The following is a 72,089-nucleotide window of genomic DNA, read 5'->3' on the forward strand; positions in this document are numbered from 1 at the left end:
AAATTGAAACCCACTTAAAATTAATTAAAAATAGATAGAATAAACAAATTCTCAATGTAATCCAGGGACCCCCAAATTGCTCTAGTAGTAATATGTCTGTGAAATCAGGGTCACCCCAAGGGAAGGCATCATCTCCAATATACTCAGCTGGAGCATTCAAGCAAAATGGAAAGAGTGGATCCCTCCACACTCAGAGTTAGGGTCGCCATATTGTCTGACTAATGAGCAAAGAATTCGTGCTGTTCCTGTGTAGCATGGTTCGAACATTACTATAAACCAGCAATTGTGGGTACTTTTAATGGTCCCCTTTTCTACATAAACATTGTAATTTTTTGTCCTGTGTTTCTTCCACAATTTTATCTGGGTGTATTAATATTAGTGGCAACTAAATTCTCTTCTATTTTATAGGTCACTAGATCATGAGGAAGGACATTTTGTCCATATGGAGAGAACCAAAATTCATTGTAATTTGATCTGGATACAATTTCTTGACATGACATTGTGTACATAGCAACATTGGCTCTCCAAAGAGTAACTGACAGGTGTTGATAGATGCCAAGCCAATGTTTTCCGTTTTCCCTTAATATCAGAACCTACTGGGATATTGGCAGCATGCAAGCGTAAAACAGCAGCAAATGTTTTCCTGCCTCCTTTGTGGTTAGATTTTGGCCATATGACACAGTATTAATCAATTAAATATATCATTTTCTGATATCTCTAGCTTTCTTCTTAGCTGGAACTCCAGCAGCCATGGTTCTGCCATGAAAACTCCGAGATACTTATTTTACCTGACTTCCTTAAGCCTCTGAAGCAACACCAGAAATCACTCCCTCCAGTCCTCTTGTTAAATGAAAAAATGTAGTTAAACCACTGTGGTCGATTTATGTTATATGTAGCAAAATGTAAATCCTAACTGAAATATCTATTCTCAAACCTCTGTTCTCCCGAGGTGGAAAAGGAAGGATACTTTATTCCCTGCTTAAACTAATGAAGAAAAATCAGTACTGTGCCAGATAAAATTCATCAAGCAATCTTCTGATTTTCCCCCACCCCAAGTGTCCTGGGACGCAGTCCCTCCTCCTCCGTTTCAAGTTTCTACCTTTTCCAGGATTCCACATGGTGTCATGGCTCGTGTTATGTTTATCCACTTCTTGTAAGCTAAGATTTTGTTCTTTCCCTGTCTCAAAATTCAGTAACTACTGCTTAGTCCAATTCCCATTTTCCTCAAATGTGTTGATTTCTCCGATCCATTGTTGTTTTCTGTCTCATACTCTGTGTCCTTGTGGATCTGTATTTTGTTTACCCAAATTCTTTACTGCCATTATATAATCAGAGCTAACAGTTTCTTAGAAAAAGTTTAAAATTCATCATAACCATCAGCATATTCAATGTTACTAATTCTTTAGCAAATATTTACAGATATTCAGGCATATACTCATTTAAGAAAGTGCCTACCACAACCTGAGTTCTTCATATTTTTTGTTAAATAACCATATAATCTTCCTTTTTTCCAAAAGTCTGGCAAATAATTATTTCAGTTGAAATTTTTCCAACATTTAAATATTAATTCAATTGATGGCATTTTTGCACATTTGTTATAAAATATGTAAATAAAATGAGCTGTAATGTTTGCCCTTTTTATAGATTTATAATTAAAATGTTATCTCTTAAGGTTTTTGTAAATTTCAAACGAACTTATTACCCTAAAATAATATCACCATAAACACCTCTAATTTCATGTCCTAACCTCAGACTTTGGCTACACCTGTGGTGACAGTTCTATGGGAGATTATACATACTTAATACTGGCCATATCCCAGCTCTTACCTGTCATCTTAGAACTTCTCCAAAAACACATAAGTTTGCCAAGGCTGAACCTATACGCTGCGCAGAAGTACAAGGAGTTAATATCCTCTGAGGACAACTCTCAGTAAATGTGTCAACTTCCAGATCTACATGGAGACAACTTTGGGCAGTTTCTCGAGATTCCAATGAAGCATGCCTTCATTGTTCTTCCATAATAATAACAGTAATATACTTGGATTTGTGTGTTTTCTGTCTCATTCTTCCCAGTTCTTCACCTTTCTACTTTAGATAGTCTCTCAAATAATTTATCCCTGCTCAAATCCTTGTCCTAGTCTTTGCTGTCGGGAGAAACCAAGCCAAAAGATAGATCAATAACATTTTATCAAGGTCTGGACATGCTCTTAGAGCTCTGGCTGTCCAGATTCTCACAAACAAGGGGACTCTTTAAATATATGAATGCTGTTAATAAGCTCTAAATGGAAAACAGAAAAGCATAAATGAGAAAAGTTTATATATGATATTTTGCTCAGGGTTAATAACATTGGTTGCTTATTTAAAAATATTAATATTAGTGAAGGTTGGATCTGTGTAAGACACTATAACAAGAAATGAGTTGTGTTGTCTATGTGAAAATACTGAACTGTGTGCCCCGGTGCTATCAGGTTCATTGTTTAATTCAGATCTTTGATATATATTAATCTAAAGAGTAGGATTTTAGAGTCTGCACAGAGTAAGAGAAAACTGATCCAAATTCATGTATGTTTATATTTTTATTTTTTGTTGTAAAAACCAAAGTGTAATTGCTGGTGTAAAATGATACAAATAATAATATTCATAGATTCTGAGTATAATAAATTTTTAAAGTATACTGGAGGAAATCCAGGAAACATACTGTTAATTGATTCTCAAATCTAAGGGATCAGGTAGTAACATGTACTGAATCAACAGCATTCCAATATAGCATTTTATGTGTGTGGTTAATGGATATTTTCATGAATATTTGCTAGCTAGTTAGCAAACAGAGAGTGGTATTAGGTAGAAATTATTCACAGTTGTGTCTAATAAAATAAGAGAGAATTGTAAAATGACACTAATAATAATAATCATCATATAGCAGGCTAAATAATTCAGTGCTAATTACAAGTATTAATCTCACTTTATTGCCTGATTATGAATCTTCTATCCTTTCATCATAATGGAGTTGGGAGATTACGATGAATTGTGAAAACCCAGCAATGACTTTGTCAGTGAAGTCCTCCCATCAATTTTGATAGGTTAAAATGATTTCAGTTAGCTCTTGGTCTTGAGTAAATGTGTTGGTTTTTTTCATGCGTGTCATAAAGAAAAGAATCATAGTAAATTCTTGCTGGTATTGCATGGAGCCAATAAAATCACAGTGTCAACAAAGAGCAGTTGACAGCATAAGTATAGGTAACTGTCTTCAAATACTAGAATTGGAAATAAAATTCCAATATTTCACAAAACCTTGCTTTTTTGATAGAAAAGAAACAATACTATCGTTTACATTCTAGAGTCCCACTTATATAGGTATTTTGAACATGTCTATTGGAAAATATTTCTTCTGATTTTCTGCAAAACTAATTCAACCAGAGATCAATGTGGAATACAAAAGCCCCTTTTTTGAGGGGGGTATTGGGCTAGGTTTATAATTAAAAATAGCTGAAAGAGGGAAGAAGTATATTTCATAGCACAACATATTTAAGTCTAACCAAAATGTTTATTGACTATAATACTGATTCTTACTGTACAGAAAAAAATTTGAAATGCAGTAATTCAGTATTAACCTAGTTGACCATTTTTCAAATTACCAGTCTATCTATCTAATGGAAATGTCTCTTTTGGCACTGTGGCCCAGTTCACTATGTCAGGCAGGTCACCTGTGGATTTTTTAAACTATATGTACAGCACAGTGTATCTCAAAGTCATGACATTTTTTAAATTAAACTGTGAGGTACATATTTTAAAAGCATATACATACATAAAGGCATGATGTCAAAAAGTGTATGTCTGTGGTATAGTATATACTCAAAACATGGATGGAAGTATCTAGATCCATGAGTGAATCTATGAATACTGTACGAGGCCAGGCCAAGATGTGCCTCCTGATTTGAATAATCTGGTCTTATGTTAACACTAAATTGATCAGTAGAACATCAATCCAAAAAAGCCAGATGAATTTTAGCTGTCCTAGTTCAATGAACAAATGGGATAAATTTTAGTTTGGTCAGATTTTGACCTGATTTCTAAACAACACATTAGTGAGAACCTTCCTAACATAGGGGTCCTTAAAGACATAGCTCCTTTGAAACCAGTATTCAAGAAATTATTGTTTGAAGTTGTAGACTATTATATAGCACATGTAAGCCCTACCAAATTTAAACATACATATATGTAACTATATGTCAATATTTGGGAAATTATTTTATACATTAGCATACAATGTTTCAAAAGTTGTAGAATATTTAATATATATTATTCTAGACCATACATTATTTAAAGATGATTTAACAGAATCTTTTTTTTATGATAATTGATATTAAATCTAGATTTCAGGGCTTATTTCTTACACCTCAATCTTATCTCTGGATGGTAAAAAAAAATTAAAACACGCTAAGTATTATGAAAAGAATGATAACATCATTATTTCAATGAAGAAAAGGGATTTTTCAAGATTGTGTCTTTACGAGACTCTAATATTCATTAAAATTGTAAGGACATTTAAAGTTAAAGATTTTTATAATTAGAATTATTTTATAGTCAAAGATTTTTATAACTAAAGAAAAAATTACTTTTCTATCGTACATTTTTGATTTGTATTATATCCATTTTGTTCTTTCTATTCCTTCTTTGTCACACATAAAGAAAAGACATCCAGCCTTAAGAGAGCTTACGAAAATCAAGAGTGGTTTGATGAATTGTCAAATGGGAAATAGCTAAACTAATCAGTAGTTGTGCTAAATCCTACTATTTCAGCTTCCTGTTTTCCCCCAGGCTCTAGCCATTCTGTGACAAAATCAACTTACATTGTCCTAGGCTCAAATACAGAACAGCCTTGTTTTTTCCTTTGTAAAAATAAAAAGAATTAGATTAAATGAATCAGATAATCAATATAAGCTATTTCACTAATTAAGAAATTATTAATTTCTAAGAAACAAAACAAACAAATTTCTAAGAAACAAATTTCTAAGAAACAAAACAAACAAACCTTTCATTACCAAGTTAAATACAGATTGCTTAGGACATTGGTCTTCAGACAAGTAGACCTATTTCTGGAGGATTCACCAAAACTTTCCAACAGTAATTGACATGGTTTGAATGCTTGTTCCCTCCAAAACTCATGTGTAAATTTAATTGTCAATGTAACTGTATTAGAGGTGGGACATTTAATAGATGATTAGGCCATGAAGGCTCTACCCTCATGAGTGGGATTCCTACCACTGCAAAGGGTACGTTCAGCCACATCTTGCCCTCTGTCTTCCTGTCTCACTTTCTGCCATGCGATGCAGCACTGAGTCCCTCACCAGATGCTGCCGTGTGATGTTGGACTACTCAGCATCCAGAAATGTGAGCCAATAAATTTCTGTTCATTATAAATTACACAGTCAGTGGTATTTTGTTATAGTCAGCAAAAAACAAAGATAGAGTATACTGAAGTTTTTCACATTCACTGTGTCCTAGCACTCCTTTTCTATTTATTTCTTCTTTTGCAAAATGACTTCTCCCACTTTACAAAACAAAAATATTTCCCTCACCTGACATAAATCTTATGATAGCATGTTACTCTATGTATAAAAACTTTCTAGTGAACCAAACAAAAGGAAAACAGGAAATATTATTTTCAAAGAGGATTCTTTTTATTTTAATCAAGGCGCAGCAAACCACTTTGGGGCTACTAGTCTTTCTCTACATAAACATGATGTTAGAAACAGGATATTTTGACTTGTCAGTGTATTTTTAAATTCAATATTGCACAGAATATGATGATGCAAGACCTTACATCTTCCATTTTTTTAAATATTTTTCAAGCAATATATGGCCTTTAGAGAGAGTTGTGAGAGCGAAGCAAAGGAAGCACTGATAATAAAAAAGATATTTTTTCCACAAATTTAAATGTAAGAAATATTTCTTAGAATTTTCTTCTCAGAAACAGCTAAAACAAAGTATCTCAAGTAGCAAAAACTATTCAGGTTAGTGACACGGACACAATTATATGTAACTGAATGTCTTCTAAACTATCACAGTTCAATATTAGATATAAATATGACTCTGGTTAAAGATTTATACATTTTCTATTACATGTAGTATGTTTATTATTTATAAAGGTAATTAATGACCAATTATAACATTATTATAAGCATCAAAATATGTACCTATTTTTATAGCAAAACTATGATTGTCATTGATAAAAATCTTATTAGTGCACAAATATATTTAACTAGAAGAAATTCTGGGGCAGAAGTGAAATAGAAATATATGTTCAATAAGAAAAAGAATGATAAAAATGGCATACTCTTACAGAGTCTGCTTGAATATATTTTAAATGAATAATGTCATATGTCGAATCACTAAAGTAAAAAAATGATTTAACAGTTGTTTTTCAATGTCAATATTGATGACACCCTGAAAACTATATCCTTTGAAACAAATATAGAGAATCTGCCTTAGCCAGGCACTGGACTATGAGTGAGTCATAGCAACAATCGAAATGGAAGTGTATGTTCCAGTGGGAGATAGGGTAAACATTTACAAGACTATGAATTAAGTATTGTAATAAAATTATATATAAAAGTCTTATGAATTTTGCATTGCAAAATTCAGCTTTCTAGATCAAAAGAATCACACATTGTTTCTATTTTTGTAAGTATTTTTTTCAGGACAGCATTGGAAAGGTGGATGGCATATTTATAAACTTTTTAGGAATGAAGGTACAAAGCATTTCTCCAAAAGAGATGAGTTTTGTCATCACTATTTTACTGAGAAATTCTATATAATCAAAGCCCTATCATTGCGATGAAATATGATACTAATAAAGCATGATGATGACCATGATGATGTATATGTGAGTCATAATATATCATTACAATGATATTTCTGAAACGATTTATCAGGGTTGTACATCACCATGGTGACATTGCATTGATGTTGAAGTACCAGCAAGAATACATCCCTTGCACTAAAAATCCTTATTGTAATAATAAATGTTTTATTTTTATAAATTTATTTTTATGAGAGATGAACTGTTATAAAATGTCAGGTTGGATGAAAAAGAATACAAGAAATTCAAAATATGAAATCTATATAGTTGACTTCCATGGAAAAGATGATACTTATATTTAAAAAATTAACTGCAGAAATCACATGAACTAGTCAATTATTTCTGTAAATACTGTACTCCTTCCCATAATTCAATTAACTATAAAGAGCTACAGTTTTGTCTCAGACATTCAATTTTCTTTTTCTTTTCTTCCACATTAGTAGAATAAACTGATATTTCTTCACAATAATGATATAAACATAGATTTTAGCTACAAATTTGTTCTTGAGAACAACTGAAAAAGTTGTACTTGAACATGAAAACATAGATGTCCAAATGAAATTATCAGCCCCAATGAGAGAAGAATGTACATTTTCTTCTGATTCTCTGAGAGCTTAAAAACAAACACAAAAAGAAAAGTCATATTATTAATTTAGGACAGAGTCAGCACCTCACTTAGTAAGATTAAACTTGCCAAATTGGTGAAATCAATGCTGCTTTTATGACTCATTCTTTACATCCTAGTGGTAGCTGAGATTTTGCTGGTCCTTGGAGTACTACAGCATTACGATTATCAACTTTCCTCTGTGTTGGATTAGGAAGGAGATGTACAAGCTGTTACGATGTTTCTGGCTTTTGAATGGTATGGAAGAAATAGTAAATGCAAGGACTGAGGAATTAGGTGGTTGTTGACAAGTGCCATTGATATAAGCCAATAAGCCTGTCAGGCTTAGGTTGATTAATCAGAAATGTAAAGTAAATTGTGGGAGAGTCTCCATGGCAATATTTGCAGATATATTTATCTCTTAAACCCAAAGAACAGACACAGTTAAAGATCAGGCACAGAACTTAGATCTCATCAAGGTGAAAGTGCCAATCCTCAATCCAGGAATGTAAGAAATAGTAAGTCATGCAGTTGGTGACACTAGCAGTAATCCATTTGCAATGGACATGGCACATATTAGATTGGGCTATAGAAAATTCACAAGTAAGCTGCATGAACAGTTCATTCAGATTCCCTTGAATCCCTTTCAGCTCAATTCTATGGTCTATAAAGCATTCCCTACAAATAACTGACAAATACAGGAAAAGGTCAAGCTTGTTTCAAGGATGAATTGGACAAGCTTGTGGAAGTAAGCTGAAAATGTACTGTTGGCATGATAGCCTCACTTAGAGGGAGTCCCGAGTGACAGCAATGAGAGGTAATCTTCCTGTTGGGCAGAGCTTTGGGCATTGTTCCTGGTCATTTGCTCTATCTAAAAAGAGAAATTACTCAAGGTAGGGACAAACTTGGGCTTGTGGGCAATGGTAAAGGCCTTGGCTTATTTTACTGTAGCCTGAACAAAGCAAAATTAAAAAGGCATGTTAATAGAAATACTGCACTGGGCACAAAGTGTGAAAATCACTTTATTGTATGTTACCACCCACAAGACAGCATTTACTAAACAGAAACATAAAAAAAAAAATGATTCAGCTAAAAGATGTCGGTCTATTCCTGGCACTCTTGCTTGTATGTTGGGCTTATTCAAAGAGTGAGTGAAGTGTCAGAAATTGAGGTTAAGCTTCGACCAACTGCTAGTGCAGAATATTCAACCTGACATCAACAATGATCAACACTCAGCCTCCACTATGGTACAATACCAAACAAACAACAACAACAAAAACAAAAACACTAGACGGCAAATTGCTTACATCAGACCCCATCTGTTTTGGAGAAGGAAATCCTTTGTACTAATTGTAACTGTTATCATTTTTGGGTAAGAGTTTATCCTGTTTGATTACAGTGCCTCATCCAATACCATAATCTGAGAATTTTCAAACTGTCTGATCTATTGGCATAGACTTGCACATGATAGATTTCCAGACCAAGGTCACGGTTGCATGACTATGAGATCCACAGACTGTACCCCATGATGCATCATCCTGAGCCTTCCACCTAATAGAATAATAGAGATAAATATTTTGATAGACTCCTAAATGCACAGCTAAGGTGCCCACTTAGAAAAGAGATGCTGAGATAATATATGCCATTCTTTCAAAGACAGAATTTACCATCTACCATTATATGATGCTGTTTCCCTAATAGGTAGACTCACAGGTATAGAAAACAAGGACTCGAGGTGGATTAGAGTAGAAGTGGCCCTGCTAACAAGCACTTCCTACTTGGGAGATATATGGTTTTGTCCACTGCACTTTAGACTTTGTAGGAGTAGAGGTACTGGGTCTCAGAACAAGGATTATTTTATCCATAGTCTGTAAAAAGTACTACTACACATAAAACTGTAGCTACAATCTGGTCACTTAGGCCTGCTCCTGGGAGTAGACCAGTAGGTACAAAAAGATTACCACACTTTCGGAATTTTTAGAAATGATGGAACCTAGTCTTAATGAGAAGGTAGAACTACTACATAATGAGGGAGGGAGGAATAAGTTTGGTACTCAAGTGATCTACTGAGCCATTCCTTGGTACTTCCATGACCAGTTTTCACCTCTCATCTAACTTACTTACTTTCCTCCTTCCTTTCTCCTCCTCTCTTTCCTCCTCCTTTTCCTCCTTCTTCTCTCTCTCTTGTTCTTTCTCATCTTCCTTCTCTTTTCTTGTTTCCTTATCCCACCAACCTCTCTCTCTCTCTTTTCTTCTTTCTTCTATTCCTCTCATAGCCTGATAATGGCATGGCAGCTAGCAGTTTACTCTTCAGAGATGAGGGTCTAGGTCATACATCAAGCAAACCATCAAGACCTGCAAAGTACAACACAGTTGGAGGAGACTCTAGAATGCGTGAGGAAGGAGAGAAATAATGAATATCAGTTAGGGCTCCATAACCAAAAGCAGCAGTAGGAGATATAGCTATTACTACTACTAATCCTTCTCTTATCAGGTTTTACCCAAATCGTGACATACTAACGTTCTGTTGAAGTGCAGCCGGTTGGAGTGAACTTCATGAGAGAAGTAAGTGGATCTCAAGGGTGGACTGCAGTGTGAATCGCTGGTGTTCCACTCAGGTGCTCTTAATCAGTTCATCCACCTGCTATTCTCCTTTTGCCCCCAGGTTTTTTTGGGAAAATATCCCTCCACAGAAAAGGAGCCAACTTTCCCAGGATGTTAATTTTTCTTTGTAGGTTCCAGCTCATGGCTGATGACTGACAGACACACGGTACAGAGGCCACCTTCTTCGCCTCAGCGTGAAGCCAAATCTCAGTGTGGTGCTAGTGGTGGTGCAGACAGCTAGTCTCAGTCAGGACCACATTTGGTCAGCTGTCTTCCCCTCCCTACCTGCTTCCCTCATTTCCTTCTCCTGAAAGTAGTTATCTTGGTGCATCACTTCCACAGGGGTCACGGACTCATGCTGTGCTTTTAGGTGACATGACCTATGGTATCTTTACTTTTTAAATATTAGCTACTGGCTATAATATCCACCTTTCTACCTAGGTCTTCACTCATTTAGTTGTTCATAAGTATAAAAAAAATTGCTTAGCACTTCTGTCTTCTGGCTATATTCCTAATGCTGAGAATAAAATAGAAAGGATGATGGCCACATACCAGGTCTCATGGAACTTACAGTCCTTGGAAAGGGTGGGCAACAAATACATACACACAAAAAACAGATGTGGTAAGCCTTATGAAGTAAATGAAGTAAAGTGATATATTGTAATATAAGTAATATTTTACAAGTGGGGTGAATTTTTTTTCATATTTGAAAAGAAACCAAATAAACTGACAGTGGGAGCTAGAGAGCTTTCTGGGGCTGAGTGATCTAGGTGACAAGTTCAGTAATTAGGAAAGTGTTCAGGTAAATGTGTTGTTTTTCTTTATGAGAGAGTAAGTTGTCATTGATGGCTGAGTGAGGGAAGGAAGAAATAGGGGAATAATTAGGTGGTACAATATGTTTTACATGTGGTAAGTGAATAATACTACATGGTTAATAATATCCATTATAAAATATAAAATACAGTTTTTCCTACCCTTGAAGATTGCTTTAAAATTTATTATCATAAATAAATTTTATCTACCACATTAAAAGTCAAAGATTATTTTGCTGTTCTATATTTATTTATGACAATGGGTTTGTGCACTCTACTCAGACTTTCAGATTCAAGTTGATATGTCCACAAGACTTATAAGAAGATTGGCCTTTGTTCTCATAAAACTCTTGAAAATCTAAAACATTGTGTTACAAATGACCTAACATTAATAAAGTAATTGAAAGAAACAAGTTTTAAGAACTACTGTGATGTGTTTGCTTTTGGACAGCTTGAGGTACCTGTAATGTTTTCATGTGGTAATTACTAGTAGACCTGTAGAAATACGGTTTGGTATGTCAAGAGAGAATTTGAGGATTCTATAAATAGGGTCAAATTCATTTTGTTAGAACTGTTCTCTATTTACAAAAAAAGATTACCTTATCTATGGAGATAGTACATACAAATAGATATTTGGGAATGGAAATCATTTCATAGTAACATTAGTTGAAGTTATCATGAAATCAAAGAAAATACCTGATTGAGGATTTTGTCTTCATTATGAATTCTAAGAGAGTACTAGGGTATCCTTGGACTCTGTATGGTTTTTCATGTACTTAAGCAAATATTTGCAAAGCTTGTTTATATTTAAGCATCTTTAACTAAAGCAGCTAAAAGCAGAGAGATTGAAAATGAAGATATCTAAGAGTATTTTTTTTAAACAGTGTGCTACATGTATCCAGGCAACTGCTGGGAAATTAATAATACTTCTTAATATACTAGGTACTCTTCAGAGCAGCATGTAGAAGGAAAGGACTGCAAGTTGAATATATTGTACATGCATATATCATATTAAATAGTTATATAAATTTTTATTCATTCAAGAATCAATCATTGAACATCTAATTTGATTGGCTGGGATCTTGCCCTCAGGGAAATTTTAGACTGCAATGCTATGCAAAGAGACAGATGTTAACTAAGAAGATAGTTCAAAAGAAGAAAGTATTGAGACTGTTCTTGTATTAAGATCAAAATTTTTTAAATTAAAAAAAATACATACTAGCAAATTAAATAAATTGAGGTAAACAAAGTAGATGAAATATGTGATTCCATTGGGAAATAAGGTGAACTCATTGATGAACTATTTTTTGAGCTTTTTCCTAAAATTACAAGTGATAGAAACATATTAGTTTATCTGAAAATGTATACTAGACACTTAATTTTTCACATCACTGCAAATTTTATCTTCCCTTCTATTTGGGGACCTTGGTCATTTACGGAAGAAAACACCACCAAAAAAAATCATTAAACACTTAAGTAGTAATTTTTTTGACAATACATTTATTTTATATTTCCCTTTTAGAATTTCTCCTTTGAGCATATTCTTATATAAATTTCTTATCTTAGAATAGTTTACAAACACATGACACTTTATTGCTAGAAATTAACTTAAAAAATAACTTGCCTAACTTATTATTTTAATGGCTTCCTTTATTGCACTTTTAGCAGCAATCTTAGAGGCATGCTATTGAATTTTTAAGAGACAAATTTTTTTAACATTCTTTTTCATTAGGATTTGTCAAAGATAGTATTAGAAATATACTCTGGATGTGGTGCAGAATTCATATAAAGAGAACACATGAGAACCTCAAGGTCAGAAATCAGGTGTTAATAAGAAGAGAGTTTTTCAAAGCTTTCTTACCTCTTCAGTTGAATCCCCAGATGTTCCAGACTTGTAAAGGCAGGAAAGAGGGCAAAAAGAGGTTATCGCTTTTAGATATTATATATATATTGAGGATCATTTTATTGTTGATGCTATTTTTAGTTATATTTTATGTAAGTCAAAATAATGGTGACTTTTATTCATCTTTATTTTCATATGTTAAAAACTATTATCTGTTTCTCTCTATATATACACATGCATACATATATAGTTATATGCATATATGATTATACTTTTTGTAAGTAGAGGTTTGAATTATATGAATTATTCATTTAAAACTAAATAATGGAGAATTAAATCTTATGTACAAGAGTATAAAGTCACATCCAGAAATGGCTGATGGGAAAATATAAAAATAGTATTTCAAGCTGAGCATATAGCATCACATTTGAATATCAAACAAATAAATTGACATTGCTATACAAATCACAGTGAATTTAAATTGCTTTACCAAGTATAGATGACACTGTCACCTGGGTAACAAGCTTGTAAGTTACATATAAGGAATCCACACTAGATTTTAGAATTTTTTTTCTCAGTATTCTCAGTTGCACACACAAAAAAACAAGTATTTCATTTAAAACAGTATTATAGAATATTACTTATGTGTGTGTCTGTTTGTGCATATGTGTATATCAAAGTTATCTTATAATTCTTGTATGTCTAATCCAAAAAATATTTACAGCTATTTAAAAATGATTTTAAAAATACTCAGCTTCTATAAATTTCCTTCTTGAAATAGACAATCAGTTACTATTTTTCCAGGTACTAACTGAAACCTAGCAACCTGTGCTTTTGTGATTAAAGTCTTACGTTCATGTTTTCTTTTAGAAAAAATAAAACTTGTTGGGTTACTGATGTAAACAGTTTTTTTCTTTCAGTAATAATTATTTCTATTGATGCTCTAACTTTTGTCATAATAATAAATGTTGTATTTTAACAAAAGAGAATATAATATCAATAATTATTTTATCTCTCAAATTATGTGATGAAAGCTTAAAGAATCAAAATCATCATTTTATTTTGAAAATCACGAGTAGAGAGGGAATGTTAATCTCCTGGTAACAAACTGTAACTGAAAGAGAATGATAAATACAAGACACAGAGAGAGCTAGAGAAATAAAGAGAGAGAGAGAGAATAAAATTAGAGTTAATTTACTAGATCAATTTCCAATTTTGTATTAATGATTCTAATTTATGTGCTAAGGAGAAAGAAATTTGATGAACAATATTTCCTCTATAGTTTTTACAAAAGAAAGTAATAAATAGAACCTACATCGCATATTATATAGAAAAACAAACATTACTTCTATACACTGTTATATTAAGCGGCTAACAGTTTAGTTTTATTTTACAGTAAAATCAGTGATCATTTGGGGACTTTCAATGTTTAACTGAAATATTTATTATTAGCACTTGAAACCTCAAAATGAATGAAGTCTCCCATGGAATAAAAAGGTGGAGTGTGCTCAATATAGGATAAATTTTGGTTTCTGAATTCAGGTCCACCAACCCCCAAATATGTTCTCCTACAAAAAAGAAATATTAATATTTGGAAAAAGAATATTTCAGAAATTGTCAAAGTGTTACTTTTTACAAAAATTAGGGATTTACTTACATGTTTAACAATGGAATTTATTCTGTAATTTGCATATAAAAATAAATATTAAAATGATAAATGCCTCTAGGTTACAAAATGACCATCTGATGCTGAATATAACAACGCTTCTTAAAGTTTTCTATTAAACTATGTTAAGTGATAACAACAATCTCATACTTGTTACATCGGCAGAATCGAATAAACACAAGAACATTGTATTTCAATTCATTTCTTTCTTCAGTAAATATAGCCATTTTAAAAGTTATTCTTAAAAAAATCCAGCTACATTTGAAATTTAATTACAAATAATGACCATGTAGTATAAAACTTTTTTCTAAACTCAGTTTAATTTTTCCCCAGGAGTCTTAAATGTACTGTAGTTAAAACATATTTAAATCACAGTTTGATTTAAAATGAATTATAATAGCAGTTTTCAGAAAATACATTTCACCAGTTTGGCACATTGTTTCTGCTTTAATCCTTGGCCTTAATTTTTTGTCCTTGAATTCTGTGTCAAAGTTGAGAGGATGTAGACAGTGATTAATATAATCTGGATTCTAATTCCTCCTGGATAGCACTGCTTCTGACTCATTGTATTAACTCTTCTTGGAAACATGCAGGTGATTATTTTCTTCCAAAAATGAAGTCAAGGTCAATGAAAGCCTGATATCTGCATGGATTTTGTTTCTGAAATATTATAAACTTTCATAGCATAAAACTTGTACTACTTATAGAATAAATACAGTATACATTATCCATAGCCAGCAATGAAAATTTTAACTTTTAATAAGGAATAAATAGCGACAGATCAGGGGCCTTAAGTCATTTGTCTTTAGAAACAATTTATAGTAAATTATGACATGAAATGGAATCATCAGACTTATTTTTTCAACTTAAATTCTTATTTCCTGATATTATATTTTAGAAAAGTTATGAAAGTAGAATATGTTACCTTTATTGTATAAGTACATTAGCAGTGAGAACATCTATGCTAAAGATTGTGCTCTTATGATGTAAGAGTTTAATTTAACATGCATAGCTTTAGAATCATTATGCAAAATAAATATAATATAGTTCAGTGTGCAAGATAAATTTACTGTGAGTTATGTTAAAATCAACTCTAGCCTGCATATTAAAAGGCTCTTTAATAAAAATATTTCATTAAAAGTTGAATTTATTTCTCAATGCAAGGCCTATAATTAATGAAAAGTTTTCAAACATAGTTCATTGAATTATGATTCCTGTCCCAGAAATAAAAGAAAATAAGTATCATGTATTAAGAACCAGTACTATTCTAAGTATTTTTAGATACATATATTATTTAAGTCTTCCAAATAATTCCTTAAGTAGAAATTTATTTTCTTCATTTTACATATGAGGAAACCAAAAGTTTGAATAACTTGTTTAATCTATTATGTGGTAATACAGGTTTAATTATCAAAATCCTTTCAGGGGTGGGGAACCTGTAGCCTTCTGATTTCAAGATTGTTCCTTTTTAAGCACCAAAGGAGGCAAGAAAATTTTCATTTTTCTCTGCTGCACACCTTTTAATAAAATAATCTGTTCTATAAAATTTGGATTCAGTCAAAAAGGCACATTTAAGAACCTAGACTTTCTGGTTTTTGTAATAGTCTAATAAATTTTTGGCCAGCAATGACCACCACATGGAAATAGATAATTGATCTTATTCTCTTTGTTTAACTTAAGGCCTATTTCGGACAGCTTTTCACCTGCCTTCATTTTCATGGCTCATCTGATTAACTCCGGAAACATAACAATCATGTTCCACATAACAGCATTTTGTTCAACAATGGACCACATATGTGGCAGTGGTCCTATCAGATTATAATGGAGCTGCAAAATTTCTATCACCTAGTGACATTATATCCATCATAATGTCATAGCACAATGCATTATTCGTATGTCTGTGGTGATGCTTGAGTACAGTACAGAACACTTGACAGCGATAATAAACAACTATGCTGCTGATTTATATATTTATGAATACTATGGTTTTTACTGTTTTATTAGAGTATACTCCTTTTACTTATATTTTTTAAAAAGTTAACTGTAAAAGAACCTCAGGCAGGTCCTTCAGGAGGTGCTCCAGAAGAAGGCATTGTTATCAGAGCAGATGACAGCTCCATGTGTCTTATAGCACCTGAAGACCTTCCAGTGGGACAAGATGTGGGGGTGGAAAACAGTAATATTGATGAACCTGACCTTGCGTAGGTTTAGACAATTGTGCATTTGTGTGTTAGTTTTTAAAAACAAAAAAGTTTAAAAAGTAAAAAAAAAATTAAAAATTAAAAAATTACACATGAATATAAAAAAGAACATATTTATGTACAACTATAACACATGCCTGTGCTTTCAGCTAAGTGTTATTATAAAACAGTTGAAAAGTTAAAAAATTTAAAAATGCATAAAGAAAAAAAGTTACATTAAGCTAAGGTTAATTTATTATTGGAAGAAATATTTTATTTCATAAATTTAATGTAGCCTAAGTGATAGTATACAGTAATTTTCTATGCCTTCACATTCCCTCATCACTTGTTCGCTGACACACCTAGAGCACCTTCTAGTCCTTCATGGTAAGTGCCCTACACAGATGTACCATTTTTTAAACCTTTTAACTGCATTTTACTGTATCTTTCTATGTTTAGGTATACAAAAACTTACCATCGTTAGGTATCGTGTTATAATTGTCTACATTATTCAGTACAGTAATATGCCCTATGGGTTTGTGAGCTACACCATCTCAGTTTGTGTAAGTTAACTCTGTCGTGTTTCCAGAGGAATGAAATTGTCTAACAACATATTTCTCAGAACATAGTCCCATCATTAAGAGAGGGATGACTCTGTGTGTTACTTTCTTTCTTTCTTTTGTTAGGCAGGACTGATATTATTCTGTACCCACTGATTAGCCCACAATGTTGTTTATAGTGGTTTTCCTAATTTTTAAGTGCTCAATGTCTTGATACTTGACAATTATTTTGAAAATCATTCTTAGTATCAGTCATCAGAATTCAAATTTTTATTTTCTCTCATGGAGTCAGGAGATGAGGTAAATTATTAGAGAAATATTTGTCTTCAAATGACAACCTACAGTTTAATTCAGTATACCTTTTAATATACATAGACATATTTATTTAATAAAATTAATTTCCATTATAATAAAATGACTACCAGTGTACCTGTATATATAAATTATTGCACTGTCCTGCCAATACAGGTACACAGAACTTATTTTAAGTCATTGTTAGTTTCAGTGATTTACATTTGATATTTGAGGACTATTGTTAGTAAAGAAATTATTTAAAGTAATGAAATGCTTTGCATACTGGAAGCTTTAGAAGATCACTTATTTATTTGATGGCATATTTTGAAGACAAGCCATCATTTTCACAGCTGTTTTTGCCCCCGTACTTTTGTTTTCTGCCTACAACACAGAGTTTTAGTGAATTCTTTATACCTCTAGGGAAAGTTTTGCATTCAGATTGAAGCATTATTTTAATGATTGAATTAAATGCTTTCTAAAAATTTAGTGATAGCATGGGCCATAGTTTAATTTGAATGAACACGAATTTAAAATACTTTGTTGGAAGAAAATTTATTTTTATGCTAGAAAATGTTGTGATAAAAGATATTCGAAACATCTCACGGCAAGAAATACAACTGGGACATGCTGTTTGAGAACATATTTTTTGAAATTGAGATTATGTCAGAAAATTCAGGATATGTAGTCAACAAACTGAGGATGACAGAGACGTGAAAGTGAATTGAATATAAAGCAGAAATGCTCATAAAACTCACACACACACAATTTACTGCATCATTTTGTCTATGTTTCTACCATAGCAATGGATTTCAAGAGCTGATTAATCAGCATTGTTAGTTTTCAGACTCAGACTTTTATATTTCTTCTAAAGTTTGAAAACACCAGGAGAAAAATTTTTGTTACATATAAATTCAAGATATACTTCATCTGGTCAGACTTTCATGAAATATCCATGAACTTCTAACACCTATTTTTTGTCTTGCTCAAAATTATAACTAGAATCAAAATTCACTGCTGTTAATGAGTATTAGAAACAGCAAGATAATAGGCATGTTTCTCAAGGTGAGGTTCATGGGTACCTAGTAGTCTACAGAAGTTTCCCTGGATTCCAGAAATTTTTAAATATTTCTTTTGCTTCTCAAAAATTTTGATGATTGGTAGGAATGTGTGCTTCTCATAGATATCAGTATATGCATCTTGATGATCTGGCTGACTACCATGAAATATCACAGTGTGGTTCTCCTTACCATATGTGTGTTTGTAAGTACTTTTTAGATGTTTTCTCTTTTGTTTCTAATCACTTGTTACAGAGTTCTGTTTAAAGGATCGTGAAGTAAAGAGAAAAGGCTATCAACTTTATCCTGAATCAAGGTATCTCCGTCAGATGACAGACAAATATTGTCTTGGCACCTTGAAGGAATTGGGATGTTTCATATAGTGTGCATGGAGAAAGTTGAGCAATAATTGAGCAAACACATGCAAGTATAAATATGACCAGGTTAAGTGAACTTGTGCTACAGTAGTTAGCACTATATCCATATTTTGAGAAATATTTTATTTCATCAAAGCAGAACATTAGTAAAATAACTTAAAATATATCTTACTGGCTTTTTGTGTCATTTGTTTTACATTGGAAAATTTGCATTTTGTTTAATAAGTAATATGTGCATTATGAGTTTATATTTACTTTTATGTATGTACTTAAGTAATATTACAATGAATGCTCCCTACCTTAGCATCTAGAAAATGAGTTTTGCTTTAAGAGGTAGCAAATATGCAAATATAAGAATAATATCTTTCATATCAAAACAAAAGAGGGAAATTATAACATTTTAATGTAATGTAAACATTTGCTATTTATACATTTACTATTATACATTATATTAATTTTCTATAAAAATATAGAAATAATGATGCTCATAGAATTCTATAGGCTTAATTTTCTACACATTAAAATGCAAATTATTTTATAGCTCTTTTCTACTACTTTTTCTTTAATAATTCACCTTTAATCACTTTTTAGCATACTTAATATTCATCTTGAATGTTATTTGCAAGATTTTGAAATAAGAATATGTGAAGGATATATTTTAAAATAAAGAAATTGAAACATTTAAAAAATAATAACCTTTGATTTAACTTCATGTTAAACTGATCAAATGTGGTATTAAAATTGAAGTTTTAATAAATTCTGAACAATAGTGTTGAACTTTGAGTTTAATTTCTTAATATTTCTTCATATATAATGTCTAATTTCAGTTGTCTGTTAAAAACTCAGAAGTAGACAAGATAGAAAAATATTGAGCTTCATCTGAAAAAACTTTCTTGACCTCAGTCAAATAGAGTTTATTTTAATGAAATTAATTCAATAAAAATAGAGTAGATATTACTGTTTTATAGGAAGAGCTACAGATCTAAAATGGTTTCCCAAGCCTGATAAAAGACTTACGATGTAATAGGGCTACTGAAAATCATGCTATTACTCTATTAAACATTATTGGAAAGTTAAAAGTAGAAGGAGGCCATCTATTTTAAATTAATGTATATAATCTTGTGCTTTTTTCTACATGTCAGAATAAATGCATTAGTCAAGCATAATGGAGAAAGAGGAGTGAAAAAATAATTTAAAACAAATTTAAAGAATTAGAGAGACCAATAATGAAGGGGGCTGAAAGATATTTCCAAGGTAAATGATTAGAAATGGTATGGACTACATTGAAATCATACATATATATGATTTCAATACATCTCCTTTCATATATATATAAAGCCAAAATATGATATATTTTTCAATTCAAGAAACAGAAAAGAAGCTCACATTATTTAATGCCTGTTATGTGCCAGGCATGGTCCATACATTACTGCCTATCTAAAAGGATTCTTCTTGATAAATGATTTAAAATATGAAAAGTCCTGGAACAACTGTGGATAGCATATACATCTTGGTAAGTGTTAGTACCTCCTCTTACTTTCTTCTCCTTTTTGACCTGCAGCCCAGTGTTCCCCTTGTACATGACAAATGTCCTTATTTACTATCACTATGCACAAATAACATAGAGAGTTTACGCAGAGCTATATTTTACACATGCATGGGGTCTAAACTTATGAATAATGTGTTACTTGAAAGCCAGTAAAGAAATATCCTGAAAGCAACATAGGGGGAAAAAAATGGTAAGCAGTGGTTTATCCCTAGAGAGATTAAGACGATCATAAAACTAGTAATGGGACTACATTTCTCCTGACAGTGCTTTTTAAAGGATTGAGAGTTTTTCCTCAGAGTTGAGAATTCTTTCATGACATGCAAATTATGCTTATCTGACAGTGTGGTACACATGGTGTATTGGTTATTAGTCTTAAAATAGATTTTGATAAGAAAATAGTATAATATGAAGAAATTTCTAAGCATCACAATGCGTCAGTAAAGTACCAGACAATTATGAGTATAGCAAAGAAGTATCTGATTGTCTGTCAAAACTTTGTAGTAGAAGATAAAGCTATCATAAAAATGTAGGTAATATACATTTTGTTGAGAATTGCATCTTGCTGAACTGATCTTCTGTCATCATACCTTCCAGTCTTTTGTTTCTCTATTAAGCCCTCTTCCTAACCTCCTATTTAAGTCATAGACCACTTCTGACTTTAAGTTTCAGATTTTGTGGGAAGGACATTGTAATACAAAGGAGAGAAGTATGAGAAGTAGCTCATAATCTAAGGAAAGTCCTAGAAGTGTCAATACACAGTGTCAATACACCTCTCTCTGACAACCAGAGAGAGGTGAAGATAAAGTGTCATGAGTGCTAAGGTGATGTAACTGGTTAAATTAGAAGGCAAAATGGTAAGAGAGGGGGGGGAAATAAGCAAAGTAAGATTTCAACAATCAAACATGAACAAATTATTGACTACTAATTTTCAAATCAATAGACCAATAGAAAGGAAGTTCTATGCAGCATAAAACTATAAAACAGAAATGAAGTCAAGAAAAAAGACATAGTCTATGAAGAGGAAAAAGATTTTTAAGTTGCTTTAACATGGCATACATGTCCTGTGAAGTACTGAGAATGATAGTTTTTTCACTTGCATTTTGAATGTTTACAGAATTTAATTTTCCACATACTATTGTTATTTGACCACCTCAGACTTAGTAGTTCAAAGCAGCAACTATTTTATTATGGTCAGTGACTCTGTGGGTCAGAAAAACAGCATCAACTGGGCAGTTTTCACTTAGGATATCGTGCAATTTTAGTCAGGAAAAGCGAATCCTGTTTACTTTATGCTGTAGTGGCCTGAGTTTGGTAATCTTGCCTGGTAATCAAGTATGCCAAGTTGGTTTATTTCACTGCTTTTCAATAATATTTTACAAATGTTTGTTTTTACCTGCATCTCATTGTTTAGACTGAGTGTTTCTGGAAGTGTAGCTAGGTCTTATTAATTTTTTTTTTTTTTTTTTAGTTCTCAGAGACCTGGCATAAAACAACGAACTGTGAAATAAAATGCCTTTGCCTACAAGGGCTAGGATGAAAACAAAGGCAGTGGCCCACAAAGAGAGTGATAAATGGTAAGATAGATCTTGGTATAGGGCAATGTGTGAGGAGAATTGTGTTCCTTTTTCTACACAGCAATAAAAGTGTCTTGAGAATGAATATGCTTGGTGTGAAGCCTTCACTTTGTCAAGATCTGGGGACAACTGCCAACCAACCAAATAAATAAAATTGTCAAGACCATTTCTAAAATCCTTCCTTGGTCCTCTGCAAGAAAATACATAAATCCTAAACAAAAACTGAAATAATTTAAAACAAATGAAAATATGGTTGTGAAAACTACCATTGACTATAAAAAGAAATTTTTTGTTGTGCTATAGAATGCAGCAGAGCATGAACAGGGTTATTAAAACTGTGGTCTCCAACCCCAGGGCACAGACCATTAGGAACCTGGCGCACCGCAGGAGGTGAGCAGCAGGCAAGCAAGCAAAGCTTCATCTGTGTTTACAGCCGCTCCCCAACACCTGCATCGCCACGTAAGCTCCGCCTCCTGTCAGACCAGCAGGGGCATTAGACTCTTATAGAAGCCAGACCCCTACTGTAAACTGCCCATGTGAGGGACCTAGGTCATGCACTCCTTATGAGAATCTAATGCCCGATGATCTGAGGAGGAGCTGAGGTGGTGATGCTAGCACTGGGGAGCGGCTGCAGATACAGATTATCAGTAGCAGAGAGGTTTGACTGCACAGAGACTATAATAAATCATTTTCTTGCAGACTCATATCAAAACCCTATCAGTGAGTGGCAAGTGACAATTAAGCTGCATCTGGTGGCAGGTTTTAAGTCAGAATCCGACACTTATTTTAGTCCATATACGGCCTGCCCATTATTTTATTTTACCACGTTCACCCACACCACTTTCCCACACCAGGCACTTATCTCTGTCATAGTTTTGGTAGGCACACAAGCTAACCCTAGCAAAGATGAGTATAAACAGACGTCGCTGGAAAGCTTCTTTTAAAAGGAGGAAAGAGCCAATAATGAGACAGCAGAAGACTATAAGGCTGCCAATCAAATGAAAGCTGCATTTAAAAGAAAATACCAAGAGTCCTAATTAAATTATGGATTCATTGCAACAGGTGATTCACAGCCTCCAAGCCTGCTGTACATATGTGGTGACTGGCTACCCGACAAAGCCATGAAACCTTCAAAACTGCTCTGCCGCATGGAGACCAAGAAGCCTGCATTAAAAGACAAGCCTTTGGAGTTTTTCAAAAGAAAAAACAAAACATGAACACAAAGAACAGAAGCAATTATTATTTTTTTTTATTTTGGTATATTATGGGGGTACAAATTTTAAGGTTTTAAACAATGCCCTTTCTCCCCTCCCCCAACAAGTCTGAGTTTCCAGCATGACCATCCCCCATGGTGCACATCTCACTCATTATGTATGTATACACCTGCCCCCCTCCCCCCTCCCACCTGCAATACCCTATTATTGTAGTTCCTATGTGTCCACTTAGGTGCTACTCAGTTAATACCAGTTTTCTGGTGAGTATATGTGGTGTTTGTTTTTCCATTCATGGGATACTTCACTTAGTAGTATGGGTTCCAGCTCTATCCAGGAAAATACAAGATGTGCTCTATCACCATTGTTTCTTAGAGCTGAATAGTACTCCATGGTATACATATACCACATTTTATTAATCCATTCTTAGATTGATGGGCACTTGGGCTGTTTCCACAGCCTTGCGATTATGAATTGTGCTGCTATAGACATTCAAGTGCAGGTGTCTTTTTTGTAGAGTGTCATTGGATCATTTGGGTAGATGCCCAGTAATGGGATTGCTGGATCAAATGGTAGATCCACTTGTATTGCTTTAAGGTATCTCCATATTGCTTTCCACAGAGGTTGAACTAGTTTGCAGTCCCACCAGCAGTGTAGGAGTGTTCCTCTCTCTCCGCATCCACACCAGCATTTATTGTTTGGGGACTATCAAAAAGTGGGCAAAGGACTTGAACAGAAGCTTTTCTAAAGAAGACAGAAGAATGGCCAACAAACATATAAAGAAGCAATTATTGGAGGCCACCACTTCATCAAACATGTCTGCACTAACAGTATCATTCTTCGCATTCTTCGTGGCTAACCGCATTGCTAATGCTAAGAAGCCCTTTACTACTGGGAAGAGTTGATCCTGCCTGCTGCTAAGGACATTTGCTGTGAACTTTTAAGAGAGGCTGCACTTTTTTTAAGAGAGGCTGAACTTTTAAGAGAAGTTCAAGAGGTGGCATGTGTCCTCTTTTGGCTAGTACTATAACTAGGTGAATTGATAAAAGAGCAGAGGATATTGAGGAACAAATGTTAGAGGGGATTAATCAGGCACCGCTCTATGCAATCCAGGTTGACGAGTCTACTGATGTTAGCAGCAAGGCAACAATGCTTATTTTTGCAACATATTTTTCAGGAGGCTGTGCATGAGAATATGTTATGTGCACTTTTATTGTCAACCAAGAGCACAGCTACAGAACTATTCAAGTCTTGGAATGATTCCATATCAGGGAAACTGAATTGGTCATTTGTGTAAGTGTATGCAGGGATGGAGTGGCCACCATGAGTGGACAGATTTCTGTTTTCACTACTTGGACCAAGGAGGTTGCTTCTGATTGTGAGCCTACACACTGTGTCATCCATAGAGAAATGCTAGCTAGTTGGAAAATGTCACCTGAACTAAACAGCGTTTTGTAGGATGTGATTAAAATTGTCAACCACATTAAAATGCATGCCCTTAATTCATGTCTGTTCACTCAGCTCTATGAAGAGATAGATAGATAGAGAACACACCTGTCTTCTCTTATACACAGAAGTATGATGGCTTTGTAGAGGCAGATCACTGACCAGAGTTTTTGAGTTATGAGAGCTGCTCCAGAGATTTCTTTTAGAAAAACAGTCATCACTGGCAGCACATTTCAGTGACACAGAATGAGTCTCAAAACTTATTTGTGTGACATATTCAACCTGCTCAAAGAACTCAATCTATCACTTCAGAGGAGAATGACAACTGTGTTCAAGTTGGCAGATGATGTGGCTTCATTCAAAGCCAAACTGGAATTTTGGGGGCCATGAGTGAACATTGGAATTTTTGACATGTTTCAAACATTAGCAGAGCTTTTGAAATAGACTGAGTCAGGGCCTTCTTTCTCTCATCTGTTGCATGGCCAACTCTCTCACCCTTCAGAAGAGTCGGGGCATTACTTTCCAACCACAAAAGACCCCCAAACTGGGAAGGAATGGATCCGTGACCCATTTGTGAATAAGCCAGGTGAATTTGTCCATGGCATGACTTTGTCCATGCTAGAAGATAATCAACTGCTTGAAACTGCAAATGATGGTGGCCTTAAAAGTTTGTTTGAGACAACCTTAAATATCCATAAATTCTGGATTAAAGTCAAGGTGGAATACCCTGAGATTGCCACAAAAGCATTGAAGACCTGATTCTATTTCCAACATCCTATCTTTGTGAAGAAGGATTTCCTTCAGTGACAGCAACCAAAATGAAATTATTGAGTAGACTGGACACAAGCAGCACACTTCGGGTGCCACTGTCTCCCATCACCCCCGGTTGGGACCATCCAGTTGTAGGAAAACAAGCTCAGGGCTTGTTTCTACATTGTTTCTGCACTTATTCTGCATTATGGTGAGTTGTATAATTATTTCATTATATGTTAAAATGTAGTAATAATAGCAATAAAGTGCACTATAAGTGTGATGTGCTCGCATCATCCCGAAAACCCCACCCTGGTCCATGGGAAAAATTGTCTTCCATGAAACCAAAACCAGTCCCTGGGGCCATAAAGGTTGGAGACTGCTAGATGATGAAACTAGCACTCAGACCTGGTGAGATCCTGTCTCAGCTTCCTGGTGGTTTTACTGCAGCTGCAGCCAGTGAGACCCAAGAACAAGAAGATGGGTAAACCTTGCAAAACAGGGGGTATACTATATAAACAGAAACATCAGAAAATGAGCATCCGTATGTGAATGTTTTATTCATAGATTTAAAATTGCTCTTGTGATATTGTATGCAATAAATTGAGTGATGATATCAAGGGCAAAAGATCTATTTTTCCACAGAATCTAAGAGGATATAAAGAGTAATAGGGACAAGACAGGGAATGGTGGCAAACCTTAGACAAGGTGGTCAGAACTGTTTACATGTAGCCATTGTTACCATTAGAAAAAACAAAAGGTTTTCCACTTTTGTTAGATCTACCTCTATGACTACCTCAATCACTTTCATTCATTGAAAATATCCTAATGTTGTAATGCTTTATTGTTTTAATATATATGCATGTGTGGAAATACTTTTGCCTAGCATACAGTGAGTGTTCCATAATTGTGTATTGTTTATATTAATCACATTAATCAAAATGTATTGTGTTTTCACATATTCCAAATTAAACAAGAAAGTTAAATGCTAATTTGGAAATATTTCATAATCCCAGTCATTCTTCTAATGTAATTTTAAAGTGTCGTATATGCTTCGTTCTAAGTTGAAATTAGACAAACAAATGATAAAATAGACAGGAAAGACAAAAGGTCACAGATCCCCTGTGACATGTGTACAGGGCTTTCATTGAGTTTAGAGGAAAGCAGTCTCTAGTGGTGCTACAAATGTCTTTTTGAAAGTGGCTGACACGGTCAGGTATAGTAGCTGAGAAATCTATGTAATCTTGTTTGATGTTGAATCCAAGGGCAAAGTACCGACTTTGTTGCCCTGTTTATATGAACAGGAAGCTTCTATTTCTAGGTTTGTCTATCAGGGAATTTTTTTAGAGAATGTACAAGGATGATTTTTTAAAAAGCCTAGGTAAATGAAGAAATTAAAAATGCTAAGTTGTTTGGGTGGTTCTTAATATAGGGAATTAAAATTAATTAGAAGAAAATCTCTAAATAAGCATTTTGAAAATTTAGATAGAGTTGCAGAATGGAAAACAATTGTGGAAGTATATAATGTAACTAAGTAATAACACCTTCAAAGACTGACATGTGAAGTTCTTAAAAATTTTATTAAAGTTTCTGAGGAAAATGAGTGGTAAGAATTTGTCACTGATTATCTGAGTATAAATGAGATAAGAATCAAAATCTAATAATGAAAATCAAATAAGCTAATGAAAGCAATGCTATTTTTATTATATGTATCAGTCCTATTAATATAAGTTTTCATGAAATATATTTATAACAGCCATAGAATTTGTAAATTTTAAAATAAAGATGTATACCTTTTCTTTATCAAATTGTCATATTGTAAGCATGACACTTTCAGATATTAAAAAGTATAGGTTTGCCTATATTTCTATAATGCCTCTGGCTGCCACCATAGAATTCAATTGTTTTCTTATTATTATTACCCTCTAAAATTATTATTTCTCTCTTATTATTATTTCTCTTATTATTATTATTCTCTTATTATTATTTCTCATTGTCCTGTCTAAGAGGAGATATCTATTTCTAAATATCTGCAAAGTTTTTTGAAAATGTAGAATACATTAAGGGTATCAAGTAAAAACAAAGGCAAATGGTCAATGTCAACAATATGAAAAAGTAGAAAGGTTAAAAAAACTATAGTACATTTCATTGTATCAAACATACAGTCTGTTCAATAAATAATACAACACATATGAAATTTACAATGTCTACTAGAGATGGAGGCTGGGGAGGTTACATTACTATAATTAAGAATTGAAAAAAAATAGCAACATTTCAGGACATAACAAAGTGCACCATCTGGGCCTGCCAAGTATAAGTATTAAATATGGAAAAAGAAGGGACAAACAAAGCTAATATAAGCACTGAGTCATCTTGCAAATTCATAAAGAATCAAAGGAAATCAAAGAATCATTATAGCCCTCTAAATGCTTCTATGGCTAATTTGTTGATAAAAGGAGTTGGCATCGCTTCATAATTTACAAAAGAAGATAGAAGACAGGTGTCAGAAGCAGATGTACACTTCCCAGAAAGGGTGAAAAGGAATGCTAAAGCAAGTCAGTATTATTTGCAAAATAGTGATAAAATAACCTGGAAAAAATAATAAAGACTGAAAAAGCACTAGAGTTGGATTAATCATCCTATCAAATTGATACAAATCTCTAGGTCATAATCTCTACTATTTGTAAGTACTATAAATTGGATAGGCAAGCTATTGATTACACAGCACAGTTACTATTTGCATTGCACAGTTACTATTGCATTGCACAGTTACTATTTGCACAGCACCACACCAGACCAGGAAATCATACTGAGATAAGTAAGACAATAAAAGAGGTACAATGCACAAAATGTAAGGTGTTCACACATATAAGAGTATTTTGATAATTTTTTCACAAGATGTTGGAAAAAGTGATTCTTATACCCATCAGTCATCTGTCAGTTCAACCATACATTCACCATCCATCCATCTACAAATATTTGGGAACCTATTCTAATTATAACCTCAAAAACAATATTGTTAAAGATATTTTAGAGGGCAAACCATAGATATGATAAAAGGATAATTAATTAATTTTAAATATGATGTCTTAATCAGATTTGAACAAACCTTGGATCTGAGTCATTCTTTATTTAAATGTATAAATAAAAATTCTACTTGTCTATCTCTTGAGTACTTCAAAGTAAAATTAAGATGTGAGCAATTTCTCTTTTCCTTGACTATCCCTTTTAGATATGGGTATGCAAATTATTTATATACACTTATATGTATATATAGATATGTGTATATGTGTGTACATAAATTTATATGTGTAATGTATATGTGTAATTTATATGTGTAATGTGTGTGTGCATATGTGTAAGATAACTGAAAAATCTTTAAGCTGAGATTCAGCAACAGAATCGACCATACACACTTATGTATGGAGATGACTTTCAGGTGAAAAAGTCATCTGAGACTCAACAGTATCTATCACAGCTATCACAACTTAATCCTGTAGGTAAAGTAGTACATCTCTATATGTATTGAATTATTTTGATCTTGTACCTCTTGTCTTCTATTACTGACTCCACAAAGTAAACAGTAAGACTGAGAAAGATTTTAACAACTGGTAATATTGATTACAAATGCCCTTTCTCCTTCTTCTTGCTGGCCCCAATGATCTTTATCTTTTATGACCAGCTGTTCAAGTCCAATCTATTCAAGTCCAATCTATTCCACTTGTTCCTTTCTAGAAAGACAAGTTCAAACAGATACTCTTACTCCTTTGAACTTGCAAAATATTTAGTGTCAATTTGATCCTTCGTAAACTAACATTATAGAAAAAGCAATGTGGCTTAAAAGAAAAATGCTGTGTTGAAACAAAGCAGTTGACTCTATATAGTAAATGTGTTTTTTAGTTTACTGCCCATATTTGTTTATAGGAAAAGGTTTATTTGAAGCATACTCAAAACTACACTTAATATTATACAAGCCCAAACTACTATGTATTATTATATGTCTACATAATCTATACATATAAATGCTTTGAAATACCTGGCTTTATTGACCTATTACTACTTCAAGAATGTTAAATTAGGTAGTATAACTACCAGTTTATAACAAACATGGGGGCAGCTATGGCAAGTCAGAAGTCATGCTTTTGTGGGCTTTTAATAGAATGACTAGAGGCCGGATCTGACACTTATACATTATTGATCCTCTAATAAACAGAGGAAAATATAAAGGTTTAGCACAAATCTCTGTTAATATGTGCAATCTGCAGAGTGTGTGTATGTGTTCATGTGTGTATATATATATATATATATATATATATATATGTGTGTGTGTGTGTGTGTTGTGTTCAGCTGAGGACAAAATTAATTTGTACCTACTGTCTTGCTATGATTACTAATAGTACCTCATATATATATGCACACAAACACACATAAATACACATACACACATATAGGTATATATATAATATATATATACATATACTATATGTATATGTATATATATACACTATATATATAATATTGAAAGAAACAAATGAAATGGCTCACATTTTCTTCCCCTTCTTCTCTGATGCTACTTCTTTTCATGTCTGCCTACATTATTACTTTCAGGTAGACAAGCACAAACACATACAAAAGCATTCATGTATATAAACATATGTACTCATATACCCTAATTGACTTTTCTTTATATCATAATGGTTTATGAGTGTAGTTTTTGACACAGGATTGGCATAGCTGGTTACCTTTTTCTTCTAATCATAAATACATTGGCCACTATGTAAAAATATATTTTTCTATCTTCAACTGAAGATTCTAATTAAAAAAGGAAGATAGTGACATGCACAAGATGATGATGTCTACATGTGATAACTCTGTGTATGTTTGGTATAATCATGGAGCCTATTAATATTAATAGTAGAAGATATAAGTTGAAGCACTGACATTATTAATAGAACATTTCTAGGGCTGCTAGCTGGAACTGGAAATGCACCTCTTTAAGAGAACAAGAGAGTAAGTTGTTTATAAATGTACACTGTGTAGGTGACATAGGATTTAACTCAAGCAAGAATTACCTTCAAGTGAATGAAATGGTCATCTATAGTCCTAACTACTCAAGACACTGAGGCAGTAGGATCGCTTGAGCCCATGAGTTCGAGGCCATCCTGGGCAACATAACGAGACCTCATTTCTGGAAAAAAAGAAAAATAAATAAACAAACAAAAAACCGAAAGAAAGAAAAAAAAATAGTGTTGAAGAATCAACTACACCATCATTTTACGACAAAGTCATTTTTTTCCAGACATTTAAATGTGTTAAGTATCACTAAGTGCTACATCAGTAATTTGGGAGAGTAAAAGGGCAGTAACAACCTGTGAAAAATGTTGCAGATTATTTCCTTTCCATTTTGAATCAGAAGGAGGAATTTTGAAAACATATAATGGTCTAGGAAACTAGCTACTGTGCATACAATAAAGAATAATAAGTCTATTCTAAGCCGGCACTGATTGCCAAAAAATATTTCTCTTGGATGAATATCTGACATAAGTCATTCTTATTTGTGTTTCTACAGCCATTAAAAAAATCAAACTTGCCTCCACTGCTCCAAACGGATCAGCTGGAGGTCCCTCCTCTTCCCATCTGCCTCTGTCAGTCCTAGAAGCATTCCTCTATGCATTGCCCTCAGCTGCCTACCAATTCTGTCTCAAGAAGAAGGTTCAGAAAACAGAAAGGCTTTTTGCCACTCCTATTGGCAGGCAAGCTCGTGAAATACAGGAACAAATTTCCTGATCCTTTACTTTAGTATGAGAACTTGGGAAGAGGGAAAGAAGGGTGATGATAAGATTTGGGCATCAGAATTCAAACTCATTTAAGAAAGTTATTGTCCATATCATTATAACCAGTTTTAGCTTTCAGGTTTATAATGAGTTTGAATGCCTTTGCTAGAAGAAAAGGGAATCCAAATATCAAATAAAGTTGGATTAGAGGACTGTCAAAGAAATTTCAAGGAGCACGTAGATCACAAAAGCAACATTGGAGGGACAAGAGTTGGTGATTAAGCTAGTTATTCATGTATATAGGTGTGTGTGTGTGTGTGTGTTTATATACACATATATAAATGATGCATATATACATATATAATATTTAAGGTATATAACATGATGTTTTGATATATATGTGTGTGTGTGTGTGTGTGTATACATAGTAAAATAATTACTTCAGTCCAGGCAATTAATATATATGTTTGTGTATATATCTGTGTATTGTTTATTTTTCCTGAATGTTATAATCTATTTGAAGATCTCAGAGACCTCCCCCTTCACCTTTCTCATATAGCATGCTCTGTTTCTAGAATATGATATGAAAAGTGCCCTAAGATGTGAACAGTATGAATCCATATTTGAAGTCTGAGCCCATGTCTCTCCCTTAGGTCTGACCCCATGGGAAGATATGCTGTGAGTGCCTATCAGTCACCAGACACATTATTAAGTTGGCCTTTGCCTAAATTGCGAGACCTAATTATAGTTAATACTTCAGTAATGTTGTTCAGAAGGAACACCTTATAAAGGACCAAATGAGTGCTCAAAGACATAATTCAGGATATGATTTACTTGACAAAAAACACAATGTAACCATAGGAATGACAAAATAATTGACAAGTTATTTTTAAAAAGTGAATTATTATGTTGAGTTAGGTGTCCATTAAAAGTTGCTTCTAAATTCTAATCTTTGTAGTAAAAATTACTTCAAGGATTTAAAAAGTCATTTCATGTCTGTATGTATTTGAAAATAATACGTACTTTTTGTAACTTTTTCTATGTTTAGTATAGAAAATTTTGTATTTTGTATTTTCAGAGTACTCAACAGATTTTATTTCTGCCAATAATGAGAGATATTAAATTTAATAGTAAATTTTTAATTTTTTTTAATTTAAGCACATTATGGGGGTACAAATGTTTAGGTTACGTATATTTCCTTTGTCTCACCCGAGTTAGAGCTTCAAGCGTATTTATCTCCTAGATGGTGCACACCACACCCATTAGGTATGAATATACCCTTCCCCTCCTCTGCCCTTCCACCAGCCCAATACCTGATGAATGTTACTACTATGTGTGCACTTAAGTGTTGATCAAATAATCAAATAATAATTTGATGGTGAGTACATTTGGTTCTTGTTTTTCCATTCTTAGGATACTTCACTTAGTAGAATGGGCTCTAGCTCTATCCAGGATAATACAAAAGGTGCTAGATCACCTGTTGTGTTTTTGTGGCTGAGTAGAACTCCATGGTATACATATATCACATTTTATTAATCCATTCATGTATTGACGGACACTTGGGTTGTTTCCACACCTTTGCAATCGTGAATTGTGCTGCTATAAACATTCTAGTGTAGATGTCTTTTCTATAGAATGTCTTTTGTTCCTCTCTCTGCAACTGCAACTCTCACTGTGAGTGTCTGGCTTTGCTGCTCTGAGTGAGTTGACCTCAGTATGGTTCAGTAACAATTTATTGGTGTCCTCAGATGGGATGAAAGTCCTGAGGGAGCGTCTTGCCCATGGCCCATCTTCCTGGCCATAGCCACGCTTGGACCCAGACCAGCAGCTGCCTGAGACATTTACTCAGGGACTGATTCCTGTGTTTGGCTGCTCACCAGGCATTCCTGGCCCATGACACTTTCATCTTGCAGCATCAGAGACAGGCACTTGGCTTTGAAGATGTCTTAAGTAAATGGTGAAATCTTATTATCCTGACATTTAACCAGTTATTTAAAAAATATTTCTGAATTTCCTCTAGGCTCATCTGTATGTCTTTATCAAATTGACCAGATACTTGCTTAAGTTGTTTGTGAGCTTATGAAGGCATAAAATGTGGTTTCTGGTAAATAGAAAATATTTTTTTTCTATTTTAGAGGTTTTGAAAGTTGTTTGAAATTTTAAAAATGATAAATAAAACTAAATAGATATAAAAAGTTAAGAAAAAGAGGCTCTAAAAGAGTTTATTAATACAAATATCCTATTTTGTGTGATCAAATTTAACAGTGGATACATCTATTTAAGGTTTTATTCACCTTTTGAGTAAACTACACACAAAAAAAATAAGAGGAGAGGGAGAAACAGACAGATTCAGACTGCATCATGGTGGCCTTGTGTTAGCTCTTATGACTGCCTGGAAACTGAGTCTCCCATCTATCAAAAAGTAACTGTTTTTGCTTTTTGAAATCTTTGAGTTATAACTTTGGCCAAATAAATGACTATTATTTTATAGTGACCTGTGATCCTATTTTGAGCAAGTGCTTTAAACCCCTGATATTTGACAAGCCTTCCAAAATCAAAATTTAAAATTCTAAATTCAGTCTTTTTACTTCAAACTAACATTTTAGATACTAGGGGCCTTAGAATTCCAAGAGAGACATACTAGGCCTTTTTGGATGTTAAAATCATACATGAAGCATTGTCATATACAAAGTGGTGTTTAACTGTTTTTTTGGGTTATCCTTATACAAATGTGTCCCAAAATTGTATGAAATTTCTAAAATTCTGATAAGTCTTGGTATATGTTATCAGCAATAATTATGATTATTGTGTTAAAAATTATGCCATAGAAATAACTAAATTTCCTTGTCAATTGTGGGCTTAACCATGGCTATACTAAGAATTGTGACATCCACAGACAATTATTGTCTTACTTTGATTCTCCTAATAAAGCCATTTATAATCAGCTGTAGTCAAAAATTTACTTCTCCTTTAAGAAAATTCTTGGAAAGGACTGTGCCAAGTATTTATTCACAAATACAGGTTTCTAACAATTCTGTAGATTATGCAATTGGACTAGAAAGAAAAAAATATTCCAAAACTCTAAATCAAAATCCAATGGGCTCATGAGGATCGCTAACACAACCTCAAGTAGAACAAGAGTTAATGGCATGGGATTCAACTAATAGAGAACTGAACAATTTTTTTTTAACTGTTTTGTTTGAAACACTGCTGATTCTTTTTATCATTGTTGTTGTTTTCCAGAGTCAAGAAAACTTTTTTTTCTATCTTTTGAGCTTTACGTACCTTACAACAAATTGGGGAATGTGTACTTTTCTGAGCAAAATCTGAAGTATTTATTTTTTTCTCTATCTGATTCCTCCAGACTTTGTAAACTATTTATGAGTATACCTAATTTATGGCAATATGGTTATTTGCATAAGTTCAATAAGAATATGGTTTCTTTTGTAACAGGACACAATTGGAGACACTAGTTATTTCACTTAGGCTTTGACTGGAATGGCATATTTTCAGACTGTTTTGAAGAACTGTGGTTGACTTTACAGAGCTGTACCTTGTCTTTGCTGTCCCTTTACAAGGTTCCTGATCTGGGGTAAGTAAAGAATGTTACTTCCTGATGGGTCCAGGAACCTCAAGTTATTTTGGGATGGCAAGAAAAAAGTAAATTGCCTAATTCATACACATATTTCAGACAGTCTGATGACAAACTTTTGGCTTGGCCAGCCTTGAGGCTTTTAAAAGTATAATCTGAAATTCCTCATAAAAGTTTCCAGAAAAGCTAATCTAAAAAGCCCCTATATGGCCTTTAACTATTTAATTAATTCTTTGTCTTGTCTGACAGCTGTATTTTTGAGTCTTTGTGTAATAATATAATGTAGTAACTATTGTTGTGGCACTTAGACAAATAATCATGCCAAATATAATAAGACTATAGTTTATTTTGCAAATAAATTTGTCCTACTCTGACTTATCCTTGGTATACATAGGAAACTGGAGAGGCAAAATGATGTTTCAAAAAATATAACTATAGTGTAACTGTTATTAGATTCTAGCCTTGCTCATTATTTTTTTAGTTTTCTTATAATTTGAACTGAATCATAAATCCTTTCCTGACTACAAGTATCCAAATTAATGTTTCCAAGTTTTTCTTTCATTTCTCTGACACAGCCTCAATAGAATTGCTCTACCTTTTCCCCGAGGCCCTACAAACTAAAGCTCATATCTTGTGATGCTTTGAGTTTAACATCTAGAAACACCAACTGACTTCCCTCAAGACTCTAATTAAACTAATTTAAGATCATGTTTATCCTCATTGCATGGGGCCATATGAGATACTACTGGTAAACTTAACTCATTGACTCAGGTTGTATGAGATAATAGCATAGCCTTAGATTACATCTTAGCTGAGCAGGAAAGAGGACCACGTGTGGTACTTATAGAAACGTTATCTGCGGAGATAAAATGCTATCTAGAAAAATTTGAAAAATTCTACTGTTTGTAAGTCTTTTGATCTGTCTCCAAGGACTGGTTTTCTTTTTTTATACTCTTGGATTTCACATGGTATACAGTCCATGTTTTCTGGATTGCTCCAAATGTGTATTAAAATGTTGTAATAAAGTAATTACAAAAACAACTAGTATAATCATAGTTCAGATCTATAGTGCTAGGCCTGGGATTTATGAATATCTCACACTCCATGCTAGAAAATTTCTCTCCTCATATCCTAGTCCACAATCTTTGCCTCAATTTGTCAGGAAGTAGCCAGCGTTGTTTGCTCTCCTGTACCCTTCAGGGTTGAGGAGAGACAAAGGACAGGGGGATTGTGATGGAGGAGTTACTACTTCTCTTAGAGGCCTTCTAGGCCTAGGCATAAAAATGAAGAAATAATCTTGAATTCCTTCAAGGGAAATTCCAGGTGTCTAGCTTGCCTTGAAAAATGAATAAGCAACCATCAGCAAGAAGGTAGTAAAACAATAGACCTCCAAGCAAGCCAGAGTTATAAATGGAAGGTAATCAGTTCAGTGACCCATACAAGAATGGGGTTCTGAAAAGTAGAGACTTGAATAGAGAGCTCTTACGAGGCTCTGAGGAACTCTGGTAACCAAGATCCTGAGCCTAGAAAATATCTACTCCAGAAAGCTGAATTCCAAAAAAGGATGAAAATGATTTGTAAACAGCAAATCTTTAGAGGACAAAAGAAGTGATTTGTTTTAGAATCATAGCATCCAGAATTTGAAGAGAAGTAGAAGAGTCAGGTTTAGGCTGCTTAAGAATTAATACACATGAATTACTTGTTCTATTTGTAACTTCGTCAGGTTTGCGAACTGCCCTCGGTTCTTGGTGTGTTCTTGATGAAGAATGGCAAGACACACCGTTAGCAAGGAGAGCAGGAGGCAAAGTTTATCGAGCAAAAGCAGGATAAGCTTGCCACAGACAGAATGCAGCCCTGTTGTGACATACAGGAGGCCCTGTCTACTAACTAATGTTTCATTTTATGTTGTCTGGGTTGACAGGCCCTCCCCAGCAGGCATGGCTTACGTATCACCTTGATGTACAGCTGTTAGCTATGTAACCTAAGTCTTACTGCTCATGTGGATTTCCTGTGAGCCTTTCTGAAAGCCCCCTGGGTGGAAGGATGGTGAGAGACCACAATGCAAATTTATGCTAATGACATGATAATTGGCCTAAGGTTACTTTGGGTCATCTTCCAGACCCTGCACTGTTTAGCTTTCTAGAAATTCCTTCTTCCAGGAATCTCCTGTCACTTTTGAGGTTAGCATGCTGAGTTCTGATTGGCAGTGCACTCTTCCTCCCTCCGGCTGTGGTTGTATGAAGCAGGGCACTTGGCCCCCATCCCTGGGGGACAGCCAGAGGCCCCTTCACTATCCATGAAACAACCTGAGCAAAGAAGTCAGGGAGGCCTTTCTCTATTTCTCTGTCATAAATCACAGCCCCCTCTCCCACGTCCATACCTTCAAACTTCTTTATCAACTTTCTTGTTTTTGTTTTTTCTTCACACCATTTATAATATATTCTATATGTTACTTATTTATATTGCTTAGGAAAGAATACTACAAGAAATGTCCAGTCTAAAAGGTGGAGGATTTTTTAAGTGTTACAAAGAGGTAAAAGGAGCAGAAGTTGCTATGTCATATAGAAGATAAATTCTGAGATCCATAATTCTCTACAAGGGAAAGAGGAGGAGAAAAAGAGAGAGGAGACACTTCATTAGAGTGGTGGAAAGTTCCATATTGCAGGATATGGTACTTCCATGTAATACCAAAAAAAAAAAATAAACCTCAATAACAGCAACAATAATTTTGAGGGAACTTAATAAACTCACTCATGCTTGGTGTGAATGAATTTTTTCTGTGATTCCTGAAGAACTGGCTTCACATTGTTGGATGGAAGTAGCACTCAAAGACTTCATGCAGAGTACAAAACTTAGATGCAGCCCTGAAAATATAAATCGTGTAAGACAGATATGGGGGAGAGTGTCTTCTGGAGGTATTGAATAAAAAACACACTTCTCCCTTTAACATTTTTAGTGAAATACAAAATATTTTAAATGCTAATGCCCGAAACATATAACATATAACATTTTGTTTTCATTTATCCACATGAAATAGATTTCAAATTTCTGATTTAGTAGCACATTACTTTCTTTTCAAGATTTTCTAAAATGGAAAAAAATATAAAACTATTGTTAAGAATATGGCGGTTTTGGCTGGGCGCGTTGGCTCACGCCTGTAATCCTAGCACTCTGGGAGTCCGAGGCAGGAGGATTGCTCAAGGTCAGGAGTTTGAAATCAGCCTGAGCAAGAGTGAGACCCTGTCTGTGCTAAAAATAGAAAGAAATTAATTGGCCGATTAAAAACATATATAGAAAAAATCAGCTGGGCATGGTGGTGCATGCCTGCAGTCCCAGCTATTCAGGAGGGTGACCCAGGAGGATCGCTTGAGCCCAGGAGTTTGAGGTTGCTGTGAGCTAGGCTGATGCCACGGCACTCTAGCCCGGGCAACAAAGTTTACCACAAAAAAAAAAAAAAAAAGAATGTGGTGATTTTGAAACCTTTAAGTTAGCTTTTCCAAACACAATTACCCATCAAATGAAGTACATATGGTCTTTGACTTACAATCGGTTTATGTCTTGATAAAACTATTATCAGTCAAAAATATTGTAAGTCAGACATGCATTTAATACCCCAATAAACCCATCCTAAAGTCAGAAAATCATAAGTTGAACATTAATTGGAGACTGTCTGTACTTGGAGAAAAAATTTCCTGGTTTTATTAAATAGTCCTAGTGAATTTAAATGATATAGAAAAGCAACCAAAGTTGAAAAAGTGAATTTTAAGTGACATTATTTTGATGAATTTTAAAGTTTTTAATTTTTTCTAGTGTATAGTTATTGTAATAATACATAGATTAGTAGAAATAAGTCTCAAAAATCTTGATATTTTGTATTATGAAATATTTCTATAATAGAGAAAAGATGTTATTACCATCCAGTAGAGAGATTACCATCCAATTTGAGAAAACATTTGCTATAATATGTACACATCTTTTGGAAAAAAATGAAAAGATTCAATCCCTGATTCTGTTCCTACCTCTTTTTTCAAAATAACTGGCTATTCTTGAATATTTACTAATACCTGTAAGTATCAGAAATATCCCGTCAATTTATTTATGACATAATTTGGACTACTATGACATTGCCATCACCATAATATTGATGCCTTGAACATATATAGCTTTCCTTATTTGGGTCTACTTTTATTTCTTTTAACAAAATGTCATACTTTTCTCCAAAAATTTTTAAATATATTATTTGTTATTTCTAGATGATCACTTATTTCTAATAATCTATTTTAAGTTTTTATTTCTGATAAAAACTTGTATACTTTCAGTTGTATACTTTCTGATTTTTATTCCTTCCTTGAAATTTACTGATTGATGATTTATTATTCATTTTTAAAATATATACACTCCTATAATATTTTTAGCAGCAACCCTTTAATTTTTAACATGCACGCTTGATTTGCGTTTGACATGCATTTCACAGAGTCATAATGTAACCAATATCTCTATCTCCCTTTAAAAAAATATAGAAATATTAGACTGTTTCAACACACTTTCCTTCCTTCCTTCCTGCTATGCTTTCTGGAAGTTTGGGTCATTATCTTTCAAATTCCATAAGACTTTTTATATTTATTCAGTCAAAAATTAACTATATTTTCCAAAATTTTATCAGTTTTTGTTTTGCTAAGTTTCCTACTTGCATCTCTACAATTTCTCTTATATTAATACACCTTAGTAATTTATTTGGTCAGAAATCATGAATAATACTCAGCTACTCTTTAATAAAATGCTTTAATCACCTTCATTCTTCAATGATAAGCAATCTGGGTATAGAAATCTAGTTCAATACATATTCAACTTTGTGATGAGAATTCTATTGCCAAACTAATTAGAATATTTTATACATAACACATGTATTATCTCCAGTTACTGTTAAGATTTTCTCTTTGTTTTGGGTAATTTACATTTTATTTTATTTTTTAAAAATACCTTGTGTAAGACTCAGCATCAATCTCTCATATGAAAACTCATGTTCTTTCTTCCAGTCTAGAAAATGACAATTAATTATAATTTCTTATAATGCCTCTTTCCCCTTCTATCCTTCTGGCATTCTTAATAAATCCATTTCTTCTAGATTCCTAGCTTTATACAAGGAGTTCAGTTGAGACGGCCTTGCTTGTGCATGAGAGAGCTTCTCCTGCCCCAGCCATTGTGAAACTTGTTTTCAAATCATGTATCACAGATTTAATACACTACTCTCACTTGAGTTTCTTCTTCTGTTTTCATTATTTTGTTTTCAGATAGTTTTATATTTAACATTAAAATAATTTGAGTCTTTACTGCATTTCTATATATTTCTGGTGAGAATAAGACCACATATAGTCAACTGCTTTTGTCATATAAAATTTTTATTCATGTTTCTCCTTAAAAAGTGTATTTCCAAAAAATATAAAATATTTAGATTTCTTTCAAATGAAAAGTAAGACCAAAAAGAAAAAAAAAGCATATAAAGTCTGTTAATGTATTAATATTACTTCTGGCCATGTAGCTTATTTTCAGGTCAGTTTAAGTTTAAAGATTTGTTGCCTTTTCTCTCCAGTATCCTCAGCAGGTTGACTGTATCTTTTTCTCTTTAAATATCCTTTAACCCAACTGTTTAGGAAGGACAAGGCAACTTCTTAAAATTCTGCCTAGGTTCTCAGGAAATGTCATTCATTTGGCAGGGCTCCCAATGTGTAGCTCAGCTTGATCTCCTGCACAGTCCCCAAAACAGCCAGGACTGACACCAGGAAGCTCTTTCAATGACAGGCATTCATTTATCTGAACTTATTCTGAACTTAGAGAATACGCTCAAAAAAAATTTACTTTGAGAGGCACATTCTAACATCTTTGCAACTAATCAGTATTTCTTCTTTAAAAGTTGTTTTATGCAATAGAATGATTTTAAGGGGATTCCTTTTCTTTATATTTTGGTGGGATCCTTGAAATATCCCAACGTAAAAGACTTTAAAACATTTTTGGCAGTGTTCTTGTTTTAGAATTGGCATCTGTCTTTGTTTAATTGGAAAGTGGAACTTAATGTTCACTCATTTAATTTCCATTAAGGAAAAAAAAAGACAAAAATAAAAATGACACAGTATACATTTTAATGATAGGATTTTCCATAGAAACATTCTGGTACCTTTTTAATTTTTACATGAGGAGCTTTTGAAATCAAATCTATATTATACAATTATGAATTGTAAAAGATGTGCTGTGCCTATGTTCACCTATATGATATTATAATTTTAATTTGTTTATATATTTTAGTTTACTACAAAATCTTACCTTATATAAGAAAAGCATTACTTTAGAAGCATGGGCTCTGGAGTAAGATAGCCTAGGTTCAAATCCTGGATCTGCCATTTACTACTTGTGAAAATGTGAGCAAGTTACTTAACTATTCTATGCCTCATTATCCTCAATTTTGTAAGGAGAAAAATAACACTTACCTCTTAGACCAGTTGTGAAAAATCAATAGATCAATCCAAACAGAATATTTGGAATTGTGATTGGTGCTCAGTGAGTACACACTAATCGTTGATTCTTGGTTTGTGATAGTTTTCTTAGGCTTCATTCATCCACAAAATCTAGTTTCAACGAATATTGCTTTATTCAATTACTCTGCTTTTGCAAAGTCAAATTTCAGGTTACAGAAAGGTTATTTTATATTTGGAGTTTCATTTTGCTTATTTTAAAAATCTTTGGAGTCATATGTGATGGTTTAAAATGTTCTTTTTTATTTTATAATTCTATAGTTGTATATAATCTATATTGTACATAGGCTTAGTAACTGGGCAAATGTCCCACTTTACTCCAAGGTATAAGCTAGAAGCAATTCTTTGGCATAGTCAGCTTTCTTTATTCAGTGCCTTTCTTACAGTAAAGACAATTTTTATTTGACACCTAATTTTCCCTAACATAGCTCTTTTCCTCTTGGAGATATAATGCCTTTTCAGTGACAGTGTGAATTATCGTGTATATGCTGTACACATTCTACAGTCAGGATGTGGGCATGCATTGCATTTGAACATTTTATTGATTGGAATAACCAAATTTCTTTGGCCATTATTCAGTTATTTTGCCATAAAATATTTTATAAAATAACAAAAAATTAAATCTGTAAATTGGTTGTACCACTCTATTAAAAATAAACATCACCTGTATTCTCACTATAGAGAAATAGTAACAAAATTTGATAGATTTCTTTCTAACTACTGCAACACACATACAATATATTTTTATAATATTCTATCCATATTATAGATTGCTTTTCATATAATAATACAATATCAACATTTCCCTGGATCATTAATTGTTTTGATAGCATTATTTGCAAGGTATTCTTAGCATTCTATTATATGCTATACATTTTATGTATAGCATATACATGTTTATAATTATACATGTTTGCAATATACATGTTTACAATTATGTTTATAATTATATAAACTGGAGATTACCTCTAGTTGTACACATATTATTTTAAAATGTTTACTATAGAAAGAGTGCTCTAAATGAGAAACTTTGAATTGTATATAAAAAAGTCTTTGTACATATATTATTCCTTTGTCTTTTTCAAATCCTTAAAGAACTTAATGCATTCATTGTTATTTCTTGTTATAAATACAGACATTTTATCCAATTTTCTTGCTCCAAATGACAGATTGGAGCAACTGGTAGATTGTTTTGTAGTTATTACATATTCTGCTTTGTCTTTCATGAAATCATTTCAGAATCATTGAAGAAAATTACAAAAATAAAAAAGTATAAATTTCATATTAGTATGCATTTGATGTATATGTTTCTATTATTTTTTCATTATTTAGATCTATCTGTGTAGATTCTTTTAAGGTTCTAGATTTTTCCCCCTAATTTTAATTATTTTTTCCCATAGGAATGATTTAAATAATTTCCTAGCTATATTTTCTTATAGTGTTGAAAATATGAGTCCAGTTTAATTTTGCTAATTTATTTCTTATTAATTGATATCTAATTAATTGACATATTTATTAATGCACTTTAATACTTTCAAAATTATATATATAATTATATATATCTTTGTATATATTTGTATATGTGTTTTATAAATATATTTATGTACATATACACATATCTTTGCACATATATGCATATCTAATGAGGTTATTTATATGTATATGTGCAATTTGAAATTGCATATGTTTTATATATTTTTACATACATTTCTATAGAAGTCCTTCTTTATCTAAGATAAATTATATGACCTTTATAGATATTGATTTTTGTTCAGTAGGACACATAAAAACACTGGAAGCTAATTTTAAAACTAAGCATTCATTGAGTATTTGGTAGCCAAATCTGTACTGACATCCTTTATAACCTCCTTAGAGGAAAGTCCTAGATATGGAATTGCTTGTAACACATTTTTAAGACACTGATTTATAATGAGAAGATTCTCCTTGGAAACAGGCCAATTTATAAGCATAAAATATAAATATGTATATACATAAAGATTAGAAATTTAATATTTTAAATTTATAGATAATAACTACTAGATACAATTTTACGTATATTTATTTGTATCTATTTGCCTATTAACAAGATAAACAATTTTGCATGTTTTTCCATCCTGATTTGCTTATTTATATTGTTTGTACTATTTTATCTATTCTGCCACAGTTTTTACTGCTGTAAAATATAACATTTCCATGTTAATGACTTTAGTTAGTAGATTCAGATAACACAAATAATTTTCCAGCTAACTCTTTATAATAAATTTATGGGATCTTAATTTTTTTTAACCTAAGAAAAATGTTTCAATTTTACATAGTAAAATCTATTAATATCTTACTATCTTAAAAAAATGTACTTCACATAGGAAGTCTGTCCAGAAAGTCTCCAGCCATTATTAATATGATGGGGACAGTTTGTACAGCATCACTGTAACCTGGTGGCCAAGGAGAGTGGCCTGGACTGTGGATGTGTGAACAATGATGACTTCCCTGTACTAGTCATTGGGGCATAGGACACCATGGAGTGAGCACGTGTACTGCATAACTGTCATGTTCAAAATGACTAAGCGAGTAGAGCAGCAAATCTGCATCAAATTTTGTGTTAAGCTTGAACATTCCTCCATGGGAACTACTCAGATGATTCAGAAGGCTTTGGGGGAAAATGTAATAAGTGCAGCGCAAATAAAAAAGTGTGACGCAAATGCTTCAAAGATGATAGAGAGTATGTTGAAGGGGATCCCGGTTCTGGAAGGCCTGCCACAAGCAGAACACCTGAGAATGTTGAACATGTAGGGTTAGGTTAAGAGGCACTGGGCAGAACTGTGTGAGGCCCCAAGATGCCTGCTTTGAAGGGGATGGAGGCATCATTGTCCAATGTATAATGTCTTCCTCAATAAATGTCACTATTTTTCATATTACACAGTTGAATTCCTTCCAGATATATGGCATCAGATATTTTACAGTGTACAGATATCAGATATTCATGTTAATAATTTTTCTTATTTAACATTAATATTTTATTTATATCTAGTTTAATGTATCTAATGGTATAAGATAGAACTATAACTTTATTTTCTGAAGCCATTTATTTATCTAACTTTTAGGCAACCTGAGTGGGGGAAAAAAGAGAATTTTGAGTGGAATTGTATTAAATGTACTCATAAATGTAAGGATAATTGACACATTTACAATATTAACATGAATGCTCCAAGGTATATTTTAAAATCTCTTTGTTCATGTTATTTTCAAGGATACCCACTGTCACCATTTATATTCAACATAGTGCTGGATGTCCTAGTTAGAGTAATCAGGTAAGGGAATGAAATAAAGGCTATCCAAAGAGAGAAAGAGAAGGTCAAATTATTGCTTTTGCTGATGATATGAATTTTTGTCTAGAAAAATCCAAAGATTCCACCACAAGTCTCCTGGAATTGATAAATTCAGCAAAATATCAGGATATAAAATCAATGTACATAAATTAGTAGCATTTCTATATACTAATAACATTCAAGCTGACAGTCAAATCAAAGACTCAATACCATTTGCAAATAGCTACAAATAAAATCAAATACCTTGGAATATACTTACACAAGGAGTTGAAAGATATCTACAAGCAGAACTACAAAACTCTGAGGAAAGAAATCACAGAGGATGAAACAAATGGAAAAATGTATCATACTCACAGATAGGTAGAATCAACATTGTGAAAACATTGATACTACCCAAAGTAATTTACAAATTCAATGAAATCCTCATTAAGTTACCAAAGTCATACTTCACAGGTCTAGAAAAAATTAATTCTATTCTTTGTTTAGAAACAAAAAAGAGCCCAAATAGCCAAAGCAATTTTAATCAAAAAGAATAAAACTGGATGCATCACATTAACACATTTCAAACTATATTACAAAGCTACAGTAATCAAAATAGCATGGAATCAGTACAGAAACAGACATAGACCAATGGAACATAACAAAACCCAGACATAAAACCATCTACCTACAACTAACTGATCTTTGACAAAGCAGACAACCATGTACGCTGGGGAAAAGGAGCCCTATTTAATAAATGGTGCCGGGAAAATTGGATTGCCACATGCAGAAGAATGAAAAAGGACCCCTACCTCTCACCACTCACAAAAATGAATACAAGATGGATAAAAGACTCAGATGTAAGGCGTGAAAACATAAGAATTATAGAGGACAATGTAAGAAAAAAAACTCTTCTAGAAATTGAACTAGGCAAAGAATATATGAGAAAGACCCCAATGGCAATCATGGCAACAAGAAAAATTAATAAGTGGGATTTTATTAAACTAAATGGCTTCTTTACAGCTAAAGAAATAATCAACAGAGCAAATAGACAACCTACAGAATGAGAGAAAATATTTGCAAGCTACACATCCAATAAAGTGCTAATAATCAGAATTTCTAAAGAACTCAAAGCAAATCATCAAGAAAAAAGCAAACAGCCCTATTAAAAAGTGGGCCAAAGACATGAACAGATGTCTTTCAAAATAAGAAAGACAAATAGCCAAGAAACATATGACAAAATGCTCAACGTCACTAATCATCATGGAAACGCAAATTAAAATCACAAAGAAATATTACCTTACCCCAATTAGAATGGCCTTTATTAGCAAATCTAAATATAGCAGATGCTGGCATGGATGTAAAGAGAAAAGAACACTTATAAACTCTTGGTGAGACTGCATCCTGTAATGAAAACTGCATGGAGATTCTGCAAAGAACTAAAAAATAGACCTACTATTCATTTGATCTAGCAATTCCACTGGTGGGTAAATACACAAAGGAAAAGAAGTCATTTATCAAAAAGACACCTGCATGTGAATGCTTATTGCAGTGCAATTCACAATTGCAAAGGTGTGAAATCAACCCAAATATCCATCAATTCATAAGTGGATTAATGAAATTGGTATATGTACACCATGGAGTACAACTCGGCCAGAAAAAGATAAATTTTTATATTCATCATCAATACTTTTTGCAACAATCTGGATGGAAGTGGAGAGCATTCTTCATAAATGAAGTATTGTAGCAATGGAAAACCAAATACCACATATAGTTACTATTAAATTGGAACTAACTGATGTGCACACAGGTGCACAGAGGGAAGTAAAACTCAGTGGAAAGCAACTGGAGGAGGGGCAAAAGGAAGGGGATAAACTAACCTAATGTGTACTATGAACACTATGTGGGTGACAGGCACACTTACAGCTCAAGAATTATATAAATGATCCATGTGACCTAAAACATTTGTACCCCCTTAATATTTTGAAATTAAAAAAATATTTGTAGTAAATGAGTGCTTAAAACATGTAATTTTCAAATGATTTTTCCCTGTAGTTCATCATAAGTCTTTGGAAATTTGTACTAATTTTAATTTCTACTGTTTTATAATGAAATAACACAGTGGCAGTGCTCAGAATGAATCCAGGCTTTGCAATACCAAATGTCATGCATTTAGCAACATAACTAAATTGTTGCTATATAGAAGACCTTTGTTTCCTTGTGAGAGTTTTAGTGTGTGGGTGTACTTGTGTGCTTATGTGTATTTATCTTTACCAAGCATAATTACTGAATTATGTCATGAAAGCTACAGTTTATAAATTATATTCACTTTCATTTTATAGACAATTTGCAAATATTTCTAGTAATTCCCCTTTGTTTACTTTGTTCTATTTATAATTTTTCCTACATTTGTGTTTCTATTGTTCTTTTGCATATTTTTTATGTTGGATGCTAGGATTATCATAAGTCTTTATTCCTTGCTTAAGTAATTACTTAAGACAACAAATTTCACTCTAATTATTGCCTGACCTTAACCTCACCAGAATTTATACATTATTTTTAGACCTTTCACTGAGGTTAAATTTTCTTAGTGAGCAAAGAGCCTGGTGGTATATATGAATGTCTTTTTTGTGGAAATAGAGTGGGGACTGACATTCAACTGTACAGATTCATGGGCCATGGGTAACTGGTTGACTGAGTGACTGGAGCTCGGAAAGAAAAAGAATGGAAAATTAGTGGCAGAGGTTAGATTTTGATGGAGCTCTCAGAGTGGATCAGAATGAAAAATATTTATATCCCTCTATACCTCCCATTAGAATATGTTACTTTAATGGAGGACACAATAAGTAGTTGGATATAACGCTTCAGATGTCATTCAGAAGCTTTTTCATGCCACCCCTGAGCTTGCCTAGTGGGCTTATATGCAAAGTATTCATAGTGGCAGAAAATGAGGCTAAGCATAAATTCAAAAACATGGAACTTCACTTCACCTAAAAAGATATACACATGAAAAATAAAATTAAAAGTTTGCTCCACATAATATGCCATCAGTAAAATGCAAATTAAAATAACAGATTGATGCTACTACATACTTACTGGTGTTGCCAAAATCCAGAACACTGACAGCACCAAATGCTGGAGAGAATGTGGAGTAACTGGAACTCTCTCTGCTGGTGGGAATGCAAATTGTATTCCCACTTTAAAAGGCAGTTTGGTGGATTCCTTACAAAACTAAAAATGCATTTACTGTATCATTCAGCAATTACACTTCTGGGCATTTACCCAAAGAAGTTGAAATTTTATGTCCACACAAAAACCTTCACATATTTATTAATAGCAGCTTTAGTCATAATAACCCAAACTTGAAAGTAACCAAGACACCCTTCAGTAGGTGAATGGATAAATAAACTGTGTATACGCAGATGATGGATTATCATTTAACAGTAAAAAGAAGATATGAGGTCATGAGAAGACACGGGGAAACACAAATGCTTATTACTAAGTGAAAGAAGCTAATTTGAGAAGGTTATATGCTATGATCCCAACTTTAAACATTTCAGAAAAGACAGAACTAATGAAATAGTTTAAGATTAGTGGTTGTCAGGGGTTAGGTGGGAAGAAAAGAAAGATAAATGAAGCATGAGGATATCTATGGCAGTGAAAAATGTATATGATATGGTGGTTACATGTCATTATATATTTGTTCAAAACCCATAAAATGTACAACACCTAGGGCCAACCCTAATGTAACTATGGGCTACAGGTAACAATGATGTGTCAGTTTAGGTTCATCAGTTGTAACAACTGTATACTCTGGTGCGGCATGTTGATAATGGGGAAGGCTATGCATGTGTAGGGAAGGAGGTATATGGATAAACTTGGTTCTTTCTGCTCAATTTCACTGTGAACTTAAAACTGTTCTAAAAATATAAATTCTTAAAAAATAACAGCAGCAACAAAAATAAATAAATGGGACCTGATCAAACTAAAAAGCTTCTGCACAGCCAAAGAAACAGTCATGAGAGCAAACAGACAACCTACAGAATGCGAGAGAATTTTCGCATCCTGCACATCTGATAAGGGGCTGATAACTGAAATCTATTTAGAACTCACAAAAATCAGCAAGAAAAAAATCAAACAACCTATCAAAAAATGGGCAAAGGACATGAACAGAAACTATTCAAAAGAAGACAGAATAATGGCTAATAAACATATGAAAAAATGCTCAACATCTCTAATCATCAGGGAAATGCAAATCAAAACCACCATGAGATGTTACTTAACTCCAGTGAGAATGGCCTTTATCAAAAAGTCCCCAAACGATAAATGTTGGCGTGGATGCAGAGAGATAGGAACACGCCTACACTGCTGGTGGGACTGAAAGCTAGTTCAACCTCTGTGGAAAGTAATATGGAGATACCTTAAAGCGATACAAGTAGTACTATCATTTGATCCAGCAATCCCACTACTGGGCATCTACACAAAAGAACAAAGGACAATCTACAATAAAGACACCTGCACTCCAATGTTTATAGCAGCACAATTCACAATTGCAAAGATGTGGAAACAACTCAAGTGCCCATCAATAGATGAGTGGATTAATAAAATGTGGTATATGTATACCATGGAGTACTACTCAGCTCTAAGAAACAATGGTGATATAGCACATCTTGTATTTTCCTGGCTAGAGCTGGAACCCATACTACTAAGTGAAATATCCCAAGAATGGAAAAACAAGCACCACATATACTCACCAGCAAATTGGTATTAACTGATCAGCACCTAAGTGAACACATAGGAATTACATTTATCAGGTATTGGGCAGGTGGGAGGGGGGAGAAGGGGATGGGTATATACACTCATAATGAGTGAGATGTACCCCGTCTGGGGGATGGTCATGCTTGAAGCTCTGACATGAGGGAGGAGGGGGACCAAGAGCATTATACATAACCTTAAAATTTGTACCCTCATAATATGCTGAAATAAAAAATAAAATGAAATTTCTCTCACTAAGGCAAATCTAGCTACTTTCACTACTGAGTAAACTATGTACCAATATCAGAAGCCAATCTTGAGACATAGCATGGCATAATGACATGCCAGCAGGTGTATCAAATTCTACACTTTTCATTATGGAAAGACCAACAATTTCTCTATTCAAGGTTAGATTCTGATTCCAGGTATAAGTATGCATTCTCTGACCAACACCATTAGTTAAAAACTTACAGAGTGTCCATTGTATAGCATCTCACACACTGTACAGAGAGAATTCTCATGCATCCTATGTTATAAAATAAATTCCATGAAATCAGTAATATATCATTTGTTTCACATTCTAGAATTAGTTTATTTCATGAAATGGTTGAACGGCTTACTGAAGACTCAATCACAGGGAATATTATTTCAAGAGATTGGGCTGAACTTCTACCATAGGAGATATATACCTGAGACCAGCAGCCAATATATAAGGCTTTCTCCCCATAGCCAGTAATAAAGGGTTCAGGACCTCGCTAAAGTTGTGAGACATCCTTCCCATGATCGTGTGCAATAACCAGAGAAGAGATTTTATGTCCCTTCCCATGACCCTGGGTTCAGATGTTTGGAGGTTATACAGTCCAAGAGATGAATACTTATACCAAGAGACACACTAATAATTTCATAAATATGAAAGCTGAAACTGCCCCTGCTCATTTAGGTCTTTTAATGCTGATGAACCAACAAACAAAGGAAGAAGAAACTATACTGGCTGGTCTGGGTTGTTCTTATTATTAAGAATAAATTTGATATTATTTCTCATTGAGAGCAAGAAAGACTCTGTGTGGACCCGAATGAATTCACTGGGACATTTCTTTGTAGTCATCCACGTGCAATGCTCCTCATCGTGGAAAAAGTTCTTTAATTTACTGAAGACAGGACCACCAAGGACTCATATCTTGAAGTATTAAAGCATTTGTTCACCTTAACAGGAAAACCTCCATCCATTTGAGGTTCTGACAGAAGGTAAAAGGAACATGCAATCAGTTGTAAAATAAGAGATTTATGGTCGATGATCAATGTAGGCTCCATGCTCAGTTACAGAAGTGATAACGATAGCAGCTGTGCTTTGTGATCAATAGTTTGCCAACCCTTCACCAATTAACCAGTAGGGAGTGGGAGAAGTGTGCATCAATATATTAGAGACTGGAGGAGAGTGGAGAATATCAGGTCGAGTTATGTATTTCTCCAGGCCCTTGTTTGACAGGTAGCAAACATCTGACTGCCTCAATTTAGTAAAAGTTACAGTTCCTGTCAGGCTGCCCCGCTCCCTGGACATTTAAGTAAGTTTTCTACTCCTATTCATTCACTCTTAAGTTTGGTAGTGATCCTCATCAGAGGCAAGCCATAGAGTATCACATAACCCTCTGCTGGTTTCTCTTAACCCTTCTGCACACTTCTCCTTTTCCTCCTCTTTGTGCATCATTTGTCATCTGCTGGAAGTCTGACTCACAAAATAATAAACTCTTAATGTTAGGATAATTAACACAATGATGACAGTAAACAACATCCAAAGGTCAATGGATTAATAAAAGTGTAAAGTTTTTCGGCCGTGGCGAAAAGAAAAGACAGACACAGAGAGAGAAAGAGTGGGGGCCAAACCACGTGGCTTTATTACAGACTCGTGGACGAGGTTCTGGGGCCCCAAGAGAGGGGGGCTCCAGAAGTTCTCGGTGTTTGAAGGGGCTGAGGCCTTTTATACCCTTTGGGCCTGGCTAGGGACTTTTGGCGCGGGAAGAGCTGGGGATTTTAGGAGGGGCTGGAGGTATTTGTGGAATCCAAGAGCGGACCTTTCTTATCTGGGTGGACATCTGGGTGTGGATCCTCTCAGTGGGGCCTGGCAGTTTTGTCCTTGGCGGGTCTAGTCTCATGAGCCTTTAAGTTTTTGATCTAGGGAAAGGAGGGGGCCCGCCACCAGCCTTACAAAAAGAAAACTGAAAATCTAAATAAAGCAAATATTAAATAAGCTAGTGTTATGTTATCAAGTACTATATATGTATATGAGATTTTGTTATTCTGTTCTTGGTATTTTTGCATTGCATTAAGATTGTATAGAACTTGTGAATAATGAAACTGTTCCCTTAGCATGTAAATATACTGATTTATCTATGACTCAGCATTAACAAACGAGAAAGAATAAGAGTTGACTCTAAAACTAAAAAAAAAAAATAAAATAAAATGTAGCTTTTATAAACTATAAATATAATGTAAATAAACTAAACTGCTAAGGAGAATAACTCAGGATTCTCTATTGGCAAACTTAATATTGAATTCCTAATTTCCACTACTGTACTATATATTGCCAAAACATATTGTTGGGTTAATGTCATTTAAGTTATACATACAAAAAATTCTTAAAGGCTTCATTGAAAATACTATATTTTCCATGAAATATCCATAAATCCATTTCACAACTACTAAGTACCAGGAACTGTGCTAGATCCAAATTACATTTACAAGCTCATTCCAAGAGTTGATTTACACATCAATGCCCTTGAAAAATGCTTCAGGCTCCACTGGAAGCCTGACAAAGGCTTTACTGGGCAGGCCTGCTGGGGAGAAACTGCCTGCCCCACACCAGACTTGGCGCACAGCCAGGGTGCTGCGGCTGGAAGGGAGTTGCAGTCGTGGAATCCGGCCGCTCTGGCCTGGCCTGCTCTCACATGTTGGCATTCCTGGCCCCTGAGCCTGGGTTCCTAGGTTATTTGTCTGAGGCCTTGGGCAGAGGTGCTTCCCCCGGTCTCCTTGTAGATGGAGATATGCTGACTGGGTGCTCAGAACCCTTTCAGTCTCAGTCCCCCACCCCCCAGCTCCCTCCCGACCCCAGAGTCCATAAAACTGCTGGAGCCTTTCCTCTGGGGGCTCCCTGCACAGCCAGGGGACCCCAGTGTGTGTGCTGATCCACCTGACCCTCACTGGAGCAGAACAAAGTGGCTCAGAGGCAGTCAGCGTTTTCTCAAGTTTTAGTCTCTTACTTAAACCACTGCAGTAAGGGATTACAATCTTAACTCTTTCGGGGTTTTTTTTTTTTTTTGGCTTATTGATTTAATCAGCCACTTTGACACCTGGCAACTCAGCAGCTCAGCACTTGCTCTTGTGCTCCCTTGCTCCTTCTCTCAGCTCAGCTCAGCTGAGGTCCTGACAGTCCTGAGATTATATCCTTTCTAATGTTATTAGTAACTACTTAATTTCTGCTTGGCAAATGTTATAGATTTGAGGGCCCAGTTTTGCCAAAATTTGAATGTTTCAACATGAGCAAAATATCAAAAAACTTACTTGGAATATGCTGATTTAAAGACAATATATAAGCCAGTATGATGTGAGCCAATACAAATGTGGCCCAGATTCAGCAGTGTTTGATCTCTTTATATGGTGAGAAATACATAATCATATTTTCCAAAGAAATCCTCTTATTTGCCTCAGTATTGAAATTATTGACGTATTTGTAGTTGTGCACATTCCTATTTCTTGAACGTAATGTTGCTAAAATAACCAGCTTAGTTTATCCTCATTCAGAAAGATTCATCAGATAATTCAAACTAATTTTAAGGGTACCCATGCTACAAGAATTGCTTTGTGTTATTAACATATTTGCGTGCACTTTTCTGCCATAAAATACAATTTTGTGAATAGATACTAAGGAAAAAATGAGAAAAACTACTTCTAAAATTAAGGATTTATAAATTTTAAAGCTTATCTGTTTGTTTTTTATGTGTGTTTCTGTGAGTATGATTCACAGAGGCATGAGAAACAGTCATGGAGAAGCCTCCTGAAGATTCTTATTGGCTGTAGCTTGTATGAGGGAAGAATACCTGGCAATTGTTTCCTTTACAGATACCAAGTGGCAGCTATAAGTCAGAATGCATCTGTCTCTTCACCTATCCTCTTTTAATTAGATTATTTAAGTACTTCTGGGAAAGTTTAAATCCTCATAGCATAAAAGTATATTATTATTACTGGAATCTCCATTCTGTGTAGCTATGGCACCCTTGGTATTACAAGAACAATATAAAAATGAGAATATTTTAACCATAGATATCACCATTATTTGACACTTAGCATGGGCAAGAGAGCATATTGCTTCTCTAGGGTATAAAATAGTCTTTCAAAATGTTTAACTACCTTTCCCTTAGATGTCTTAAATTCTTTATCTAAACTCATAATCAAATCTACATGCATTAGAGAAATATCCAAAGAGGAATATTATAAGGAATAAAAGAAAAGAAACATTTCTAGCCTATGGAATTAAGGTATGGGTGGAATAATTAGGTCATCAGAAAAGCAGATTTGCATCTCAGTTTGGAAAACCACTGCAAATAGACAGTTACCTTCTTTACATTGATTTGACTGCTTTTACTATAGCTTCAGTCTCCAGAGAACACATCCCGTCTCAACCTGTCTCTGTCCTCACTTTCTTAAATGTTCTTACAGTGTTAGGTGTCAGTAATAATTAAAATTATTTTCATATCATGGGACAGGCACTGTTCCCAAATTTGCTTAAACAAAATAAAACAAAAATTAATTTTTATGATAAATTGGAATTAATAGAGGCATATAAAACATCAGTCAAGATAGATAGCATGTAGGGGTTAAATGATGGAAATTCTGATGTATTTCTCCACACCTATGTGTGTTCTGCTTACCTGTCTGTTGCTTTCCTAAACAGGTAGGCTGCCCTGTGTCACGTTGACTATGGCTACTAGTGGCTCTAAGGGTACAAAATGTTCTCAGCCAATCATCTTAAGGGAACCTGTATTTCTTTCCCAATTTCTACAGGAACATTTCCACGGGGAGGAAATGCTTCACTCAGGTGAGTACCTGACCTCATACGACCTCACATACTCACCATAAACCTCACAATGTGGCTGGGGTATACAGTAGAGTGACCTCCCTAAATCATATGCTCTCCTCTAGAACTTGGACCTGGCACTGGTCACACTGGGACTATAAAAATATCAAATAGAGGAGTAGTTAGCAAAGCATGATAAAGAATGATAATAGGCAGGCCAAAAAAAAAATGCTCAAACATATCCCATCCCTGTGCAAACAACTATGGGCAAAAAAGAGGCATGTAATCATCTGGCCACCATCGCAGTCACGACAGTCCTGGGAGTGGGGTAGTTTACAAAATTATGATTGAAAGATCAGAGCATATGTCTCCTTTACCACACTGTGCCATTAAGTTCTGTCTGAAAGGTTATAGAATAACTTGGACACTTCTCATTGACATTAACCCTGTGGAGCAGAAAGAATTTGGGTGCTAGATATGTGGCTTATAGATTATACCTTATGATACACTTTCATATATAATTATAATGTCAGAATAGCAATATGGCAGGAAGTTAGATACTAGTAATTTCCAAGAAAGCATAGAGTGCCCAGGAATGTATGAGGGCAACTTTTCAGTTAATAAAGTGATTGCCTTCCCCTTTCTCCCACCACTAAGCCTCTTCTGGTGGCTGAAAATATAATATTTTACTTTCATTTGTTCTTCCCTAAGTTTTCATGACTTCAGAAATCTTCATCTTGGACCTAGACATTCTCATGAAGACATGAAAAGTCATTTATCTAAAGAGAAAACTCAGTTCTAGAAATAATCATAAAGAAGAAGAAAAGGAAGATTTATCAGATAATTTGAACCAATTATAAAGACCTTGCATCTAAAAAGGGTATTCATAGTTCATAATTTAGATTTTATATACTTAACATTTTGCTATCAACCTTTTAAGTAATAAAAAAATTTTATGAAAGGATACTAAAGAAAATTGAGAGCAATTGTCTTTGGGAGAAGGTAAAAGTATGTCTAATATAATTCCTATCAACATAATGGCTCAAAGCAAGGGCTCTGGAAGCAGATGAATTGGCTTCAAACTCAACATTTCTTTTCCCAGTTGTGTTATGCAAGCAAATATTATAACTTCACCACTTTGAGCCTCAGTTTCCTCTGCTATAAAATTTGGGTTATAATAAAAACAACCTACTTTATAGGTTGTTAAGAACATTAAATAAGTCAACAAATGCACAACATTTCCAATCATGGGCACCATACAAACATAAATATTAGCTGCTCAGTTGAATAATACATGTGGAGGTTTTATTTATCATGACATCCTTCTATGAAACCCAGTGAGTAAATGCAAAAGAACAGCCTGAGAAGGTCTGCGATTCAGTTTCAGATCTCTGTTAGCGTCATTCAAACCCAACCACACAACATGGAAACCCTTGCGTGTGCTTCAGGAAGTTCATAAATTCACTGAAATTTCAAAAACATATTTTACTTATAATGGCCTACATGCATATTTATGGAAAAAAATCCACATATAAAACAATAGATAAGCAATAACATACTTTTAAAAATTTCACTTAACCATGCAATTGGCTGAAATTAAGTAGTTGTATTAGGAATAATATACAGTAGTAATCACAAGCAAGAGAGGTGGTCTTTTATTAGTACTTTCTTTGAGTAAGTCCCTTAATCTACTAATCACTTATAAAATAAGCGATTATATTTATTTTTATATGTATTTATTATTTATGTTATATTTATTTTTCATATTTGTGAAATTATATTTATTTATTTGTGAATATTTGTGAATTATATTTATTTTTTATATTTGTGAAAATATCTAACTCCATGTTAAAAAAATACATAGTAAACCTAAGACACTAGTAACTTAATTCTTTCCTGAGATAAATTAGACATTGCTGGAGCTTATTATACTATATTCAGGTTAGATATAGCAGTAATTTATTGTCCACAGCTTTAGTGAGTTAATACAATTTCAAAATTGTCAAACTTCTGCTCACCAGGGAATATTTGACTCAATATACATTTTTTACTAATGTGGCTTATTTTTTAAAGTTTTTTTGTGACCTTAATATGTTGATCATACAATGTGGTAGAGACTAAGGAAAGGTGGGCAGTCGTGATTAATGGAAAGTCATGCCTTTGAAATTCTAGTTCCATGTGTAGATTTTTTATTTTGTCTTTCTATATCATTAAATAGTAAGCTGATACAATAAAAATAAATATAATTATTTTACATACAATATCACAAAATGGTTTCACAATTTTAATGTTGGTTAAAAGGAAGAAAAATTCTATTTACTAAGAACTTCAAACCTCAATCACAGAATAATGCAAAGGTTGAACTTTCATGTTAGGAGTGTGCTTTCTCTTTAAAATGTCAGAGTTTACAGTTGTGTGTTTTCATTTGTTTATCTATTTGTTTTTGTTTTTACGCTATAAGCTCTGACATTTTCTGAGCATAATACTTCACAAAACTTCTGGAATACACTATATATGGCATTAAAATAACAAGAGAATAGTCTATGTTAAAGTACATAGAAATTTACATGCACCACTGTGTGTATTCAAGAGATTGCCAAGTATCTTTCAATACTGGCTTTCAACCGAGGGAGTTTTTTATGGTAGAGAATGAGGATTGGGAGTGGTGTGAAGAGAAGAGAGGAAGTTGTTGGAGAAAAGGCCTATTCGTCCTTTTTGTACATTTCCAATTACATAAAGAGAAATTCTAACAAGTAAAGATTGAAATGACGGCCATAAGTAAGTGGCATTCTGTTATTCAGAATGCTCATAAAATAACAATAGGAGGAATATGAGCAATAAGTAGAAAATCAAGTTTTCTAGTAGCAAAGCTGAAACATCAAATAAGGCATGCTCTACTTCTAATAATGATTTCTTCAAGAATTTGCTGAGTAGGAATATAATTTTCTTTCTGACAATGTCCATCACACAAGTATTGTTTTCTTTGATTCCTGCTATCAAGTTTATCAATGCTGTATTTCTCTCAAAATTCAAAGTGATGTTTAATAATCTGTTCTTACCATCACCCATATAAGCTGGATAATATCATACTGTGGTCATACCCTCTTGATGGCTTTCACATGACATCTAGAATGACATCCAGACTCCTCAGCATCCCCTGTAGGCTGTTTAATCTCTTACTAACCTCCCCTCACTCACTTTTGTTGCACTACGATGAATTTTCTGCTGTATTTAAAAAGGTGTGAACTTTCCCAGCAATTTTCCTGTTAAGAATTTTTGCACCTTTTTCTCCTGCTGCCTAGAGCACGTGCCCTTGCATCTTCTACATCTTTATGGATGGCTTATCTACATCTTTGCTTACATGTCATCTTCTCAGAGAATCTTTCCCTTGACATGCTGTCTAAAACACAACCATCACTACCCCAGCCCAATCACAAACTGACAATTAACCTCTTTATTTTCCTCCACAACATATCACCACATAAAACTTAAAGTATTATGTAACTTAAAGTATTATAGAACTTAAAGTATTATGAAATACATATTTATATACTTGTTGTTTCATGTCTTCATCCTCCACTGAAGTATTAATACATGTTCCTGACGACAGAAATGTTATTTACTGAGAAAACGCCAAGGACATCAAGTCCTACCAAGTTTCTCTTTCTCTGTTTCTTTGACCAAAATTTTCATTCCCACATATCTATAGTGATCAATTATTTTCTTATCTTACATTTTATTATTTATAGATAGAAGTAACCTTGGATAGAATAATATTTTGTTAATTAAAACATATTTCCTAGGCTGGGCGTGGTGGCTCATGCCTGTAATCCTAGCACTCTAGAAGGCCAAGGTGGACAGATCGTTTGAGCTCAGAAGTTTGAGACCAGCCTGAGCAAGAGTGAGACCTCGTCTCTACTAAAAAATAGAAATAAATTATTAGTTGGACAACTAAATGTATATATAATTAGCCAGGCATGGTGGTGCATGCCTGTAGTGCCAACTACTCAGGAGGTTTAGGCAGAAGGATTGCTTGAGCCCAGGAGTTTGAGGTCGCTGTGAGCTAGACTGATGCCACAGCACTCTAGCCCAAGCAACAGAGTGAGACTCTGTCTCAAAAAAATAAAACAATACAATACAAAACAAAACAAAACAAAAAAACATATTTCCTAGATCTTCCTTCTGAAATAACAATGTGAGGAACTTCATGGACCTCAGCAACACAGCCATAATTGTTAAAATAATTATTAAAAATATAACTCTTTACTATCTCTGGAAATTGTCTTAATAATATAGAGCAAGTAAAGAAAAAAATATTCAAAATAATTTACTAAATCTCCCTATGATTAGTAAGGGTTTGTGGTACTTAAGCCATAACCCTCTCCTCCAAAAAAGATACTATTTTCTTTCGCCAAAGCTCCTAATCAAGGAATAGGGTATCTCCATTTGAGAGGCAGCCCACCAACCTTTCTCACCCAATACCACATTCTTGTTGCAGAGGCTTAATTTGAGTTGAGTGTATCAAAGTTTCCTTCTTTTACCCAATTGATGGCTATTAAGACAATGTATCTACACTAGTTGTCATAGACTAAGAATACTCAAGTTGCAATTGTCCTCAAACTAGGTTGTTTGAAGGGCAGAATCCATGCTGGGAGAGGCAAGCCCAGGGGTCTGGAAGTAATCATCCCCGTTTAGGGCTTCACTAGCAAACCTAGTGTGTCACTCTGAAGGAAAAACCCACGGTCTCTGCCCACTGCTCCAGTGATTTTGGCCAGTAGAAGGCACAGGCAATAAGTACAGGGAGATATAAATTTTCTCTAAAGAAACTGACTTTATTTGAAATAAATTGTAGGAAAGAGTAAGACCCCACTTTTCAAAACAGTGGAGGTTTTAGTGTAAGCAATTAAGATGAGGCTGGTAGCACCAGGAGAACAGCAAAGTAGATAATAGCCCGCTGATTTAGCAGAGGAAACTAAGGAAATAGACAATTAAGAGGAGCCCTCATGGGGTTAGAACAAATCTCAAAGGCTGATCAAAAATCAAACAAACAAAAAAAATAAACTTCAATAAAAGGGACTGAATGTACATGAATCAGACTGTATGACATTTTATACCCTAGGGAACTGGCAAAAACAATACAACAATCATCTAGCAATTAGTGGTGCATAATATCTTGGTGTGATAACAACAAAGCTAACAGTTTAACAAAGAGATGAGAAAAGGGACAGTGGGCCAAATATAGCCAAGCAAAAATTAATGTCACCCCAGGGTGATTGTACTTATGCCCAAAAATGTGTCCTCTGTGAAGCAATATTAGAGTCCTAATCCCATGTGGGAAGTAGACTTCATTGAAACAGTTCAATCAAATCATTAAACAAAAAACAACAAATACCAACAACATAAAACCTCGGAAAACCAATATCCCAAGTTGCTACAATATGTTACCTAAAATGCAGAGTTTAAAACAAAAAAATAAAACCATTATATGACAACAAAGATGAAGCAAAGCATAACCTACACATGAGGGGAAAAGCAGACAACAGAAACCATGTGTGAGAGGTGAGAGGTGGGGATCCAGGTTCATTCTTCTGCATGTGGTTATCTAGTTTTCCCAGCACCATTTATTGAATAGAGATTCTTTCCCCCTGTTTACATTTTTGTCTACTTGGTCAAAGATTAGATGACAATATGCAGATGGTTTCATATCTGGGTTCTCAGTCCTGTTCCAAAGGTCTATATCTCTGTTCTTGTGCCAGTACCATTCACTAATGATGGATAACAGACTTAAACCTAAGGCATGAAACCTTAAGAATTTCAGAAGAAAACATTGGGAAGATTGTTTTAGACATCAGCCTAGGCAAAGAATTTATGAAGAAGACCCCCAAAGCAATCACAGCAGCAACAAAAATAAATAATTGGGACCTGATCAAATTACAAAGCTTTTGCATAGCAAAGGAAACTAACATGAGAGCAAACAACCTGGGAGAAAATATTTGTTTTCTACACATCTGATAAAGGACTGATAACAAGAATCTATCTAGAACTTAAGAAATCAACAAGAAATAATCAAACCTTCATCAATAAATGGGCAAAGGACATGAACAGAAACTTTTCAAAAAAAGACAGAATAATGGCCAGCAAACCTATAAAAAATGCTTAATGTCTCTAATCATTAGGGAAATACAAATCAAAACACAATGAGATGTCACCTAACTCCAGTGAGAATGGTCTTCATCAAAAAGTCCCTAAACAACAAATGCTGGTGAGGATATGGAGAGACTGGAACACTCTTACACTGCTGGTGGGACTGCAAATTAGTACAACCCTGTGGAATATAATTTGGAGATACTTCAAAGATCTAAAAATAGAAATACCATTTGATGCAGCAATAGCACTACTAAGCAACTACACAAAAGAACAAAAGACATTCTATAATAAAGACATCTGCATTCGAATGTTTATAGCAGCACAATTCACAATTGCTAAGATGTGGAAGCAACCCAAGTGCCCTTCAATCCATGAGTGGATTAATAAAATGTGGTATGTATACTATGGGATACCACTCAATTACAAAAACAATGGTGATCTAGCACCTCATATTATCCTGTATAGAGCTTGAGCCTGTCCTTCGAAGTGAGATATCAGAAGAATGGGAAAATAAACACCACATGTACTTGTCACCGAATTGTACTGACTGATCAACACTAAGGTGCTCACATGGCAATAATATTCCTTTGGTGTTGGTCAGGTGGAGGGGAGGTGGGGGTAGGTAAACTCACAACTAATTGATGTGGTACACACTGTATGGGGAAGGGCATGCCTTTAGCCTTGGCTTGGGTGAGACAAAGTCATTACTTATAACCAAAATATTTGTAACCCCATAATATCCAGAAATAAAAAAGATATTAAAAAATTTAAAAAAGGAAGAAAATGTATGAGTCTGGGTACAGTGCCTCACTCTTGTAATCCTAGCACTTTGGAAGGCTGAGGCAGTAGGATCTCTGGAGGCCAAGAGTTTGAGACCAACCTGGGCATCATAGCAAGACTCTATCTGTACAAAAAATAAATAAAAAATAAAAATTAGCAATTATGGTAGTGTGTGCCTATAGTCTCAGCTACTCAGGAGGCTAAGGCAGGAGGATTGCTTGAGCCCAGACATTTGAGGTTGCAGTGAACTATGATGACACTACTACATTCTAACACAGGCAACAGAGTGAGACATCTCTTAAAAAAAAAAAAAAATAGGGTTGATGTCTACGTTAACATAACTCAGAGAGAGATAGAGAACATGCAGAGAAAGAAACTTTGAGCAAAACTGTTGGGGAATGCTGCAACTTGTAAAGGTAAATAATATATCAAATGAACTTATAACCAAAGCTAAAAAATTGAGAAAACAAAATGTTTGTATTATAAATTGATTGGTATTGGCTGTACTTGATAAAATACCATAAAAAATATGAGCTTAGAAAAGATTTGCCCCGGTTGCCAGGAACAAGCTAAGCCTAAACATACTGGGATTGGGAGATACAACCTTTTTTATTGTCTCTAACACGTAAATAATGAAACTGGAGAATGCCTTTAAAAAATACAAGTCCAGCATGGGTAAAAAAAAAGAAAGAAAGAAACCATGTGTGAGAGGGCCACTATATCAGATTAAACATACAAAGACTTCAAAGGGGACCATTAGAAAATATGCTCAACAAATAGGAAATTATACTTAAAGTAGAAAAGGAAGATCTAATGACAATACCTCATCGAAGAGAAAATATCAATAAGACATGCATATTATTTTAAAAAGCCAAATGAAAATTCTGTACAAATTATTATAAAAAAATGCAATGAACTACAGTGAAAAAAAATCAACAGAGCTGCTCAATAATAGAGTCAAACAGGCAGCAGAAAGAAGCAGCCAGCTTGAAGAAAAATCAGTAGCATTTTATGTAATCAAAACAACAGAGTTAAAAAGATGAAGCAAGATGAGGAGAGTCTCTGAGAAATATGAAACATCTCTATTTGCACCAATATATGTGTAATACAAATACCAGGAGAGGAGGTATAAAATGATAAATAATGGTTGATAATTTCCCCTACCTGAAGAAAAACATTTATCTCAGTGAAACCCAGGAAGGACAAATACAAAAAGACTAACAAACAAATGTATCACAGTGAAAAATGCTAAAAGATAAACACAAACAGAAATTTGAAAGCAAAAGAGAAAAATGACTCATCATGTTCAAAGGAACTCCAATATGATTAAAAGTGGACTTCCAATTAAAATGAAAACAAGGCAGCCATAGTTTAATATATTCAGAGTGCACAAAGAAAAAAATAAACTGTTAATCAAAATTCTTATAACCAGCAAAACTATCACAAATTAAGGCAAAATAGGCCTTCACAGATAAACAACCGAAGGAATTTAATTGCTAGTATACACGCATCACCAGAAATACTAAAGTAATGATTCAGATTAAATGCAAATGTTCATGGACAGTAATTCAAATTCCTGAAAAAACAAAGACCATCAGTGAAGATAATTAGGTAATTATAAAAGACAGTATAAATACATATGTATTCTCCTTTCTTATGTTATCTGAAGAAGAAATTATAAAAACAATATTTATAATTTTATTATTGGGCCTATAGAATACTGATGTATAATATTGGCAATAACAGCACCAAGAAAGTGGGTAGGAGAAAAGCTGTATTGGACTAAGATATAAAAATAGATTAGTGCTTTCCTAGGCCTTATGTGATTTGCAATAAATGAGGAGTGATTTCTAATAGGTTCATATTTTCTTTCTAGATTGATAAAATAATACTAAAATTTATCATTATCCTAAGAATCATATTGCTGTTAAACATCAGAACTTTCTACCAATTACTTTGGTATTTATTATTTTATTATGATATACAGTAAAAATAATAGGTTATAGGAAAAATTAATTTATAAGTTTTACTATTAGTATATTTATAACAATTTTCATTAAATAACAATACAATCACTATTGCTGAAATGCTATACCTAAATCAATAATTTTAAAACAGAAGTTAGATATGATACATTATAAGAAGGGTAGATAAAAAGCCATCATGATATATCATTTCTCTTGGAAAAAAAATCAGAATGATGTTGAAATATAAAGAATTATTAAGTAATAAAAACAGTAAAATCACTGTGGTGATGGTTGCACAATTCTGTATAAGCCACCAAATGGTAAACTTTTAAACAGGTAAATTGTATGGAATATAAATTACATCTCAATACAATTGTTATATATTTTTAAAAAGCACAATTACTAGTGGAAAGATAAAGGAGCATCTGAAATGGAAATTAATAAACTTATTTATATTGCTATGAAACACTTACTGATGGTCTTGAACAGCAGAGCCAAAAGCACTTGCAATCTTAGAGAAACTCTTGTTCTTATGATCATGGAAGGCTGGTTATTTAAAGCCTTGAATTATTATTTCTTATTTATTTTTATGCCTGAAGTTTCCATATAAGAATTTCTAAGCATAGTTTTTACAAAACACAGCATTTTTTCTTAAAACAATATAGATTAACAAATGCACACAAATTAGATTAGTGCAATATGGTTTAAACATATGTTCATTTTTTGCAGCTATGATTTCTGTTTGGATTTTATAAATTTTCAGACTATTTTGAGCTCTCTTTAAATTATTATTTGAATTTTCTAAGGGATTTGTAAGAAGTTAACTAATATCTTTTAATAAGTATGTAGTTCTGCAGAAGCTAATTAAACATCTGTGCACATTACTTAAGCTATGCAAATTATACTAGAAAACTGTATCAACTCTTAGAATTTGCATCACAGTGGAATCAATGGTTAGAACAAAATAAATGAGTAGAAATAGAAATAAACAAAATCAGAATGTATAAACATAATAGCTGCATTATTTTGTTTGAAAATATGGCTCTATATCTAAGCGTGTCAGATTGTCATAACCAATTGAAAGAAGATTTATATGTAATTAGTTTAGGGATGTAAAAACATGCAGAAGTTTAGTCCTAAGGATCATCTTCAGCGTTAATCAATCTGTAAGCAGTCCATATTGCATGGTTGTGTGAGACTGTAAAATGACTGAAAGTTGAAAATATGGAAAATAATCTTCATAATTAGTAGGAAAATTATAATTATTTCATAATCCATAATTTTTTATCAAAATATCAAGATCTCTATTAATATCTGTTAAAAATTTAAAGGGAAATAAAAAATAGAACTAATATCTATTTGGTATACTTGTTTAAAATAGTAAAGTGTTTTAGTTCTTTGTAAACAACTTATTAGGAATAATTTGAACAGTGAATACCTTCTTCTTTTCATATAGCTTTTAATATGGAGTGAATATCTTTTCCAAGTCTTGGCAAATTGTCTTTCTCATTTCTAAATTTGGATAGGCCACCTATATTTAATATTTTTCACTTTCAATGTAGTGAAACATCTTTGAGAGTTCTCTTAATATGAAGTGTTTTGCTGGTCTCAGATTCTCTAGGACGTCTTAATCCTTTTTTTTTTTTTTTTTTGCCACAATCGCTTTCCACATTTACGTTAATAAGTTCACTTTCACTGTGTTCCTCTAGAGGCACCAGGAAGACAGCAATGTCAACATTCCCAGTCTTAAATTTTTTGTATAACTCCATTTACATTTTAATTCCAATTTTTCTTCCAATGTTATTGCTTTTCATTTCTTTGTTGCACTTTCATCTTGGTTTGCCAATTACTACATGAATTATCCATTTTGTAACATGATAAACATGGATTTACATTGTGAGACAAGAAATCAGCAAAACTACACGCTATTCCGTCTAAACATGGACTGAATAACAGCTGCACAGGGAGAATCTTTGACAGACTTTGGAAGTGATACGATTTGTTACTGATTATGTGGTACATCTATTATTTATGTAGTTAGTGGTTCATTGTAGACTGAAGCAGCAAACTTTTTACTTTATCTAATTACTGACAACATAATATACCATGATAAATGAAATATCAACCCTATTATAGGGGACTCGTGTTAGGTAGCTAAGCCATGGTTACTAAAGTTTGTGCATTGTAGAAAGCTGCAAAGTGAGAACTGTTTGTATCTATATAAATCAGTTTCAAGCTTTGGGAAAGCTTAAGAAAACCCATTTATATAAGTATTATAAGCATATTTCTGTATTATTGTTGTTTGGTATTTGATGATGATTTCATTGTCTGACAAAATGGAAACCAAGGATTAAATCCCAGTGTTCTCTGGAGAATTCCAGCATATAGCATTGCAAAGTGAGTCGATTCAATAGAATTGAATTGGCCACTATCATTTTCTCATAAAACAAACACAAAATATAAAATAAAGAAAAATATTATTTTACAAATAAAGTATTACATAATTTAAAGTGTTAACATATTAGCAAGAATTGCTCAATATAATCCATATAATTTATCACATCTTAACACTATGTGGCAATAATTACATTAAGTGCTTTTTGAAAATGATCATATTTAATTTTTAAAACTTCCCTAAAAGGTAGGCATTATCTTCATCATTATATAGTTGAGATGAATATAGTTTCACAAAATGTTGCATCCAAAAATTTGAGATTCAACATATTTTCTGATTCAAAAGCCCATCCTTGTTCTGCACCAAAATCGATACCAATATTGAATTAGAGTGAATTAAGATATAAATGAGCATATATATCCATAATCATATTTGTATCTTTAAATTTGTTTGATTTCCTATGTCTATTGATTTTTCTCTCTGTCTCTCTTTTTCTTTCTCTTTACTGTTGTTTATCTTTGTTATTTAATGAGATCTAGATTCTTGCTACTCAAGTTTGGCTTGAAAACTGAAAGGATGGGCTTCCATTGGTAATTCATTAGAAATGCAGAATATTAGATCCCACTCAGGATCTATTGAATCAAAACAATTTTAACAATAACCAGGTTATTTGTATGCTTAATTATATTGGGAATCAGAGATCTATATTACCAACTACAACTCAATCATTGTTTCTTGTTCAGATCATTTTTAGATATTTTTATCAGAAATTTTTACCTAAAAATAATTTAATAAGTAGAAAATTAGTGAGTGTTGCAAATCTTCAAGAAACCTCTTGATCCCACGGCCCTGTCTCACTTACAAGGTAACCACTACACTAAAATTTTTACTCAGCATTTCATGCTTCACATTACAAATTTAGCAATTATGTATCATTAATCGAAGTATTGTTCAATGTACCATGTTTTCAAAGTTTGTATGAATGGAATCTCATTGTTTATTTTTCATTTACTTGGTTTTCATTCATCATGATGTTTCTGAAATGCATATATATTTATTATATTGCTTTACTTCATTTCTTTTCACTGTAGAATATAATTCAATAACATAAATATTAAAAAATCTATTCATTCATAAGCTAATGCACACAAATTGGTTTCCATTTAGAGCTAGAACAATTCCTGCTGATATGAAACGTTTTTATATATCTTTGAAGTATATGACTAAGAGTTGAAATTTCTGTGCTGTTTAGGTATATATATTATATGGCTATACAATTTTCCATGTGTTTTTTCTCAGTTCATATATTTACCTCATGATGAGCCAGTAACAGTTCACAGACTGGTACATATTTCTAAATCACAATTTAAATAGAACTGAATAATATACTGATTCTGTGGAATTTACTGGAAAGAAAAACAAAATATAGTTAATCATAGATTTATTTATTATGACATTTTGTTATGACTCTTATAGCAAACATATGGAAACATTTTCCAGCTGATACAATGGGGTAATGCATGTTTTGTGTGTGTGTGTGTGTGTGTGTGTGTGTACACATGTGTATGGTACCTTAATGAGATACATGCAGTAAGGGAGCGCTTTTGTGTAACAAAGCATTAAAAAGAATAATATCCATATTTTGGAAAAGTTGTGAAAGAAAAACACTCTCATATGCTGCTTATAAGCACATATCTCTTTCCAGAGAAGATTGAACAAAGTGTGCCAAAATATATAACAAAATTCCTCTATAAGAATTTTATTTAGAAGAATTAAGGAAATCATAGGTGTATTATTATATATAGTTGATTATATATAGTGGATTATTCAATAGAAAATTTTAAATCTCTTCATATTTAACTATACCAAAACTTCAAGTTCATTAGGAATCATTTGTTTAAAAAAATCATGAATATATTGATAAGATTTGCTGTGGAGTTCAAAACTTATGAGAAAGGGAGGAATGCTAAAATCACACGACAGAGCAATTGAGGGAAATTTTCCAGCATGACTGAAACTTGGTAATATGATTGGATTACTAAACCAAAGATTCATTTTAGTGAAAAGACTTCAGAACCTAATATAAGTAATGGATGTACAGAACTGCAAATTTTGATAAAGTAGATTACTAATTAATTAGATAGAAATACCCTTATATTAAACAAATCCAATCATACTTTCAATAGTCTCTATAATTTTAGATAATTTATAAATGAATCCTTACTCTATGTTTTTGTTTAAAATAAATTTTTTTATTATCATATAAAAATATATCTACTCTCAGTTCTACACTGGCATGATTTCTTTTTCTTTTCCAAAGTGTTTCCTAAAAAAAAAAAAAAAGATACACTACATTAATTTATTGACATTAAAGTAGAATACCTTGTTTAGATTTTCCAATTTCTGTTACTCCTACCTGTATTTGGCTTTAATATAGTTATTTAAAATGAAGTTTTTATCTAAAATATTTTTGTTAAACATTTTAAAAATACAGTTGCCCCTTAAACAACATTATTTTGAACTATGCAGGTCCACTTATGTGTGGATTATTTCAAATAAATATATTGGAAAATTTTTGAATATTGTGATAATTAAAAAAAACTCACAAGTACACTATGTAGCCTAGAAAATTAAGAAAAAGTTAAGTATGTCATGAATGCATAAAAATATATGTAGATATGGCTGTTTTGTGTAAATGCAGTCCAGTTTACGATCAGGACCGCCTTATTTATAAAGTTGCTAAGCCTCAAGCCTTAAAGGGAAGAAATAAACACCAGCTGCATGTCTTTTGGTTGGGCAATAGCTTCCTGGACAATGACAATAATTTTCCTGAATTGACTTCATTCGATGATTTGCCCCCCAAGTCAGGAAGTATCGTACTTGTAAGAGACTGTCTTTTAAAGTTCTTTTGATATTGGCCAATGCCCCTAGCCAACCAGAACCCCACAAATTCAGCACCGAAGCCATCAAAGAGCCCCCAAATACAACATCTTTAATTCAGCTTCTAGAGCAGTTCCCCATTAAATGGGGAAAGAACAGACTCCTCAACAAATGATTCTGGGACAACTGAATTTGCGCATGCAAAATAATAATAACAATAAAAATAATAATTAAATAAATTTGCAAACCTTTCTCACTCCATATATAAAAATTAACTCAAAATGAATACAAGACCTAAATATAAGAACTAAAACCATAAAACTCTTATAAGGGTAGAAGCTTAAGAGTAAATCTTCATGATCTAATATTTGGCAATGGATTTTTAATATGATACCCATTACATACATACACACAAAAAATAATAAATAAATTGGAATAATAAATAAATTGGATTTCATGAAATTAAAAAGTGCATCAAATGACATATCAGAAAGTGAAAATGAATCTACAGCATGAAAAAACATTTGCAAACCATACATCTAAGAAGGGTTTAATATCCAGAATATAGAGAGACACATTTTAAAAACTCCTAATATTGAACAACAAAAAAGACAAACAACCCAATTTAAAAATGGGCAAAGAATATAAATATAAATGATATGTAAATGAAAAATAAGCATATGAAAATATTCTCAGCATAATTAATTATTGGGTAATTGCAAATCAAAACTGCAATTATACAGTACCAGTTTACACATACTAGGATGGATGTTGTCCAAAAAATGGAAGAAAGTTCTAGAAAGGATGTGGAAAAACAGAAACTCTTATACATTGCTGATAGGTAAATTGAGGCAGTCTCTGTAGCAAACAGTTTGATAATAGTGCAAGATAAAGTTAAACATAGAATTACTATATTTCCCAGAAATTCTATTCTTAGTTATATACTCAAAAGAATTGAAATCAGGGACTCAAGCAAATACTTGTATGCCAGCATTCATTGCAGCATTATCCACAGTAGTCAAAATGTGAAGAAATAAAACTAAGCACCCATCAACAGACAAACAAAATGTGTAGTATACATAAAATGAAATATTATTTAGCCATAGCAATGAAAGACATTCTGACACATACTATACAAGAATGAACCTTGAACACTTTAACCTAAATAAAACAAGCCAGACCCACTAGGACACATATTGTATGATTCCACCTATTTTTACTATCTGGAATAGACAAAATAATAGGGGCAGAATGTAGACTAGAGATTAGCAGGGACAGAATGGAGGGGAAATGGGGAATTAATACTTAATTTTAATAGTTTCTGTTTGGGGTGATGATAAACTTTTGGAAATAGGTGGCCCAACATTGTGAAAGTAAATTAATGCCACTGAACTGTACACTTAAAAATGGTTAAAGTGGCAAACATCATGTTATATATACAGATATAACTACATTACAAATTTTTAGGAAGGCAAAATTACACTTTTCAGATAAAAACATGTTTTGAGATCACACATCATGCAGTCTCTGAAAAACTCCACTGTACACTCAACAAGAGAATAAGAGTTAAAAAGGTAGAAAGCATCTCAATACTGATTCTCAACAAGGATGATTTGGCAAAGTCTGGAGACATTTTTGATTGTCACAACTCAGGCGGGGCTATGGGAAGGATGGCTGCTAGAACCTAATGAGGAGAGGTCAGGGGTGTTGCCAAAAAGTACAAGAGATCCCTCACAACAAAAAGCTATAATATCAAATATCAAAATTTATATATTTAAATATCGGAATTTATATAATATTGAATATCAAAATTTCCCAGCGGAGCCCCTAAGAAGCGCTTTGCCTCCTCCACGGATTTCTCAGCTTCGTTTTGCCAACTACTGCTCAAAGTTAAAGTTCAGTAGGGTTTAGGAGAAGTCTAATGTTTTACGATCCAAAATACCTAAAGTATACCATTCTTTAATAGAAAGTGTAAATCTTCATAGACACGGGATTTTTTTAAAGAAGAGAAAATGAGAAAGCATGTTTACCATTTACCAGTGGACAATATGTATTAACTTTCAAACTTAATATAGCACATCTTATATTTTCCTGGTTAGAGCTGGAACCCATACTACTAAGTGAAGTATCCCAAGAATGGAGAAACAAGCACCAGATATATTCTCCAGCAAACTGGTATTAACTGAGTAGTACCTAAGTGGACACATAGGTACTATAGTAATGGGGTATTGGGCAGGTGGGAGGGGGGAGGGGGGCGGGTATATACATACATAATGAGTGAGATGTGCACCATCTGGGGGATGGTCATGATGGAGACTCAGACTTTTGGGGGGAGGGGGGGAAATGGGCATTTATTGAAACCTTAAAATCTGTACCCCCATAATATGCCAAAATAAAAAAAAAAAGTGTGGAAGTAAAAGGTCTAAAGTTAAATCTTTAAATTGAAGATAATTTCATATATGGCATATGAAGGAGTAAACAGAAAGCTCTATAAATTCACCATATCTGATATGTGATTAACCCCAGGCACTTAATTTTCATTAGCCACCAAAAGAGTAAGGAAGGCCAGAGATGGTCCACTTCATTTCATCTTCAATTCTTTAAAGCAAAAGGCCTACGCAGACTGCGGTACTACCCATGAAGCGTATAGCTAGGTGCCTGCCTTATATCTCCCTGTTTAAAAACTCAGAATAGCATGGTTTAATAGCTTTGTTTAAGACCATGCTGTTTACTTTAGGATCCAAAAAAAAGTACCCTGTGTACTTCCTGCTTCTCACTCAAGGCTCAGCATGATTCCCCTGCAGAGTTTTACTTTTGCGTTGCTAAAGCAAATTCAAAAATGACTTCTACAAAGCAAATAATCACTGAGTCAGGGAACCTCAAAGAAGCTCAGAGAGAATGGCAGCTCCTCAGGAGGGACACACATGCTTATATGTGAGCTGTTCAGATGTGGAGTTGATATTGCCAATCTGAAAGAAACTAGACAAATTAGAGGACATCGCAAAAACTTGCAAGTTACCTTTTGCTCTTGGAAGGGTCTTCTGAATTCCCTGTGACAGCAGAGCCCAACTTTGCAGTCACTTGTTTTCTATCCCTTACACATACTTAGATGATAGCAAGCATCCTGCAGTAATCTTTGAAACCCATGCATAGTTATATTAGTAATATTTACACCAGCATATTCAATGATACCATGACAAGTACTGAAACTTTCTTTTTATCTTCATGCAATGCTATTCACTGATTTTATATCATGATTTTAGTTATAAATGGGACTTTTGATATTTGGATAACTTCATTGGCTTGAATTCATTGTAAAACAGGCATTCTAAATGCTGAATATCTGTAATAATAGCAGTGGTTCCATAGCAAGCAGCGTCTACTGGCTAAGCGCAATGCTCAATATTTTCCAAATAATATTCATGGAATCTTCACAACTTCTCCAAAAGGTAATATTATTAATATTATTGCCATTTTACATAGAAGGAGACAAATGCTTACATTTGGGGAGC

This window comes from Microcebus murinus, chromosome 3 (assembly GCF_040939455.1).
Source record: "Microcebus murinus isolate Inina chromosome 3, M.murinus_Inina_mat1.0, whole genome shotgun sequence".
NCBI lineage: Eukaryota > Metazoa > Chordata > Mammalia > Primates > Cheirogaleidae > Microcebus > Microcebus murinus.